Below are 71,119 nucleotides of genomic sequence, written 5' to 3'. Positions count from 1 at the left end.
GGATTATGAAAAGGGTATGTCATATATGAGTGAGTTTGAAAGAGGAGGAGGCATAGTAGGCCAAGAAGCTGGATGGCTGTGGTAAATGGTGAGTAAGAAGATTAAGAATGGAGGTTGAGAAAGCTGAAAAATTGGGAAGGAATCCAAATGGATGGAAGATGTTTATTTGCAGATGCATCTGAAAAGTGCTGAACCTCGTTTTTTACTTGGTTGTTGACAAAATGACTATCCCACAGGTGTGTGTGCAGCCTAACTAAAAGAATTTTAAAATATGTGCCAATGGCTTATGCATGTGAAGCGGAACAGATATTAAATGCCATGCTTGATTAATGTGTGAAAATGCATACCCTGTTTCACTGAAGATGTTATCTGACAGTTCCACTATTGTGTTATTCTTTATTTCTAGATCTCACCTCATCTGAGCTCTTCAGTGAGTATTGGTTAGGATGATGATAATGTTACTTCCATCATGATGTTAATGAAGTTCTCTACTTCCAGCCATCATGGCATCACGGGGATTTGCCACACTTGCTCTTGCTTATTTCAAGTATGAAGATCTGCCAGAAGACATGAAAAACTTAGACCTGGACTACTTTGAAGAAGCTGTTGAGTATATACTGAGTCAGCCAGAAGTCATACCTGACCGTTGTGCTGTTGTCAGTTCCAGCAAAGGAAGTGACCTGTCCTTGGCTATGGGCATTCACATTGGCAAAGTTAAGGCAGTTGTTTGTATCGGAGGAATGCTAGTAGCTGTAGAAACCACCCTGACTTATAAAGGGCACCAACTATGGAAAGGCATTGACGTGCAAAAGATGATGACAATGGATCATAAAAAAAGGATAGTCTGGAATGAGAGCAAAGCTGAAGAGATATTCCGTCATGACAACCCTAACATGGTGCCCTGTGAGACAGCTCCAGATGACACCTACTTCCTTCTGGTTGGTGGTGACCAGGATACTACTCTTGTTAGGTTGTCAATAGCTGCAATGGCAGAACGCATGAAAAGACACGGTCGGGAGGCCCAGTGTTGCACTATCATCTACCCTGGGGCTGGGCACATCATAGAACCTCCCTACAACACCAGCTCTGACCACAGCAAATATACAGTTGATCCAGAATCCGCACGTAAAGTCCCTGAAGGGATGAAGGAGATTATCATGTATTGGGGAGGAGAGCCCCGCAGTGTTTGTCAAGCTCAGGAAGATTATTGGCGCCAGCTTCAACAGTTCTTGAATTTACATGTTCGTGATCTGAGTGCCTGGTACCAAGAATACTTACAGCATTTCCTCCACAACCAAACTGAGCAAAAGAAGTAGTTGTATTTATACAGTACTCTCACACACATTGTGCTGTAGATTTGTGAACCTAATTAATGTTTGTCTTCTGTTACATGCATCATCGCACAGTTCTCCTAGATCTTACATGACATATTTAGAGGAAGGTATACAAATTGTTACAAAATGTTTTATATCAAATATATTAAACATCTTGGAATAGCCTACAGAACTAAAGGCATCAGTAGAACAAATAGCATAAGAAGCAGCTATCAAAGTAGTGGAGGGAATGAGATAATTATGATGTATCTTGGATAAACAGAAGTACAGTATTATCCAATGATGTGGACATATTCAAAGACTGAACACAGATAAGGTGCCTAAGAAAGATTGTAACAGCATGCTGAAGAAACTGAAAGGGGGAGATCTCATTTAGAATCAAAGGGGCAGGTGAAACAGGGCATGTGTTAGAGAAAAGATGAAAATGTGTTTGAAAGGGTTGTTGTTGAGTAACCCCAGTCTGTCTAGTTATGCAGACCCATTATCTGTGGGAAAGCAACCATCCCATGCAGTGAATCAATGTTCCTTTATGGCAGACAGTGCCTTGCCACAACAAGACATGAGGAAGAGTGTGGAGATTTGGTTCTGGATGGTACCACATTTGCGCATCTACACCCAGCTTACAGGAGCACCATAGTAGACTTAACATCACCCAATCATTTGGTTATATCTTTACTACCCTGCATTGTAAGGTGTTTCCTGGGTTACAGAAAACCATTAAGCTAGTCAGTCAGTGTCAAGCCACCTGAGAGTGGATAAGAAGAGTAATAAAAAGTGACACAAAAGATAAGAGAAATAGGAGGAGAGGAGGGCAGATACATAAAAAGAATGACATAGGTGAAGGAAGGACTAGGCACCACTACATCATGTGAATGGATGATGCAAATATAGATAAACCATGGAGACAATTCAGTCTTAGGTGTCCCACTGGGAGGCCTCCAGAAGAGGTCATGTCATGGAAGATGATTGCAATGATAATGATAAACTAATCTAAATGTGTTGTTGATGCATATGTTCTTTTTAAATCACAATTATAGTGAATCAACAGTTTAATTATAGGCTCTACAGGCCTTGTTGATGTTTGTTATGTTGAATCTCTTTGAAACAGAAAATAATCATTCTGCTGACACAGTGGTACTTGGTTGTTTTTATTGGTACTGTACTATACTGTACTTATAATACTTTAAGTTGTTAATGGGTACCATAAGATGTTAATGGTGTAGAACTATATCTCATCACATCCAATATCTCCAGCCTAAATGGATTCCTCCTGTGCTTAATAAAATACTGTAATCTGTCAAAAGCCATATCATAATTGAGTGATTCTCTAGCTGAAAGGATTAATTAGCATAAACTTATCAGTGATATTAGACAAGGTTTGGGGGATATCAATAAAAAATATATAAAAAGTTTTGTTTCAATCACCTTTTATGTAAATACTGTACACTTCACCATATTGTTTTTGTGGGTTAGGGGATATAAATACTTTGGCTTGGGTGGGGGGTAACGAGAGACAACCCCCCCCCAGGGGATACGCCCCTGGCATGAGTATGAAAAACCAAATATGACAACAATGGAAATGGGACTATGAATGAATGTATGAAGGTTGCATAGCCTGAATATGAAACAGGGAGATCAACCCATTCAATTTCTAATTCTGAATACAATCATCTGACATCTGAAAATGTGTCCTTGAGCTAAAGGAATTGATGAAGATTTCTTTCTAACTATTTTAGCCTGAAAATATCTTCCCTAAACTGAAAAATAATGTCTAAATAGGCCAGAATGAAATTTTTTCAAACAAGTATACTGAGGTAGTAGCTGATAGCATGCAGAGTAAAATGTACAGATCAATGGGCATGAAAGGATGTGGGTGATTCTATGGTTATGGCCACAAGGAGAAATGGAGATGATGAGGGTGATAAAAAAAGATATACTATGTTGTTATGCCAGTTGTAAAGACAATCCTCATACTAAGTCAAAGATGTGTTCTACAATATCACAAATTATAACTATCACCAAAAACTGGAGCAAGCTGATATAACATCATCATCATCATCACCTTGCTCCCTCTTGGATACCCTAGAACAGGTAATGGTCAAGACAGAAATTCCTCCAGGTTACTTTCTCCTCATATACCTCTGTCAAACACTTCTTTCCTCTTCCTTCTCACTCACTAGCATACTGCTGCACTCTTAGCTTTACAGGCAATAATGGAACTTCAGTAAGCATTTTTCCACAAATTACGGTGGACTTGATAGGAAAAGTGACACAAGTGCAAAGTATAATGATGGCCTACAGTAAAGAGATGTACAGAAAGCTAATAAGACTGCTTGATATGGCAATTAAAAGCATGAAAAACATAATATGGACCCAGACAAAGCAAACAATTCATGGGAGACTGAAATAGTTAGATGGTTCTGTACATTTAACCCCTTCAATCTTGTAACGGACAGTAGTTTTCAGCCCCTTGACTTTAGGTGACATCCTCTTTAGGTTATTCATGCTCCTAACAGATGATTTTACTCAGCTTGGGAAAGGCCATTCATATTGATGAGGTTATTAAGGCTATATGTAAGTCCTCCAGTTCAAAAAGTCTACCATAAGGCAGATAAAATCAACAAACGGCAAGAATAAAGCGAACGACATCCCCAGGTTGAATGGAGTAATAGTATGCCTCCCATTACTAGTTGATTTTATTCAACTTTAAAAGGACCTCAGGTAGTTAAGAAGTTAATGGATGCTATATCTAACCATTCCAGTTCAAAAAGTGTATCGTATGAAGAATAATGGATGTAGCAAGAATGAAGGAAAAATAAGTTACCAGACAGAAAGGATTAATACAAAGAGTACATGTCATGGATTGCATCCTGTTATTATCATCTTTGCAGTAGATGGAGTGGCTCTGGGTTATATTTTTGAATTTATAACATAGAAAAGAATGTTAGGTATAATATGTAAAATAAATCACAAAAGAAGTAGTCCTATGAGGCTTCCTATATCTCATAGAATATGGTCCTCATGCCACCTAATACAACAAGTACTAGACATGTGTGGATACTGCTGCACATGGGATGAAACCTAGAATTTTGAAGCCATGCAGGTTCAGTGACTGCATGTGCAGCTGAATTTACTATGCCTCCAGGTTATAGCTCCTTTTTCTGTATTTTTCTTTCCTACATGGTGCGAAGAGGATGCCTTATGTTGGTGTCATCAATATAACTGGAGAAGGAGGGGGGGGTATTAACTGCCTGGTTATACAAACAACTTTCAACTACTTCACTATCCCTGAAAGAAGGATGGTAGACTTTGGGAGAAGTAACTTAAGCCTGCAGTCCATTGAGTTCACATTTCAGAAAAGCCTGCAGCTACAATTACTCATTCCCTATTTGATTCCCACTCATCCCACTGAAATGCTAGTACAAACAGTCCTCATTATAAGGCATGTGTACCAGAATATCACAACTTTTTTCACAGAACTGATAATAACCCCTTCATGCCCAGGACATAATATATTTACATCCTTGCTATCCCCAGAGAGTGCCCGCGACGTACACCCTTACGTCCCATTACTGTAAATCAATGTTTTCTCAGTGTTTTTCACTTGGTGGTAGAGATGTGGGAGTGTTTTCTGAGTCTGGTACAGGCCACTGAAGCTCTCAGAAGCTCCACCCACTAATCAATCATGCGTATCAAGGCATGAAGGGGTTAAAAACTGGGGGAATTTCCATATCAGCTTCATAGGTAACAAGGGCGATTTTGTAGGCAGTTTTCTTATATAGTACATATATAAAAAAAAAAATAATAATAATAATAATGATATAATGAAGAAATACTGCAGGAAACTTGATTATACTGATGATTAAAATATGACACAATAGTACTAGGGACAACAGCAATAAGCAAAAACAATAGTTACAAACTTTACTGACAGCTATCCAATATTACACACTGTAATATCAGTCATCATCTGAGACAATTATTCAGTACTGCATTTGGAAGACAAAAACTCACAAAGCCAAGCACCATTTGGCATGTTAGTAATAAAGTACTGTACAGTATTTCAGATTTACTGAAAGGGGTATCTGTAGTTAGTGTAATTCTTATAAGAAGAAAAGGAGCCTTCCAATATTTAAAAAAAAAAAAAAAAAAAAAAAAAAATAGATAACAATGTATACTTAGGGTGAAGTCACCTTGGACAGTTCTTGTGTAAAAGTATTTGTGTAAAATCTGAAAAACGCATGAAATTAAAAAGAAAACTTGTTGATAAAACTTGTGGTATTTGCTCCTCTTTACAATTGCAGATGAGATCAATGCAATAGTTGCAAACCTGACAAAAGTGCACTCTGTAAAGACCATCACTTGGAGGTGATGATCCGTACAAACCCAGAGGCACCATCAAAATAATGGTAAACAGGCATACAGACAATTAAATCAATGAAAATATTCATTGCATTCATTGTGCTAATTTCTTAGAAGACAAGAAGAAAAATCAGAATGGAAAACTATGTTCCTAAATCATATTCCTGTATAATGAGAACTGAAATGAGAAAGAGAGAAGAGAAATTTAATTAAGCTAGCAAGTCTTTTAGTTGCTCGTCTGGAAGGTGTTGGGAGGACTCCTTTCACTTTATAGACTGTATTTATTTCCTAGCATAGAACATATGAGAATACAAAACTGTCCTTTCTACCTTGTCCTTTTGTTACTAAGATATGTCTCTACCTTGCCCTATGGTTGAACCTAAGCTATGTCTTCATTCACAAGAGTTGTCTTTTGCCCACCTCACTGTCAAATTTCTTTCTTTATCTGCTTTTCTCCCCTTTCTTTCTCACTCACTTCACTGATTAATGATTTATTATCTGTCAAAGCACATGTTTTATCTTTCTTCCCTACCCCCTGTAGATTTTATTCAGGTATTTTAGTGCACTACATCACCTATATGGTATTTAAGTACTGTATATATGTATCAAATTTATTAAATATGTAATAATTGATCTCCTTACTACTAAACACAGAAAATCATATACACAAGTTAGTGTGGGTGCAAAGTACCACACATAGGTGCAATGTATCATACACTCCTACAATGTCATATATGGACCATGTTTCACATGTTGTGTAGGAAGTAATTATGTCTACATTATAACTAATCCCACAACTTTTATACTCACTTATATTGTGTCTTATTGCTAATATTCACCACCTTTACCTATATTACCATGATCTAGAGTATTCTGATGACTCAGGAAATGTAAGCACAGGTATAATGACAAATTACATCAGGGATGAGGGGAAACAGAAACCTTACTCCTACCGCAATATGCAGGAGGTATACACATGCCAGGTGGTGAGTTGATCGGTACTTTGATGGCGCTGCCAAAGACACTGGGTTCAATGGCATTGTTGTATAAATGGTGTCTTTAGCAGATTTGTACATTACATCAACTTGTACTGACCAAGGCAACTCCACCCTACTCCAACCAAATTATTAGTGAACCTTAGACTTTCTTTAAAATGCTTCCATAAGGGAGCCATCCCACAGCTTAATACAGTATACAAGTATACTGTATAAACAAGTACAGCAATTTCAAGAGGAGTGATACAATGCATCACAGTTCCTATACCTTCAAAATACTGAGTTAATACTAAGTACAGCACCAGTACATTATTTTCACCTTTATCAGTAAAGATTAATTTCATCACACTACTCATCTACTGCAGTAACTGTTTAATTATGCAAATTAAAAGTTTTGTTCTATTTAGTTCCAAAATCATATTACAACTTCACGCACACTGTGATATAGTTGTATAATGACATTATAAGCTTTGTTCTAGTTCCATTATGAAATTATGACTTCTGGCATAATATGATATACAAAAAAATATATATTACAGAAAAATATATAAACTAATCTCCCTTGTACAATCTCGCATTTATATATGCAATGACAACTACAAAATCACATGGCACTTGGCACAATGGTATCTCAGCTAATTTGTGCAGATTTTCTGCTATGCACTCCTGTCTTCGTAAGGAGCAAAGATGTAGCTCTTAATGAAAGAACATTTGCTGAAGCATGCAAGACTGGGTACATGCTCTCTCAAAGGAAGTGGTGATAAATCTGGGAACACATAAGGGAAATGTCTCAACTATTTTGCCTACCAACTTGGCATACTGCAACTTTTCCATTATTTTTGTTCAATTATTTGAAATCATGCTGGGTTTTTTAAAACTTTTAATATACAAACTGCAAAACTGTATATTTTGATGCCAGAAACCTTACTGAAATCAGGAGATAAATGTGTGAAAGTCGAGTTTTATTTTCAAAATATAATTAACTACCAACTTTTTGTTGGTTTTTCTCAATTTGGATTAGATTATAAGAGTGATCAATCCTTTCTGAAGACAAAGTGTGATATTTTGGTGAGAAAAAAAAATCTTTTACTAAAAGAACCGGAGCCAATCTGGGATAAAAACTACAGTATTTATGGGGTCATGCATAAAGAGAGTTAATGCATCGTCTGCCACTGTACTTTGCAAAATATGCTGTATACTACCATGAATTTTCATCATCTTCATTCTTGCCTAGTACATTTACTTTTGTGGTTTTTAAAAATATAACACTAAAGGCACTACATCATTCCTATGCGATGATTCTCTAATATAACTGGAATGATATTCATATTTGTGATGCACCAGTCTACATCAGGTATTCAAGAGAACACAGTGAATATTCACTGGTGAAAAATGGACAGTTAACTTCACCTATAGGCTAATGACAGTTTTTCATATTCAATAAATGAGTATGATTAAGTGATGGAAAAATACAGTGAATGGATTTTACAGCAATAATAATAATAATGATAATAATATTCAATCCATCATCCAGTCTAACAGTAATAATTTCATTCATTCATCATCCAATTCTACATTGCCCCATGAGGGGCGTAGGAGCCCGGGGCTAGGCAAGTTGGTCCTGACATTTAAGGGGCATCAGTTCAGATTTTTGGTTGGAAATGAAATTATGCATCAATCTACATGAAATTATACTGGATAATAGCTATGATACCTACTTATGCATGTAGAAAGCTTCAGGATGATACATGAAAAAAAGAAAAAATATTCAGTAAAATCTTAATATATTTAACTTAATTTTCACTGACTACTGCTCCTAAGTGAGTAAAAATATAATCATTTTAAAAATATCAGTGATTAAATTAATCATTTACAAATAAAGCTCAAGGATTAGTTTTGCCAAATATTGCTATTATCCAGTAAAATTTCATGTAAATTGATGCATAATTTCACTTTCAACCAAAAAAATGAACTGAAGTCCCTTAAGATGAGAGTGACCAGCCTCACTCATCCCTGAGTGGCATTACATGAGCAATAAACCCCAACAACCTCTTGGATATAAACTTTCACCAGTTCAATCCGATTGGAGTGACGTTATTACCCACTAAACCACCAGGTGCCAAAATTTAGTTATATGGTTACCACCCAGCATAGTAAATAGTTTCCTGGTGTACAGGAAACCATTTGACTTGTCACTCAGTGCAGAGTCACCCACAGGCAAAAGGAAGAGGAAAGAATGAAGGAAAGAAAGACAGAAGAGGATGGAAGGAAAGAAGGATGGAGGAGAGGAAAGGGCAGACACCTGAGAGCAGCACTACATCGAGTGAGTGGATGGTGAGCACCCCCACCAACCATACAATAATAAAAATAATAATAATTAATAATAATAATAATCACCATCTATCATAATAAAACTGAACTACGGGACATGAAGTACTAACTAATGCATTATCAAAACAAGAAAGTGTATAGGTGTAAACAAGACCCTAAATTCCAAGTCATTTATGGAACACTTGTTATTGTTGTTATTAACCCCAGTTTGTCTGGTCAAGCGGACTATCAACTGCATGCAAGCAAATGCTCCTCCAGGGTCATCCTGTGCACTGAACCTATGTTCCCTTACAGCAGACTGCTTCACCATAGCAAGGCACCTGAAGGAGTATGGAGGATGCTAAATTTGTGTCTCTCTGCCCAATTAAAAGAGGTACAGTACCATAGTAGACTCCACATTCCCCCAAGGAACAACTGTATTTGTTAGATGGGGTCAAAGTACCCCTCATCACATAATGCAGTTAGCAATGAAACAAAAAGGTCATACATTTTCAGTTGTCATTACCACATGCATCATAAATTACAGTACGAAACTGGGGGTTTGTCCACACCTACGCACTCTCTGTATTAAACCCCTGAAACACATACTCTTACGGTGCACTGTTGCTACAACCAGACTTTTTTTTTAACTCTAGAGAAGCCATTTGTAGTGATGAAGCTAGAAACAGTGTCCATTAACTCCTTCACAGTTTTATTTCTCTCCCTAAGCTGAATGAAATGATCTAAAGGCAGCAATTATAAGACAAGTACAGTATATCATCAGACTGAAGCAGTCAATAATAAGGTTCTGAGTACCTGCTCTGACATGGAAGGCACTGAACTTAACACTGCAACAACTTGCTAAAAAGAATTTTTTGTACCACTTATACCACTTCTGGAAAAGCAATGTAAAAAACTGAGTTATCTGAGATCAAGATATAAATTAAGAAATAGATAAAAATACATACAGTACCTAATCACAGTAATCACACTCCTCTTAAACTATACTTTAGCAAAAACAACCATGGGCTCCACTATAAAATCTGCTTTCCATCTTGTGCTAAAAAATACCCGCTATATTGTAAATGGAAAGGAAACAACACAGAATTAAACTACTGTTGTAAATACACCTACTTTTACCTTAACCATTCTATCTCTGAGCATGCTGATGTACCCTGTTTCTTCCTGAATATCTGTTTCCTGCTTTCTTTCTAGAAGCATTTATACCTCCATTCTCTCTCTAGTATACAATATATATATATATATATATATATATATATATACTGCATTGCATGAAGTAAACTACACACAGTCTTTTCATATTTAGGAACAATTCTCCACCAAAAACCAAAATCAATGCAGCTTCAATCAAAAACAACTCTGCTGTTAGGAAAGTAAAAACCCTAGGGGAAGGAACTGGATCAGGTAGTACTGAGAGTACCTCAAAGAAAAATTTGTGTTACTGCAAGGCAATGAGAGCTAAAATAATGTGACTGTAATTATAACAAAGTCAAGAAAAAGAATGCTGACACTTTTCCTATCCTGGCATTTTTCACCACTTAAAGAAAGGGTGAAGTACTATGTTCTTACTTCATAAATATAGCTACAATAATACACTCAAGAAATCAGTATGCTTTTGAGCTGATTAGCACAATAAAAACATGTCAACACTGCCAGAACAATCCAAACATATTACAGCATTTTATATAAAGATACAGTACACAAGAATAAATAAGCATCTCTGGAGAGGGACAGAGAAAGACAGGGACCTATGACATTATTAGTTCTTCCTACTTCAAGCAAAGAGAAACTCTGAATACCAAAAAGATTTAATTTTCTTGCCCCTCTCTGCCATAAGCTTCTCTGTTATTGCAATACTGCGCTGGGCACCTACACTCAGAAACCTGCCGAGGAGAAAAAAGTATTACCCAAACAGAAATGGAAATTCATTAAAAATAGTCATATTACCACTGAGCCCCATCAATCCAATGACACAGTTTTTGTTTTATTCTAACTTGCTACTCCTCACCCAGCCCTAGGGTGGGAAAGGAGGTCTGGGTGATGATGACGATGATGATGATGACTATGACCATATAATTATCTGCAACTTAGGCAAGACTTGTATTACAGGTGTTGATGAAAGCTGTGATGAAAAGGACTGCCTTGAGAATAATCAGTTTTAACATCAAATGCGACACTCAGAATATACTTGTACTAAAATATTGTTAGGAAAAAGAGCTACACATTGACTCAATGCGAGTTTATAACAACAAACCAAACGGACACTTGGTGGTCTATGGGGTTATGGCACTCCATTCAGATGTGGCCTCCACCCCCTTCTTAGGGGTGGCTGGTATTTATTGCTCAGATAACACTCTGGGGCAGATGGAAGGTCACTCTCACTTTAATGGTCTGCATTAGTCCTAGGCCTTAATCCTCCTGATATAGTAATAAAGTATTGGTACTGTATGGCTGACAGATGTTGTTTTGACCCTTGGCTCATCTGGATATGAACCAGCAGAGTACACGCTGAAGTTACTCTTTCTGCAGTCTAACATCCTCCTTTTGGAGGACAGAGAAACTGAAGGACATTTGCATAACCCAGTTATAATGGTGCCAGTGCAAGACAGTGTCCCTCTCCAGAACCAAAATACTGGTAAACTGATAGCTAGAGCACGAGACAGCACAGTTAAAACTGCAAAAGACAGTACCTCTTCCCAAACATTTCAATAAGAGAGCCAAGTGTTCCAAGTCCATGCACTGTGATTACTCCCTCCTGTTCAAAGTGTGTCCTGAAAAGAAACATAATTTATTAGCACAAGGAAAATTTCACATATAGTATTAGTTGCTGCTGCTCAACTCCAGTCTGCCTGACTCAACAGACCCATCAACCATGGGTAGGCAACTACTCCTACAGGGTCATCCCACAGGTTCCCTATACTATACCAATGTTGTTAATGTGCTTGCATCTTGGTGTGGCATGTGCTGTGTGGTGCTCTGTTATGTAAGGTATGTGCGTCTGCCTATTCAACAAGCAGACCATGTGTCACCTCTGATTCCACCCATACCAATAACTAAGCTGATAGCTGAGGAAGGCTGGGTGATGTCCTAATCTAAGCCCGGCTAAGAAAACTTGATCAGCTCTTTTTGATAACTCTGATGTGTGGTTGCTGGGATGTGGGCCTGTAATACAGTGTTGACAGAGATGTAGTGCTCTGCACATGAAGGTAAGATGTAAGTGATTCTTCATTGCTAATGCTGGAATGTTGGGAGGTGTGATGTTTAAGTGGGTCTGGTTATGTCTGTGTGGCGATTATTTTATGTACCTAGTTGTGCTGTGTGGTTCTGTCATACAGTGACAGGCACGTTCTGTGTCAGCACAGACTGACAAACAGAACTGTGTGCATGGAGGGGAGCCATGATGTTATTTTGCACCTCTGGGGAGGAGAAACAACTGAGATTTAAATCTGGGAGCATCTCCCCAATAAACCATGCATCCTGTGAGGAGGCCCACGGTCAATGTGGTAGGGTGCCATCTTCCATCAAGGCACAGCTGCTCCCTACCTCATTTTTTACATCATAGATAACTACTGATAAAAACCTTTTTTACTAAAAATAACACAGTAATTAAAAACCGCTTTAACCTCAGGGTACAATTTTCTTTTATTCTTCTGGACAAATTTATTCAGCTTGCTAAGAATCCCTTAGTAATAATGGGGTTAATTAAGGCTTTATCTGACCTTTCTAGTTCCATCTCACCTAAGCTGAATAAAGTATCTGGTAGCAGAGGGAATACACACACACACACACACACACACACACACACACACAAAACTTGTATAGATTAACCCCTTGACTCTGGATGATGTCTTTCTTAGTTTATGTAGACTACAGCAAAAATAACTTCAACCACCTTAGCGAAGGCCTCTAACACTGAAAGATGTTAAGGCTGTAATCTAAACCTGCCAGTTTGAGATGGCTAGATACTGCACACTGAAAAAGCATCCACAAACTCAAGGGTACAAATACAGGATACATAAGATCTCTACCAATTTGGATTTTGGTGGTGAGGACTGTATGTGGAAGCTTCAGCCATGGTGACCCAGTCAGTGACGGAGAGGTTACGAGATTTCACATTAAACTTCCTTAAATTTCGATCCCACCAACATTCCTCCTCGATCTGGAACTCTTCTTCTTGCAGGCTCTTTACCTGTAAATCAAATAATAATGGTTTACATACAGGTATAGGAAGTCCTCATTATGTTCCAAAATATTACATTTCCTATATGGCAGTATTGGTATTCTAAATTAGCCTAGGGGGAAATTGGTAAATCAGCCTTCTGATTGCAATATAGATTAACAACACCCACTCATTTGATATAGTGCTACCTACTTCTTCCTTCATGTCTCATTCTGTGTCCATCCTCCTCACTACGTATTTCTCCCACCCTTCCTGCTACTGTTTATTACTCTTCTTTCAACTTCAGGTGGTTCTAGATTGAGTGACAAGCCTTAAGGTTTCCTGTAACCCAGGTGACAAGCTAATGGTTTCCTGTAACCCAAAAAACCACTTACACTGCTGGGTGGTAACTATACAGCCAAATACTGGGGTGATGTGGAGCCTACTATGGCACCCATGTTAACTGGGTGAAGAGATGCAAATGCAACATCCACCAATGAACCAAGTCTTCACACTGTTCCCCACACCACAGTGAAGCACTGTGAGCAGCATGGGAACATCAATTAACTGCAAGGGACAGCCTTGCAGGGGCGGTTGCTTGCCTACTGTTGATGTGTCTGCTTGATCAAACAGACTGGGGTAGCACAACAACAACCAGGAAATTATAATGCATTTAGCTACTGTTGACTTTACAGCTAAAAAAAAAAAAAAAAAAAAAGTCAATAAAGGTCACTGATCATAAAGTCTAACAATATTCTATCTACAGTATCTACTATCTACTGCCAGATACCATAATCCCAAAGAGGTGGCCACTTGACTTTGAGTTATTTGTTTTACGGGGAGGGGCACTAACCCTCCACCAACCCACTTGTTGACATGTAGGGAGCACATATGGTTTGGTTATATGGTTACCACCCAGCTTGTAAATGGTTTCTTGGCTTACAGGAAACCATTTGGCTTGTCACCCAATGCAAAGCCACCCAAAGATAATGGTATTCCAGAACATGATGTTTTCTGTGACAGCAGCACTGACTCCTGCAAGGGGGTCTTGTTGCAACCAGATAGAGCCAGGATTATACCTGACAATTACCAAAGCCTACACAATGAAGTTAACTAGTATTCAGTCTTAACCCTACTTCCCCAATAAAACATAGGGCATTTAGATATAGCACTGTACTGTACTGTGCTGTATTGCATTTACGACAAAAATAAGAGAAAGTATGGTGGCTACAATGTACAGGAATTTCGTAATGAATGTGACATTCAGCAGGCTTATCCTAAATCTTTCTCCCTTAGGTACCTTCTCCACCTTTAGCCTTTAACACTCATCATTCACACATCTAACACTCATGTATGCAACAGGTCAACTCTGGAACTGTTTCCCTCTGTCTTTATTTCCTACTGCTTATGCTCTCCAGTCTTTCAAAAGCAGTGTGTCCAGGCATCTCAAAATTAACAGATCTTAAATTTGGCTCTCTGTTATCTTGTTTTTGTTTTTTCTTGGAGGGAACAATTTACGGGCTTCTGATCTTGTTTCACTGGGCCCTGGAACCAGATCTGAGACCACCAACCCACTTATGCCTGGACACAATGTTGGCGGAGGGTTAGTGCCCCTCCCTGGAAAACAACTAACTAAAAAAACAAACAAGAAGCCTCGGACAAGGACTGACCAAACGTTGACGACCCAGGACCGGACAAAGGACTTGGTAATGAGTACATGGAATGTAAGAGGAGCGAATGATGAGGTGAAAGAGAGAGAGATTGTCCAGGTGCTTCAGGGTGCGAAAGTGGATGTATGTGGAATAACTGAAACAAAATGGAGAGGAGAAAGTGTGAGAGAATGGGAGTATGGATGGGGTATATGTGCAGGAGTAGATGAGAATGAGAGGGCAAAGGAAGGAGTGTGTATAGTTGTGAGTAAAAGATGGAAGAAGAGCATAAGACAGTATGGATCAGTTGGGTCAAGGATTGTGTGGGTAAAGTTGAAAGTTGGAATACAAATGTGGGCGATTGTGTGTGTGTATGCGCCAACGCAAGATCGTGCTAGAAGAGTGAGAGAAGAGTTCTGGACAAATGTGGAAATGTGCATGGAAAAGTTTGGAAGGAATGAGAGAGTGTTTTTGATTGGTGATATGAATGGTAAAGTTGGTAATGTGAAGGTGGATGGAATAGTTGGTGAGTGGGGTGTGCCTGCCAAGATAGGTGAGAATGGGAGTGCGTTAGTGGACATTTGTGCTGGGAGGGGGTTGGTGATAGCCAATACCCTCTTCAGGCATAAAATGATCCACAGGTATACATGGCGAGTGATGAGAAGGGTGGGTGGTGAACTGAATGAAAGGAAGGCAATGATTGATTATGTGTGTGTGGATGAAAGGATGCGAAGATGTGTAAAGGATGCAAGAGTGTATAGAGGTTGGGGGAGTGGACTTTCTGACCACTACTTGGTGGTGGCCAGAATTAGGATGCAAGTGAGATGGAGGGATAAAAGAAGGGAAAGACAAGAGGAAGGAGTAGTTGCAAGGAGAGTGGAAAGGTTACAAGAGGATGAGAAAAAGGCAGAGTATAAGAGAGAAGTGGAGGACCGATTGGGCAAATATGAATTGGAGCAGATGGGAGACGTGGAAGGTGTGTGTAAGATATTTACAGAAGAAATATGTGCAGCATGTGATATGGTGTGTGGAAGGAAGAGAAGGCGGAGGGGGGTGCAAGGAACAGCGTGGTGGACTGAAGAGGTGAAACAGGCTGTGGCACAAAAGAAGAAAGCATACAATGAATGGGTGAGAAATAGGGGCGTGGAAGAAGTTGAGAGGCGGAAGAGAGAGTTATATGTGGAAAGGAAGAGAGAGGTGAAAAGATTAGTAAGAGAGAGTAAGAAGAGAGTGGATGAGGAATTTGGAAGGAATTTGAGTGTAAAGTGGAGGGACTGTAAGAAAATGTTCTGGAGAGAAGTGAAAAGAGTAAGACAGGGTGGAAGTGAAGTTAACAGGGGAGTGAAAGATAAAAATGGTAGATTACTAGTGGAGAAGGGAGAAAAAGTGAGCAGATGGAGAGAACACTTTAAGGAATTGTTGAACGTAGAGGATGGAAGTAATGCGAGTATAAGTGGCTGGGGAATGGCTGGGAGAAGGAGAGAGGTGAGAAGACAGGAAGAAATCAGTAGGATAGAAGTTGTGGAAGCAATGAAGAAAGTTAAATCGGGGAAAGCCCCAGGAATTGATGGAGTGTGTGGTGAAATGCTGAAGCATGGGGGAGAGATAGTAGTAGAATGGATGTGGAAGATGTGCAGATTGGCCTGGGAGGAAGGTAGAGTCCCGGAGGATTGGAAGTCAGGTATAATTATTCCCTTGTACAAAGGAAAAGGGGAAAAAGAAGTGTGTGGTAATCATAGGGGCATTTGTCTTCTTAGTATAATAGGAAAAGTGTATGGTAGGATACTTATAGACAGAGTTAGAGAAAGAACAGAGAAATTAGTTGGAGAAGAACAGGGAGGCTTTAGGAAGGGAAGAGGTTGTGTAGATCAGATATTCATTCTTAGATCTTTAGTGGAAAAGTTTCTAGAGAAGGGAAAGAAGTTGTATGCGGCTTTCATGGATTTGGAGAAAGCATATGACAGGGTGGATAGACAAGGATTGTGGAAAGTGTTAAGAATATATGGAGTAGATGGGAAGTTGTTGAATGCTGTGAAGAGTATGTACGATGGTGCGAAGGCTGCAGTGCGTGTGGATGGTGAACTAAGTGAATTTTTCTCTTTGAAAGTTGGTTTGAAACAGGGATGTGTCATGTCTCCATGGTTGTTCAATCTGTACATGGATGGGGTAATAAAAGAGGTACAAGGTAGGGTAGTGGATGTTGGAGTGGCCCTGGTGAGAGAGGATAGTGTTTGGAAACTCCCTGTACTGTTGTTTGCAGATGATACTGTGTTGTTGAGTGAAGACGAAGGGGAGCTGCAAGGCTTGGTGGATGAGTTTGAGAGAGTGTGTAAGAAACGGAACCTAAAGGTGAATGTAGGGAAGAGTAAAGTGATGGTCTTTGAAAGAGGTGAAGTTAGTGAATGTACAGCGAGTTTAGATGGTGAGGAATTGGAAAATGTGAGTACGTTTAAGTATTTGGGTAGTGTGATGAGTAAGGATGGAGGTTTGGAGGGTGAAGTGCTTGAAAGGGTACAGCAGGGAAGAAAGGTTGCTGGTTCCTTGAAAGCAGTGATAAGAAACAGGGAAGTGAGCATGGAAGTGAAAAAGTTACTGCATGACAGTATTGTGATACCAACTTTAACGTACGGAAGTGAAGCTTGGACATTGTTGGAAGGACACAAGTCAAGAGTGAGAGCAGTGGAAATGAGTTATTTAAGAGGAGCCTGTGGAGTCACGTGGAGAGACAGGCTGACGAATGAGGATATAAAGGAGCATTGTGGTGTGGATGTGGATGTGATAGGAAGCGTTATGAGGAACACACTGAGATGGTTTGGCCATGTGGAGAGGATGGAGGGTGAAAGACTGACGAAGAGAGTGTATGTGAGTGAGGTGGAGGGGGGAAGAGGGAGGGGGAGGCCGAGGATGAGATGGAGGGATGGGGTGGAGAGGTATATGAGAGAGGGGGGTGTGAGTTGGGAGCAGGGCAGTGAAATGGCGGGGGACAGGGTGACTTGGAGGCGATTTGTTTGTGGCCACCCCAAACGGGATTGAGGCGTCTGGCAATAGATAGATAGATAGATAGAAAAAGTCTTACAGGTTTTCTCCCCTCAAATCTAAGAACTTACTCTTCTTAGTATGTGAGGTAAAACATTCCTAACAGCAGCCACTCTCCTGGTGTAGGTGCGGCCATCCCCCATTCGCTTCTTCTCGACTGTTGTGCAACTGAGAATGTTTGGATCATAGTCATTGGGGAATTTGCAGAGGTGTGTTGCTGCTACCACTTCCACTGGCTCTTGGTAAACATGTTCTGCTGTGACTGTGATTGTCATGCTTCATAGCTGTAAAGGAAAAAGGATATAAAAAATCAGTTTATCCTGTACACAACAATGAAAGCAAATGTTTGATTTTTTGAATTTGTTGAAAAGTCAAGCTGTAAGGTTGGTATGGTATGATCACATGATTTTTTGTTTTTGTTTTTGTTTTTTTAAGTGCTCGACTCTGGGCATAGGCTTAACAGCCTGCTCCCAAGGCCCAGTAGTCCTCCTACATATCGTACACCTCTACATGTCACCACTTTAGCAGTAACACCAACCATCCATACTGAATACATGCTAGGGCTGTCTCATACAGGACTGATGTAATGGTATTAGCAGGGGTATTTTCACGACATGTCAGCAGACTTTCTAGTAGATCGGTAAAGTCTACTTTATATGAAATTCAAATCCTTAAACTGTTCCCTGCCCCAGCGGGGATTTGAACCTGGGTCCGATAGGTCCACAGGCCACCTCTCTACCGACTGAGCCACCGCCTCCCCCAATAGCCTACTAATGCTTCTGATCAGCCCGGAATACAAATTACAAGTTTGCAATATTGTAATTACAAAGGCTTGGCTGGTAACAGAGGCAACAAAATGAAGAAATGAAGCTATAAGACATCTGTTCATTAAGACTTTAATCTTACCCCCTCGTTTGGAACAGCTGTTACTAACTCTGGATATGAGACTGTTTTAATCTTAACTTGGCCCATATTTTCATCCCTTTGCTGTCTATTTCATTCACATCAGTGGCACAAGAGGACAATACTAAGGCTTTACATTTTTTCCATACTACTTTCTCATGGCATGTATAATTTTCTAGTGTTAATCTAATTACTCTGCACTCAAGGAAGATGGCAATTTCCAGCAAAGTTTGAGTAAAATGAGTATATGAACACCATTATTACTTCTATTAACTTACATAGTTCAGTATTATTTTACACTTTGCTAATATGCATTTCAGGGATATTACCACCCGTAGTTCTGGACTGCTAATGCACTCATGATACACACATAGTAGGTACTGTAAGCCTACTTTGCTATCTTATCATGAGGGTGACCATCCCAACACCACCACCTATTCAGCCATACTATCAAAACAATGAAAAGATATGAGCAAACCCCCTAGTTTTTAAAATATTATGGAACATGTACAACTGTTAAAAAAAATCTTGACAATCATGTGTAATGGCTAATATGATCAGTCTGTATACCACACTGTAATGTTGTCAGCAACGACACTGTCTAGGCACGTTCTGCCATCATCACACACGTTGATCAGATTTGGGGGGCTTGTCCACAATCTACAGTAGTTCACACTTCCCCTATGTGTTGACGTTAGTAGGCCAGTGGGCTCCTCAACGAGGCTTAGACTGCTAAAATGTCACCTTGGAGTGTATTATGCCGACAGTAAAGCCTGATAACACTGTGGTCCCTTTGGAAATCTACCGTAGTGTTATCACAACACAACCTTCCAAATATGATCGTTCACTGCCCTCCTCAGACTCTCCGTATCCTCACTCTCTGTTCACCGGAAGCATCTCTAATTCTCTATTTGCTTCAACCGGCAATTTATACTGTTACTGATTAATTACCAAATCATTCTGTGCCTGTCATATACTATTAAGATAATCATTACAAGTCTCCCAAACGTCAACCTTAGGCAGAGCTAATAAGGCTCCCGGTCGGATTTTAGTAGGACTTAAAAGCGAATGAGAAAAATACTCCGAATAATCAGGAAATAAAATAAGATCGACAGACAAGCTCCTTTTGATGATCTCTCTAACTGGAACTTATTCCAATGATAAAAAATAACTGACACCTGTTTATGTGTGAGGGCAGAGGTGACTGGATTAGCCACTGTTGCGAGAGGTACTGTCAAGAAGGCGGCTATGAAGGTTGGGAAAGAATTTAGTATATATGAGCAGATGATGGGTGAAGCAGAGACAGCCAAACTGAATCAGTGTACCCTTTACAACAATAAATATTTCGTCAAATCAAATCTAGATTCAAAAGAAGATGATGAATGTCGCTAGTTTTTCCGGGCGGGAAGTAGACAAATTGACTAGGTACAATCATAAACACTATTTCTGGGATCCCTCAGCCCTTGCAACTAACACATTGTGGGGAAAAGAAGTGCAGCTGTGTGAGTGGTCAGGAGTGTTTCTTTTACCCTAAGTTGCATAGACTTTGCCTGTTACAACATACGAAGCTCAGTAACAGCTTAAGGTTACTGTAGCTCTGCCCTTTCCGTAGCACTTCTTCATAACTAGCGTATTTCATTGTTAACCCTATCAGGTTTCTGGGCCGGGTAGATTATGTCTGTGCTAGAGTCAGCCACTCACGCCAACCCACATCTTTGCGGCCCAATATTTTATTTTGATTGCTCGTCGGTGTAAATACACTTTTCATGATAGAATGTTGGTTTTGGTGTCATTTTAAAGCTGAATAGCTGTACTTTATCATAGTATGTTCAAAAAAAGAGAACAAAGAAAATAAAATTTCAAATTAACGAGTTGAAGTTAGGCAAAAAGCAAAAATTTTATACCTTGCCTGAGAAAAACCTATCTATCTATCTATTGCCAGACGCCTCAGTCCCATTCGGGGTGGCCACAAACAAATCGCCTCCACGTTGCCCTGTCCCCCGCCATTTCACTGCCCTGCTTCCAACTCACACCCCCCTCTCTCATATACCTCTCCACCCCATCCCTCCATCTCATCCTCGGCCTCCCCCTCACTCACATACACTCTCTTCATCAGTCTTTCACCCTCCATCCTCTCCACATGGCCAAACCACCTCAGTGTATTCCTCCTAACGTTTCCTATCACATCCACATCCACACCACAGCTCTCCTTTATATCCTCATTTGTCAGCCTGTCTCTCCATGTGGCTCCACAGGCTCCTCTTAAATAACTCATTTCCACTGCACTCACTGTTGACTTGTGCCCTTCCAACAACGTCAATGCCATCAGGGTTAGTAGGTGGGTCATCTGCTCTTTCAGTGTGCTGAACTGTAGTAGCCTAGCCTTGCTTGGAATTCCTACACATGGAAGGAGGTAGAATGGGACTGGCAGTACGGTAACTATTCTCTCTCTCTCTCCTTTTTTTTTTCATTTGCCCATATTTTCAGTTAGCTGCATATGGAAAACAGGAACCATGCTGTCCCATGTGCGGCAAATGTCATCACTGTCTACCAAAAAGCCTTGGAGAATCAGGCTGCCACAGAAACTGAAGGGTGGTTTTTTGCAAAAATGGGGTAAGTTTTTTTTTTTTTTTTTCTTGATGTATGGAATACAGTACAATATTCTTTATTTTTTTTGGTGTGTGAATTAGCTAACCACTGCAAGTTATTAAGTGTTACACTACTGTTTTCTGTAAGTTACTTTTTAAATTTGATTATACAGTAGACCCTCTATAATTTGGATTAATTGGGGGGAACCCTATGTCGAATTATCCAAAAATCTAAATTATTGGAGCTCATGCTTGCTCCTATCCCCAAATCACACCCTTGCTCACTAAAACATGGCTTTTACACAAAAGCATTGAACAGTACAGTATGTTATTACTTTATACACAAAGAGTGCACAATACAATAAATAAAATAATGTCAAACCTTGATAATGAAGTCTTTTAACACAGTAGTAGAGTACAGTATACTTAACTGTATATACTGAAGGTACTGTACAGTTCTTAAAAATTACATTTATTACTACACTTATCACTACAAAAACTGTTCACGTCCACTTATCACTGGAACCATTTTCGGACTTGTCTCGCTAATTTAAATTTCTGTCCAAATTAAAATTATTTGTCTGGTGGTTAAAGAAGATTCAAATTAACCGATTTCTGAATTATTTGGATTCGAATTAGAGAGAGTTTACTGTATGAATGATTCTTTGTTGTACAGTTCTCTTACTTAGAGTGGTAATAATAGCCCAGTCAAAATTAGATATGCCTTTAATATAGTGGCCATTAACTTCCACGCTATATTGATATGTTATGTCTGTTGCTGCTTCCAGACAATTTTAGTAAACTTATGATTGATTTTTGAGCTGGATGTGACATATGAAGGTGTATGGAATGTGGCTAGGAGATCTGCAGGGCCTCAGAGAATGAACTTTGCTCAAAGTCAGACAAAAATACAAAAATAAAAAAGCCACTACCAAGAGGCTGTCTTGAGCTGAATAAAACTACCTGCTATCAGAATAACAAATCCCTTCCTCCCCATGCACACTTAATTGTGCAGCACTGTACATGTGCGCATACCCTCCTAGTACTGTATAGGGGTTACTGTTACTAGCCTAGTCTGACTAGGTTTTCCTTAGCTTGGTAAATACCCGTAGAAGTGCATGTCGTGCATCAGATATACTGTATGAACGAATGAGAGAAATCAACAGTCTGGTACCAATGGTGCATTTTTTCTAATCTAAAGAAGATCCCTAACCCCTCTCAGCCCATTTAGTGGTTAAGTGGATGATTAATCTGACTAGTAACTAAAGAGCCTTATTCCTACCTCATAACTATGGCTCATCAAATTCCATGCAACTACAGCTTCGTATTCAAGTTGTAGGAATGCCGCAGTTCCACCTGCTGAAAACAGTCTGACTAAAGCAGGATAACCAAAATACTGTACAGTTGGTGGTAGGTGGGGGCGCCTATCATCCACTCACTTGATTTAGTGCTGCCTACTTCTTCCTTCATGTCTATCATTATTTTTCTGTATTTACCCCCCTCTATTCTATTTCCTCCATCCTTCTTATCACTGTTTATTACTCTTCTTTTCACTTGAGGTGGCTCTACACTGACAAGCGGAATGGTTTCTTGTAACACAGGAAACCATTATAATGCTGGGTAGTAACCATGTAGTCAAATAATGAGGTGGTGTGGAACCTACTATGTTTCCTCTGTTAGCTGGGATGAGAGATGCAATTGTGGCATCCACCCAAGAACCAAACCTCCACACCAGTCCCCACACCTCGATATGGCAACACACCGTTATCAGCATGTAAGACACCAGTTCACTGCATGGAATGGTCCTGTAGGGGCAGTAGCATGCCTGCAGTTGATGTGTCTGCTCAATCAGACAGACTGGGGTAGCACAACGATAACAACTGTACAGTACTATACAGTACACTAGGCCCGTATAGATTTTGTCACTTATGGTAGTGTACTTGTGGCCCTTGTAAACAGTAAAGAGTTAAATAATTTCATTTGCACAAACTTTCCATACTGACACTGATTTTAGTGTGAAATTTTTTTATATACGGTACTGTTATACTAGATTTATCAACTTGTATCTTCTGTAGGTGATTACTGGGTGACGGTGGCTCAAGACTACAAGGAGGTTGCATTTGAGTTGGCAGCTGACTCTCGGAAACATCCTGTGAAGGCTGGCTGTTACATTTCACGTGAGTACTTTTGTCTTAGTTCTTTTGAATATTAGACCAGAATGTAGAATATCTGTATCCTAGTGTACAGTATGACCTCATTGTACAGTACTGGTATGTTGATGTGTTCATTTATTGTCATTCAACTGTTTTATTCTAAGAAGGCAAAATAGCTACAACCAGAAGAAATACTGTACAAGGAAGTAACTGTAGTATCTGGCAATCCTAGCTGAAGCTCTTATATGTTGATCCTGTGTTAGACCTGTACATTACTTGACCAGTTTCGTTCTTCGCTGAATGGTTTCGCAGGAAGGACTTTTTCTCAGAGGTCAAGCCTCTCGTGATTTTATTCATCGTTTTATAGAGTTATTCAGCAAGTATGTCATTGTGGAGTAATTTCAGGGTTCACAACACAATCTTTTTTTTGAATGATTAATCTACATCTACTATCTGTCACAAAGTAGTAGTAATTGTAACAGCAGTGTAATAGATGGCAGCTAATGTAATGGTGATATACAGTAGTAGATCAAAATATTAAGTACCATACTAGTAGTTGTAATAGTAATGGAAACCAAGTAATTGATACCATGTATTTTAGTAGTAGTAATAGTAGTAGCAGCAGCAGCAATAGCAGCAGTAATAGCAGCAGTCATAGGTTCATCTGAAATATTAAGTCAGTGGACTGCAGGCTGTGGTTTCCCCCGTCTGCAGTCCACCTCCTTCCTTTGTGGGGGGTGGGGGGTTATACAGAATTAGCTGCTACCATTGTATCTTTCATACCTAACACAATGACCATGTTAATCCAGTGTTGTATTTTATAGCCACTGTAGTATGTTCTTGCTACTTTTGGATGATTTAATCTTAGGGAAAAAAAAACTTTTTGAACTAGTGGGTTTAGATATATCTCTCAATGACCCTTTCATTACAAAATACCTGCCTGAAAATAAATAAAATCATGTGTAGGTAGCAAGAATAAACCTATAGATTACAGCACCAGATTCAGTGAGTTAATTGTGGCAACAGTGACTATCTGTGCATTATTACTGTAATATTCTTCATGTTTCAGTTATATCTGGGCTTATTTATGCTGTGAAGACAAATCCTGACTTGAAGGATTACGAGGACACATTGCAAGAATTCAAAAATGAGTCTTCCATGCTGAGCTCTAAAATCCGTAATCCTGAGGTTGACAGTCACTTCAATTACATGGTGGATTGCTACACACATGGCTTAGTTAGGAGGTAAATACAGAATAGCTTTTTATATTTATTTTTACAGTATTGTCTTGGTCTGATGAGTCACAGTATGCACCTTCTTTCTGCATGTCCAAACCAATCACCAATGAGAGCCTACAAATTGTAGCACTGCACTTTGAGTTGGGTAGCTACAGCATCCACCTGGGAGCCAAACCTCCTCCTATTTCCCTGTATCTTGCCATGGGAAGGACCCTGGTGAGCCACTGTCTATAACAAGTAGCACTGGATCCCTACAAACTGTCCATGTAGGATGACTGCTTAGAAGCAGTTACTTACCTTTGGTCAGTGAGTCTGCTTGGCCAGTTAGATGGAGGTTAAGCAACTGCATGTCCAGATCATTTCAGTCTGCCCATGAGGTGATGCACATGGATAATCTGTGGTGGATTAGACACGTGAAGAGAATGTATAAGAGTAAGTGGGTAAAGTTCTGTAAATACCTGAAAGTGGAAAGAACAGTCCCTGCTGGTAGATCAAGAAAAACATGGGATAAGATCCTGAGAAATGCCCATAGGGTTAGAGGATGACCAGAGTGTTGCAGGAGACTGTGTTCCTTGGAAAGCAGACATTGAGTGAAAAGATGACCCATGCAAGCATGGGAAACATGGGAAACTGCCTGGACAAAAAAAAAAGTTTGAGTCAGCTGATATGTATGCAGAAAAAAATCAGATTAAAAGAAAGGTGGTGTAGATAATCTGTAGTGCAGGTACTAAGACCACTCTTTACCATGTGTGTGTGTGTGTGTGTGTGTGTGTGTGTGTATTTGTTTGTTTATTTGTTTAGTTCACTTTTAATGTTAAGGCTCCAATATGCTTGCATGCATCAGTCTTGGTCACTTAATGGCAGCTGTCCATGCTGCTCAGTGTCTGAATTCTTTTCACATTGCCTGAAAAGCCATTAGTATTTAACTTTTTACTGTAAAGATTGTTGGAATTTTTGAGATGTTATTGGGGTCCAATTCCAAATAAGTTCTCTTTGTATGACTTCTGTTTATGTGTGTGTGTGTGTGTGTGTGTGTGTGTGTTTTTTCCAGTCCCAAATATTGTGACCAAGGTCGTATTGTACTGTTTGAATACTGTATAAACCTAGAGCCAGGTACACTTTGGAAAAAAATATATTGTCCGCATTTTTGTGAAACTTATTTATTTATTTATTTTTTTTTTCCAGGTTAAGCATTGGCTTTTGTTCTTTCCTGTGGGTGGATAACTACTCAAAAGAATGTGGTGTGTTCAAAAGCCGGTGTGAGTACCTCAAACCACGCTATTTGACATTTCATCAACGCATCGTTGATGTGGGCTTCTTAGGGAGGTGGTGGGTCATTGACAGGAAGATGAAAGACTTTGATATCAACCCAAACGAATGGCCAGTAAATGAGGCCAATGAGTCAGTGTTCACTTCTGGCTGGAAAACCTTGAAAGAAGCAGTGTCCTCAACAGTAACTTCAGTATTACTTAAATCTGAGAGTTAGGTTAGTAGATAATTGTATATAGGGATAAGAGTAAGTTAGTATGTAATAATAGGGGTAGAGTAAGTTAGTACGGTACATAATGATTGTGCATATAGGGTAGAGTAGTATGTAATGATTCTGTATACTGTATAGGATTAAGAGTAATATACCTTTCAGATATAATGAGATTCTTTTATTTGACACATCATAGAGTCTACTTCTGTTTTCAGTCTACAGTACAGTCTTAGTTTCTGGATGCATTTCTAAATATGTATATCATTTTTGTTTACGAACTTTGAGTTATGCAGCAAAAGTGTTAAGTCATATTTAATGACATTTTTTTCCCCCCCATCACATGGAAACATACTGCTAAACTGAAGATACAGTTAAATGTATGAGTTCCTAATATGGCATGTACTGTTCCATAATATTTTTTTCATATAATATATACGATGTTCTGAACTATGCTTTCATGAACTGATTACAATTAATAATGACTGTAGACAGGCTGTATTTTCCCTGACTGATTTTGTGCTAGGCTATACCAGTAAAATATTGTGGTACATTCAAGTATAGTATCCAAGAATGAAAAAAAATCATGGGGTTTTGAGGAGTGGCCTGTGGAAATTCATATACTCAGTGATAGAAACTACTTTGAATGAGACCATTTGCCATCATAATTTATCACTTATGCCTTGCTTCCCCCAAAAGGCAATGACCATGGCAGAAATATATCCTGGTTGCTTTGACCTTACATCTCTCAGTTACTGTTAATCTCTCTCTCTCTTCTACTTCCTTACCCTAGTGGTCATATGAAGTACCACATTCTTTGCACTATCACATGCAAAAGTTTGCCAATAAACCCTTGCCAGCATTGTTTCCTGCCTTTAACAGTTCTCATTCATCCCTGAACTTAAGATAATCCTTCCTTCTCACACTCTTTAGTTTTGTGCTTCATATTGCTGTTATATAAAACTGTTTCATGTACACCTTTCATTGCCAGACAGCAGGGAAGTATTGGTGAATGTTTGATTGTGATGCAGTAGTATTTTGTTGTATTATTCCTTTGTCTCCTCCAAGCAATAATGCATTCATAATGTAAAAATAACATTTATAGTGTAAAAATAGCCCAATATGAACTGTTCTGAGGTGGGAAGTAATGAATATACATCACACCCTGGTTATTATAATGATATATACTCCCTGATATATTTAAGCCATATAAAATGAAGAATGCAAATTTTTACTGTACAGAGTATTATCACATCAATAATGGTACTGTATGCAGCTCATGAAGATGAACTAGAAACTTCTCTCCTTCTCTTCTCATCTAGATACTGGATAAGTGTATATCCTAATATAAGTACAATATATCTTGTACTGGTAGTTTAACAGACTGAAAGATGTCCATGTACTCTAGTCTTATCAAGACTTACTTGTATTCCTTCATCCCTTTCTGTTTTGCCATCATTTAGACATTCAAGTTTATCCTTTCACTTTCCCCATGGCCATTCTCTTGTCTTTTGTGTTCCACATGATCAAACAATCATAATACTTATGTCTGTTTGTTTATATGTAGCCAGAGGCCATGATCCCTAAGGAGGTGGCCATGAATAAATCACCTCGATATCTCCCTGTCTTCCGCTATCAGGCCGCCTTCCCTGCATTTCACACCATTCATCCATATACCTCTCCATGTCATCCTTGGTCTCTTTCTCCCTCATTCGCGCTCATAAACACTCATTCACAATGTACTACACATTGATTGTATGCACAGAGCATCACATAACAAAGGTTTGGCACTTTTTATAAATTTGATAGCTGATGGAATGACTATCAACAGGTGTATGTGAAGCACATCTATAGAGAAATGTAGAAAAAAAATGCAGAAGTTATGCTTGCAAGTTGGGAACACGACTTCAAAGGCTTGAATGACTGTGTGGCCCATTTCATTGGGGCATGCTGTTGATATTTCTCTGACCACTCTTATGCTTCCTCTTTCCTTGCTTCTATAATTATCTTGCCTCACCACATCATTAGGTTTGGAATAATGGCTGGGATGATGACTATTATTGTTTGATCCTTTTACTGTTAGAAATTCCTTTGGGTAAATAAATTTGTCTGTCATTAGCCTTAATGAAATTATGGTGTCTACCACCAGTACACTATATCAAGATGTGTGTTATATACCTCCATTACTATCATCACAATTGGTTCAGGAGAGGGATGCCTTCATGTGGTGACACCAATATGACTTGGCAACTCTGACGTTGGGTCTGATTAGTACTTGGATGGGTGACCGCCTGGGAACATCAGATGCTGTTGGCATCCCTACGTGTCAAGTGGGGTTGGTGGAGGATTAGTGCCCCTCCCTGTAAAACAATTAACTCTAAGCCCTTGGCCACCCCATTTGGGATACATGGTGTCTGGCAATGAATGAATGAAATGAAACTCTGCCATGAATAAATCAGTGAACTACAGGAAAAGGGCAGCTTCAGCTTGCAGTCTACGAGGTTAATGTCCAGATCAGCTTGAGGCAACAGGAACATCACTGTCATCACCACCATGTCCATTCCCATTTTTTTGTAACATGCCGTGGGAAGAATACAGAAATTAGATTTAGAAATAAGCAAGTAACTATACTATGAATGTCAGCAAAATGAGTCAAACATCCATTCACTTATTCATCATCATCATTTTTCACACTCAATGATGGGGTGAGATGGATCCAGAAAGTGAGAAAAGATTAAGCACAACAGAGGGAGTACCATTAACACATGCCCAGTGAAAGAGGCCAGACACTCATTCACTCACCATTCCACCCCTGGAATTATTGCTCTCTCTCACAGGAAGTGCTGGAGAGGGATGCCATTATGTGGTGGCTCCTATATGACTGGGCAGTTCAACTACAGTCCATTCACTTAATACGCAAGAGTTTGGGTGGTAGAAGACCTCGCTGTCTAGAAATTTTATCATCATCATCCAGACCTTCTTTCCTTATGGGGAAAACTCTAATTGGTGAGGTGGCTGCCTCAAAAGTCACCCTTTAGGCCCCTAGTCTGTCATTTTGTGTACCGGGTATGTATTATGGGACATTAAACACATATACACAGTAAGTATAACCCACACAATAACCCCTTACTTTAAAATCTATGCAGGAAAGGCTTAGTTGACTTGAAGAGATGGGGTTCCAAGGCAGGACGAGGCACGGTGCCCCAGCCTCAGCACCCTCCATCACATCACCACCACCACCAACACACTCACATCAGTCATGAACCCCCCAAAGTCCAAGGCAGACACAACAGATGCACCATCATTGTCATCCTTGTCTGATGTTGAGGGCACTAGATCTTGCTGTGGTTGAGTAAAGGTGGTGATCAGAGTCTGATGCCTTCGGTTCACTTCCTTGGCATGCCTGTCTCGGTTATAATGGAGGCTGTTTTCCATGGCATCCAGAACCTCGACCACGCAATTTACAGATTTCATTTTGTTGACACTTCATCTTTAAACTCATCAAAGATGGCCAAGATTTTGCTTACATTTCAGATCGACAGATCTTCACTATCCACAGCCATGGCTTGTGAAGATGAAACAAGCCACTTCCTCGTGCACTGTGCAGGGGTAGGCTGCGTCATGCGGCATGACACTGGAATCGGCTCACTTTGCCGCACCAATTTCGCATTTTCAAAACCAACCCATGCACTACAGATTGCTTAATTTTTTTCAACCCCCTTCCCCCCCGTTGCACTCTAGGCATTTCGTGTCATAGAAACTTGCATATTACTGTAAGTGAATGGACTGTGCTTGGTTTTACATTCCTCTCTCAGCTGCTTCCCTGTCCCCTGAAAGGTGGATGCAAGACAGCAGCATATGGGCGACTTAAGCATGCTGTTCACTAGGGTCATGCTTCAGAGGAGCCTGGAGCCACAGAAGCAAGTCCCACAGACCTACCTATTTGCACATACATTTATTGGTTATTTTTGTTACAGATATACATTAGCTGCCAGATATGGTCAGACAGTAAAGCTTCTAAACAACTCCATTCTACAGATTCTGTAATGTACTTCCACTGTACTTCAATATAGTGACATCTTTTGTACGGTAATTTTATTCAGTTTAGAGACATCTGGTTGTGAAAGGATCTGGAACAGTGGCCATTAACCCCTTCTATATATGGTCTCTCATGCACTAAATACAGCAGTGTATAGGTAGCAGCAGTAAAATCTTGAGTCATCATGTTGAATGGGTTAAAAAGTGTGGGGTGTCTGTTATTTACTTCCAGCTTTATACTGAATACTTAATGGTTTTAAAATAAAGTGGCAAATTTTTCTCAGTTTATTGAGGATATAAACAAAAACACAGCCTTGTCTGACATGTGCCAGGGATGACATAGCATCCTGAAAAGGATCTGTATTGTAAAAGAATATTTAGTAACACCACCCTCATTTATGTTACTTAATGCTGCATTCAATTACCTGGTAATACCAGGAAAGCTGTAATTAAGATAAGATGGAAGAGTTTTCTATTGGATACTCATCATAATATAAGAAGAAAGTAAGCCCTGGGCTGTCAATTTAGATGACATGCACGTATCAGGATGAGCTGCAGCAAGACAAACACAGGAGACATTACAGCCGAGTACTCAAGGTGTCCCTGATTAGACAACTTCCGGCACAGAAGGAATTTGAAAGTGAAACCTAAGGTGAGAACAGAGAAGCTCCAAAGGGCCCTGAGTGCTGCTGGCTTCAGGTCTGCCACCTGATACATGCGGATGAGGACGATGACACAGAAGTACGTGTTGAGCGCATCAGCCACAAACATGGGACCAAGAACAAGCCACCAGCTTACATGTGAGATGACATTCTCAACGTGAAGTACCACTAGAACCAACGTCACCAGCAGTGCTGTCAGCCAGATAAACACCTGCAACACATACAAATACCACTAAGACCTCCCAAAATGGTGTCTTTTTTGAAGCTCTTACATTTAATAAGATGTTCTTAACCTGAAGTACACCCTGAACCAATTTCATTATAGTGCAGAATTTCATTTTAACCCTATCAATCCAGTACAATATTGTATTTTGTTAATATATCATCATCCCAAACTTTTTCTCACCTAAGGATGGGGTCAGATAAGTCCGGAAAATATGGGAAGGGAAAACATGATTGAGGGGAAAACTATTCAACAGCATGTCTAGTGAAATGAGCCACACACTCATTCACTCACCATCCAAGTCCTTGGAATCCTGACTCCACCACATATCATACGCATGACCAGCATACATGCTTTTCATTTTTTTTTTTCCCTGGTCAGGTTGAATAAAGTAAAATGCACCAGCCACAAAAGAAGGTTTAATGGTGTAAATTGACTTACCTCGAGCACTGTAACGCCAAGCCACACTGTCAATTCTCTCAGGCTGAAGAACATCTTTGCTTTTTGGCGAATCTGTTACTAGTAAATATGACAGACACTCTAGGTGATTTTAGTTCACAGATTAAATAGCTTCCATCACTATATTACAGAGATTTTAGTAGTTCATTATGATGGAAGAGTCAATATTTTGTTTTTATTCATAAGCACATTGCTGTTCAAGTCTATAAACTTAGAAATTTCGTCTAAGATGATTTGCTTGCTCCATGGCTTTTGCTCGCCTCTTTTGTTGGGGGCTGCTGAAGAGATATTTTGATGTGGATAGCTGGGTAGCCTTTAGAGTTATTCTCTTGATCTCTCCCCCTATATGAAGGATGTGCATCATCTGAAATGGTGCAATAAAGTACAGTACTGTACAGTATAATAATACGTAAATAATACTTAGCATAAGGCAACTGTTTATACTGTATTACAGTTCATTCTCCTATAAAGGCCTGATTAACTACACTGGAGTTTTAGTGAATAAGTATGTACATACAGAGGTATAAATATCTTCCCAATGTTCAACAAATACATAACTGAAAAATCAAACCATTTGAAGCAAGCACAGGTATAGATATGGTTTTCACTGTATTTGCCAGCTGTAAACTTTCACCACACAGAGCTAGGAAGAGTGTAGCTTCTTTGACTGTACCATAATTCTGCAAACCATACTTAAAAAAAGCATTTTATAAGAATCATCAACTTGCACCTCAGCTTGTCTGCCCCCCCCCCCCAAAAGGAATTGTCAGTCCCATACTACTGTACCTCCTTTGAGGTGTATGACTAAGGATGGCGAATCTCCATTATCTGATGTGTTTGAGTCACATTCTACAACTTTGAAGAGTTCATAATACTTCTTCCTAAACAATTCACTCTGCACATTACACCTCACTATTCACTTGTATGTTACTGAAGCAAACTATGTTGATAATAAATTACCTAACTTACAACAGACAAGGTGTAGTATGCACAGAAAATTGCTGAAGAATGGGTGATATAAAGCCTCCTATGTCACCTGCAATATCAGGGCTATAACTGAATTAAAGCACATGAAGTCCACAAGTCACTGATGTGTTCCAAATTGCAAAACTTTTTCCAAACAATTGGTACTTGTCCTGTAAGCTGGGAGAAAATGGTAAATCAGCTGTACAGACAGCAATGGAACTTTTAATAGCCAATTTTGGGGGAACTTACTGTGAAGCTGATTTATATACCAGTATATATAAATATAGATAGATAGATAGATACAGATATATATAAAATCTGAGTAACTCTTGCAGCTTTTATACTCAGCCCCTGCTTCAAGGTTGCCATATGTAAAAAAAAAAAAAAAAAATGTACTGTACAAGTAATACACTATGAAGTACACAACAAAACAGCATGAGAAGGCAGGATGCCCACTGATGCTGAAGGAGAATTATAAATATGGAAGTCATAATGCAATAACAGGGAGGGCGGGTGAATGCTGAACTTTTTCATGAGGTAGTCATAGCGATGGCATGGAAGTGACAATGAACTTTTGCTTGTAACTGTACCTGTGAGGAAGACAGTGGAGGTGTTGGTATGGAGTGTGGTCAAGGATACGACAGCAGACTGGAGGGAGAGTGCTAAGGTTATGGCCTGTGGCAAACACTCTCCCAGTCCATGAACAACCACCCACCCTTCCTTGTTCAGCAGACTCACTCCTCGCTCCTGTTCTGCCTACACAAAATATAGTCATAAATGCCTACCCAGGAGCCTCTGGTAGTCACTCTAAATCTCCCTATCCAATGTGAGACTGGGAAGGTAAACCAGGATGATAATAATGAAAAATGATTATTGAAAAGTAACAGCACTCCTACAGGAGTAATATACCATATCATCTTATGCTGCTCACAAAGCTGATTAAAGAAATTATCATTATTATAATTCATACCTTAAAATCAGAGTTTATGTCAAGGTATATATCATTTGGTCGCCTTGGGAGATGGCGTGGCAGTCTGTATCTTAGTCTTGACTTTCCTGCATCCCCACCACTGTTGCCAATACCAAATATATTATGTTGAGGAGGTTCTCTCTGTTCATATGCCATTACATGACCTTCCTCTTTTCTACCTGAAAATAAAATGCAGATAAGTACTGTAATACACACACACACTCACTGGCAAACCACCAGATATCATCAGGGGCATATCTAGGCCACCCAACACTTGACTTGTGAAGTCCCAATGGGGGTGAAGATAAGGTTTCTATGCTTCCTAATCCTGATTAATGATGCACTGACTGACACAACTCACCACTGGAAGTATGTAGATGACTCAACTGTAGGGGTGGCTACTGACAACAGTGTTCCAGACTACAGTCAGCACCAGCACATCTTATATTAACGGAAGGCATGAGTGTCACTAAATCACATCTCCCTCAACCACAACAAGATCAAGGTGATGCACTTCAACATATATATTCGCTCTGGCAGTCCCACCACCTGCGTCACAACTGGCTCACACTCACTCATAGTGGAGGACACCAAATTTGTGGAGTTATGGTTGACTCAAAACGTCACTGGAACCCCCATACATCACACACAGTCAAGCTGGCCACGTACCAACTGTACATGCTGAAAAGCACGAAATCCCTTGGCACCCAGCAACAGCTCTGCGATAAATATGCCATCTTCATATTCCCTAAACTAAAGTGTGCATCCTCAGGTTGGTCATCCTCTTTCACTGCCACACATTATCAACAACTGTAGAAGATATAAAAGAGGGCATGCACAGTAGAATAATTCTGGGTGCATCATGCACATCCTATCACCAAGCACTAGAAACCCTGAGTCTCACCACTCTGTTTTGGCGGTATCAATTAGACCTACAGCTGTTTGGTGAGAGGCTTATCACTCACCCAAGCCACTGACAATTTCTCCCACCTGCATTTCCCCCCTCCATCAAGTGCTGCCAGATCTATCTATCTATCTATCTATTGCCAGACGCCTCAATCCCGTTTGGGGTGGCCACAAACAAATCGCCTCCAAGTCGCCCTGTCCCCCGCCATTTCACTACCCTGCTCCCAACTCACACCCCCCTCTCTCATATACCTCTCCACCCCATCCCTCCATCTCATCCTCGGTCTCCCCCTCCCTCTTCCACCCTCCACCTCACTCACATACACTCTCTTCGTCAGTCTTTCACCCTCCATCCTCTCCACATGGCCAAACCACCTCAGTGTGTTCCTCACAACGCTTCCTATCACATCCACATCAACACCACAACGCTCCTTTATATCCTCATTCGTCAGCCTGTCTCTCCACGTGACTCCACAAGCTCCTCTTAAATAACTCATTTCCACTGCTCTCACTCTTGACTTGTGTCCTTCCAACAACGTCCAAGCTTCACTTCCGTACGTTAGAGTTGGTATCACAATACTGTCATGTAGTAACTTTTTTACTTCCATGCTCACTTCCCTGTTTCTTATCACTGCTTTCAAGGAACCAGCAATGATAAGAAACAGGGAAGTGAGCATGGAAGTAAAAAAGTTACTACATGCTGCCAGATGCTATAATAAAAACAAGAAATTATCACCTCAAAAACAGTGCTATTTGAACCACAGTCAGATTTACCAATAATAACTAGCCTACAAGAAGCATGGAAAAGTAGCATAAAAAGAAGTCATTTGTAACTGCTTCAAAAGAACAGCAGTCACTAACAAATTACCATATCCTGTTTGTCCAAACCAGTTGTGGTGACACTACTGATGTACTGGGAAATTCCTCATTATTCTTTATTCCTTTATTTGTATCATACTGTTCCATGCTATCCTTATTCAAAGCACTTAAATTTTGTATTAATGCTCTTAAATTATAAGCCACTGGTTACATTTATTTGTCATCTCAACAGTAAGTGGTGGTAGATGGAGGCGTCCATCATCCACCCACTTTGTGTAACTGTACTGTACTCTATTTTAGGGTAGCTCTACACTGAGTGGCAAGCCAAATGATTTCCTGTAAACCAGGAAATCATTTACAATGCTGTGGTAATGGGTTGGCAGAGGGTTAGTGCCCCTCCCCGGAAAACAACTAAAAATACAAACAAGAAGCTCGGACCAGGACTAACCAACAGTTGATAACTAAGGACCAAACATAGGATATGGTACGGACTGCGACATGGAATAGTAGGGGTGCAAATGATGAGATGAAAGAGAGACAGATTGTCCAGGATTTTGAGGATGAAAATGTGGATTTATGTGGAATAACTGAGACAAAATGGCAACATGAGACTGTGACAGAATGGGAGTATGGATGGGGTATATGTGTGGGAGTAAGTGAGAAAGAGAGGGCAAAAGAAGGAATTTGTATTGTTGTGTGCAAGAGATGGAAGGAGACTATAAGAGAGTATGGATCCGTAAGCTCAAAAATTGTGTGGGTAAGATTGAAAGCTGGACTACAAATGTGTGCGACTGTGAGTGTGTATGGCTAACACAAGATCATGCAAGCAGAGTGAAAGAAGAGTTCTGGAAGAGTGTGGATACATGCAAGGAAAAGTTTGAAAGGAATAAGAGAGTGTTTCTGACTGGAGATATGAATGGAAAAGTAGGGAATGTGAAGGTGGATGGAGTGGCTGAAGAGTGGGATGTGCCTCCAGCAGTGGATGAGAATGGCAGTGCTCTAGTGGACATTTGTGCAGGGAGGAGGTTGGTGATAGCTAATACCCTCTTTAGACAGAAAATGATCCACAGGTATATGAGGCGAGTGATGAGAAGGGAGGGTGGTGAACTGAATGAACTGAAGGCAATGATTGATTATGTGTGTGTAGATGGTAGAATAAGACGGTATGTAATGGAAACAAAAGCATACAGAGGTTCAGGACTTTGGATAGGGCGGCATGGATGTGATTTGTTTGTGGCCACCCCTTACGGGATTGAGGCGTCTGGAAATGGATAGACAGATGGACAATAAGCTCTTAAGAATCATCCAACTTTCACATCACATTAATGTATACCGGTACTCTTATTATGGATATTATTAGTCTTCAGTTGCAGACAGTGAATAAACTGTGTATTATTGTTATGACTGTTATTATTATTATGCTGCCTCCCCTTCAACTCACACCTCCCCTCTCTCCACTCCATCCCTCCATCTCATCCTCAGTCAACTGCCAAAAGGAAAGAGCCTTAATTATAGTTCCCTAACCTTAATTTGGCACAGATTTCTATCCTCATGTGGCTATTTCACGTACCCTAGTTCAGTAGCGGAAAAAAACATATACTGTACAACAAATCTACATCCTTTGCTTGGCATCATATTCTAGATGACTTTGCTTTGTGACTAACACCATATTCTATTGCTAATCTCATTACAGTGACATGTGGAGGTGTAGGAGGACTACTGGGCCTTGGGATAGGCTACTGCCCCCGAGATATAGGCCCTGAAGCCTTTGCCCAGAGTCGGACACATAAAAAAAAAAAAAAAAAAAAAAAAAAAAAATTTCAGCCTTGGCATTTAAGATAAAGAGTTGACAATGTTATACCTAATTAAAGTGACGAGAGCATAGTGGGATGGCAAGAAAATGGGTGGCTTCGACTGCTTTCAGGTCGAACTGGCTCCAAGATCAATCTGTCCTGTCATTTGTTCTCTTCACCTAAACTAACCTTATTTAATCAAACCTAACCTAACTTAACTTTATATAACCAAACCTAAACAGAACTACTTGGAGGGATAATATGCTAGATTTAGGGGCCAGATCTACCTGTTAACCTGCCATAATGTAATTCATGGCACATGAGCATGCACGGAAAACCTATATACAGTATCTATAGTCAAGACGCCTCAATCACATAAGGGTGACCACAAACTAATCGCCTCCATGTGGCCAATGCCATTTCACTGTCTTGCTCGCAGCTCACACCCCCCTCTCTCACATACCTCTCCACTCCATCCCTCCATCTCATCCTTGGCCTCCCCCTCTCTCTACTCCCTTCCCCCTCAACTCGCATACTCTCCTCGTTAGTCTCACTCTCCACATGGGCAAACAACTTCAATGTATTTTTCCTAATGCTTTCTATTGCATCACCATGGAAAATGCTACAAGTAAAAGACCAACACAGGATGCTTTTCTGTTACTCGCAGTTGACCTAGCTGTATTTGTGGTTGAAAATTACTTGAGTTAGTCATCCCAGGCTCCATTAGGAATACGTGATGAAAAATTTCCCAGATTTACGGTACAGTGTAAGGTTTCATCACAGCTTCATGAAGTTTAGTATACATGGGCTGCACTTGACTTTGAATATACAGTACTGCAAAAGTTGCACAGTACAGGTGAATCTTTTAATACAGCTCATTGTGTAGTCCCTAAAAGATTTACAGTTGCAGATTTTTGTATTTACCGTCCTACACAACACCACTGTTCTTCTATTAGTCTTGTAAGGCAATATGGCTTGTTATACAGCATATACAACAACCTAATTTTCTACTCTTAATAAAACAACACTGAAATATTGCACTTCGTCTCTATAGTTGGGTCGGCTGCTACAATATCCGATTAATTAATAATGCTCAAAAGCTACACCGTAGTTATCAAAAGATCCAGCATAAAATCGGCTATATTTTTATGTAAATCCCAGAACAACTAAAATTGCTTTAAGAGGCGAAATATCCAAACTCAACGCTGTGTGCGCAACTCTCTCGTCAGTTGTTTCCAGTTTGTTTTGCTGCTGAGCCGACGCAGTGTTGCCAGAGATGGGGAATATTTGCTGTGGAGTTGGGGATTTTTATTTTTTATTTATTTATTTATTTTTTTTTTAGAGGGAAGATTAGGTGGAATTCTATTCTACTTCAGATATTCTGAAACAAGAAGAACATGCCGCATCCCAAATATGCGACAAAATCTTCCCCTTTTTTACATATATCAGTTTCAGAAATAAAAGGAAAAAAATGTTACTAATATTTACATGTAACGTACTATGTATTTATCACATTTCATAGCAGCTCATCTTTTTAAGAAAATCTTCGTTTTTAAATAATCAATAATTAATGGAATTGGAATAAAAAGTGAAATATGGGGATTTTTTCGCCTTCTGTTTTAGGGGAAATCTCGGACTAGACAATCTGGCTACAGTGACGCCAGACCTTTCTTCACTCGCCATCCGCCGCCATGGGTGAGTACGGAGGAGTTGAAGTGTATTCAGCTTTAATTATCTTGGACATCGTTGAATACAGCTTCATTTATGTAGTGTTTAAGTTTTTTTTAAGAGTGATGTGCATTATGTAAAGTTCAAAATGACCAGCATTTAGGCTCATTTTGCATGGAAGCGAATCTTTGAAAATTGGAGGCCGAGGAACATCGCTGGTAACGAAGAGTGGACTGGAATTAGGTTTGTAAATAGATATCCTTGTTATGGTAATCTTCCTTGAAACTTATTACTTTCTGTCTGATAGTAATTCGAGGCAGTGTAATTCAGTTAACACGGTTTCATGTGAACGAAGAAATTTCGGCCTCTGTTATACTTGTCTGGGTGTGTATGCATTTGTCTTTTGGTCCCACAAAGTCTTCCTGGTGGTTTATTACCTTATGCACTGTACTTATCCCTCTGTGTTGAGGGTTCTGTAAGCTCCTCAATGGGAAGTATATAATGCCTCATGGCTTAATAAAACATTTTATTAGGGGAATTATCATTTTGTAGTTCAGTTGGTCTCCCTTGGAGTTCATCAACAGCACGGTGAACCATCGCCCACACGCATGCTCTCTCTCTCTCCAAATAACCATATTTGAGTCACTTCCCATCCTCATTTATATTTTTGATCTGCAGTTAGTTTCATCTATCTCTGCTTCCACTCCTGGCCCTGCAAAAAGTACCTTTAAAGTCGCTTGATTCACTCTATCTCACTCTCCCTCCCTCCCTCCCTCCCTCCAAGAATAACAAATTACGCCGCCAGACATAATTGTCTTTATACCAACATGGATTACCGCAGATTTGGCACAAAACCTCACGTGATAAAACACTGTGTCGATGGAAAAAGTCAAAGCTGACTGTTATTTTCATATGTATTCTAGATGAGTTTTAATGAAGAGAATGATCATGACATGACATCTTGAGATTCCCTATCGTTTCTCAACAGGGCTTGTCTTTGGGTCGCCTCAGCTTCTGTTGGGTCGATTAAAGGCTGTCAGTGATTAATTAAAGTGCGTTCCACCCTAGGTATCACTCGGGTCGTGTCGGGTCAGGCAATTCTAAGAAAACAGTCAGGTGGCAGCACCATCAGAGCTTATAATTTTCTAGCATTTTTGATGGAAATTCCTTAGAGAAGATCCCCTGTCCAATTTGGGGATATAATGGTATACAGCACATGAAAATAACAGACGGATGTAGGAGCAATAAAGAAAAATTATTCTGATTTAGTTACGTTTTGTTTTTTTGAAGGTCCAACATGCTTGCATACTTTGGCCTTGGTCACCTCATGGCAGCTCTCCATGCTGCTCCATCTGGCAGCTTCCCTATTCAGTCCCATACTTCTGAAGTCACACTCAGTGACATCATCCCAGGTCTTTTTCGGTCTGCCTCTCACAACTGTATGTACTTCTAACATGAACACTTCTCACTTTCAGCACCCAATTATCATCCCCCATCCTCTCCACATGCCCAAACCATCTCAATCTACTTCTCATCTTCACAAGACCAATACACTCCAGTCCCATCCTGCCCCTCAACTCTTCCATTGTAAACTTTCCCTCCCAGACCTCACACTCAGGGATGCACTGCACATTCACCTAATCATTGTCATTTTTGCACTTCTGAGCCTGTGAATATCCTCTTCCTTTACTGCCCTGGTCTCACTACCATACAGCATTACACTCCTAACACATGCTGCACACAGTGATCCTTTTGCACGGAGGGAGAGCTCTCTCAGTGTCAGGAGAGGCGACAGCTCCCTGCACTTCTTCCAACCACACATCACTCTAGCTACAGAGCTTCAGCCCCACCTCTGGCACATAACATGTCTCCCAAATAACAGGACTCTTCCACACACTCAAGAGATGCACCAGCTAGTTCAGTCCTTTTACAGAAGTTAGATAAAGTTAGTTTAGATCGGGTTTAGTTAGGTTAGTTTGGATTGTTTTGTTAGGTTAGTCCTGTAAGCCAGGAAACCATTTACAGTCCTGGTTGGTAACCATATAACCAACCCATAAGTGTTCCCTACATGCCAAAAGGTCAGTTGGTGGAGGGTTAGTGCCCCTCCCCATAAAACAGCTGAGTCAAAACGGCCACCCCTTACAGGATTATAGCATCTGACTGTGGATAGATAGTTTAGGTTAGGTAAGGCTAGCCTACAAATACCGTATGTAAGGATAGGCGAGTAATAAATTGTGATAGATTTGAGGAGGTTTTAGAAAACCTGTCATTGCTTGAGAAACAGACATGATTGAATCTGAGTGAACATTAATAAAAACAATAGAGATAACAAAATCAGCAGTAAACAATCCATTGCCATCATAAAAATTGTTAGGAAGATGAAGAAATAACCAGTTACAGGTAGCTGTATCATGAAAATTCTGGCACAGTTATCATGGTTGCAATCATGAAAGTTTAATGGAGCCTTGATAGAAGTAATCTTGTTGATGTGTTTGGAACAGTATGAAGTCTGCAAACTCTTGCTTGAAAGTCAGTTTGATTTTTTATTTATTTTCATTATGTGTGCCGCAATGTACCGTATATGAATTAGGTGGTCTTGTATACAGGATAGCAACATTTCAATAAAATGCTTGAAGATGTAAGATGTTTTATATCTGGTTTTGTCTTTATCTTCAGTTGTACAAGTAACATCTGTTTATCTTCAGGTATATCGCGTGATCATTGGCATAAGCGGCGTGCCACTGGAGGCAAGCGTGTGCAGCCTCGTAAAAAGAGGAAGTTCGAGCTTGGCCGGCCAGCAGCTAACACTAAGGTAATTTTAGTGGTTTTAACATTATTGCATGAACTTTGAAAAAATGCCTGTTAAAAGGTAAAAGAAGACTGATCATTTCATTTAATTGTAGATTGTCATAAGAGTGAAGGCTGTGTCATGGGCACAAGGGTTTGAAACTTTTCAGAGGTGATTGTAAGCATTTGAGTCCTGCATTGGTTCCTAGGATGTAGTGCAGGTCAGTCTGCATCCCATGCTAATGTAGGACCTCTGAGACCCCCACACCCTTACAGTGGTAATTTGGGATTGATTGATATAATTTTATTGTACAGTATTGGATTAGAATTGCACACAGGCTGGTACAGTAGTATATCAATCCATAAAAAACATTCAGGTGCTGTAATTAAGTTGTTACCTGGTGTGTTTCATTATGTCACTGGGTATTAACACCTTCCATGCTGATTGTAACAAAGGTTACCTCCCCTTAGTCATTGCTAAAAATATAATTGTACCTCATATGAAGCCTGCAGCCTCGCCTTTACAGACTTTCATTGTGCCCCATATAGCCTAAGGCCTGCAGCTCTACAGTGATTAACCCTTTATTACCCTGTAGTGTTTGCAGAGTGAAATAATCTGGTGATATTTAGACCATGATCATATATTAATCCAGTGTCATCATTGCTTACTGGAGCAAGTTTTGTGAAGAACATGTTGTATATTAACCCTTCCCCCCCGGTTTACATTTACCATATGTACCTGGATGTAGGGAATGTCAGTTTACGGAAATAAATGTTTAGTCATATTGTGCCATTGTTTGCATAGTTGTTTGGCTCAGGCTGGTTGAGGTTGACAACAAGGGCTATGTCTTTCCTCCATATGGGAAATTGTGGCTTACAGTTCCCTCAGTGACAACTGTTGCAGCTTCCCACCACTCTTCCCCCCCTGCCAGCCCCACTGCCAGGCCCCTCACACACTTGCACATTCAGCCCTCCTTCCCCGATCACGCATCAGTAAAATGGAAAGTCTGTGTATTTGTTTGCTAACTGTTTGTAGCATGCCCACTTGTTTTGTGAGACTGGATTTGCAATTTTCTGAAATTAATTTAGGGCTAAAATACACCTGCATGGGGGTTACAGACCTCCCACCAGGTACCCGGGAAGGAGGAGTTAAGAGTCATTATACCATCATAAATTGGAAGCAAGCAAGCTCAGTTTAGATGTATAATAAGGAACTTAGATTTTTTGCATTATATACCTTCTAGTTTCCTTTTTTTTTAGAAGTGTAGTTTTCAAAATAGTGTGTTACTTTTGTTCATGATGAATCAACTTTCCTCAGATCATTAGTGAAGATACTTTTCACGGTACTGTTCCTGATGCAGCTTTATGTTAGTGGTGGGTTTTCCCTATTTGTCCTCCCTTTAACTGAACTTCCATCTGCTGCAGCTTGGACCCCAGAGGATCCATACTGTAAGAACCCGTGGTGGCAACAAGAAGTACCGCGCTCTTCGTCTTGATACTGGCAACTATGCTTGGGGTTCCGAAGGTACGTCTGTAGTACCTGGTTATTTATTTAGCTAGCTAGCTCAGAGTAAAAGATTACAGTCCAGTTGCATGCCACACACTGTGTTTACAGTGCAACATCTAGAACATAATTCACGACTGACTGACGGAATACTATAACGAGTGCTTACGTGAATCATATGATGGAATGCAGTCTGACAGTAAAGCCCACTAAATCTGGCCTCACTGAGTGTGGCATGACTACCTGCCACAAGACTGTTGAGAGTAGCTGACTGGTGAGTGAGTGAGAGACTCGTCCAATCAGTAGTGTAAACCACCCAGGCAAGGGGGGGTGGGGGGAATCAGTCATCTGTCAGGCGTCATGTTCTTTGCGAAGATTCCCGCCATATTGGTATATTTTTCAGTGGGTTACCCTTTTCCCCATCTTCCTTTCAGTTGGTGATTTAACATTACACGTCATATATTTTTGCCCTTGTATCTATTGAGGTAATTCTGATAATATGTTCAAAGACCAATGACAGGAGTGGAAGAGAAAGGATCACAACCAGTTTACAAGTTAAACAAGTCCTCATAATGCTTAACTTACAGACCAGTTTGTTTTTTATGCTTGTTCAGTTTAATAATTGATGGTGAATTACTTCAGTTAAGATTTTTTCTGTTTTTGAACAAGAATATACCAATCTTATTATTTGGGGAGATTAACTTCAGCTTGTTCATTGTTGTATTAGCTAGGAAGTAAGTGGAAGTATGACATGAGTGTTGTGGCAGCTTCGCAAGTCTGAGAGACTAGTTCTGGGAGGTTAACATTTTTATTGGCTGTAGGCATAGATTGGCCATTCTTCCAATTAATAGTTGGTAGCATTTTGGTAACGGAAGGGTGGTTATAGTGTGTGTTGTAGGTTGAAGGGTAAGAAGGAAGATTGGGCATGAGGTTGGGACATATTAACCATAAATTCTTATTAATTCAAAAAATGTAGGACACAACAGATTTTGGAGATGAAATTCTCACTTTGCATATGATTGAACGGTTCTGATAACACTTTGTGCACATTGGAAGTGGGTTGAGTTTTGTTTAGGCTAAAATTGGATGATTTTGCTCAACTGCAGGAATTCTAGAAGTTAAAATGGTCAGCAGTGTACATTTGAACCTTTGTTGACTCCTTGGATTGCCATTATCTGAACCAAATTGGTGTGCTAGCCTTAACCCTAGAATGCCTACGTTATTATCCTCACAGCACTGCTTTCGCTGGGAGAATTTTACCCAATTTTGGAAAATTAATAAAAAATACTTAGACAAAATTTTTATAAACTGACAATGCAGTTATCAAAAGTAACTCATATACTTCCTTCTTACATAGTAATAACCATCAGGGTAAGAAAATAAATTTTACCTGAATTTATTTAGGAGGTACTAAAAAAAAATGCTTTTTTTTTTATAACATGAACATTAAAATAAAAAACACTAACTATGGGCTCAATTGCCACTGGGCTTGGTGGCCCCCTCCTTGGGACGTTGAAGACTAGGTAGGTGGCTCCCCTCACATATCACCCTGGCCTGAAATGGGGGAAACGAAAAAAGGGCCAATGTCGGGTAAAAAACACTTTAAACCCAAATATCATGATGATAAATGCGAGATGAAACCACACCACTACCTATGTAGGTAGGGGGTAGGGTGGATTGAAGTTATAGGGAAGGACAGCTCCAAAGCTCTTATCATAACAAAATAGCAAATAAGTAAATCACCGAACAGGGAAATTTACCCGACGTAAGCATTCTAGGGTTAAGAAAGTGCCCAGTTGTGGCAGTAATAATGTCGAGGGTAATGTAATTTTTTAAAATTTATTTGTTTTAACTACTCATTGGGATATCAGTACATTATCTAGTTAGATTTAATCAGTACACTAGTTAATGAATTACTCAGATATTTTTGAAATGGTGAAATATTAAGATTAGTTTTGGAGTTAATTTACTGTTTGTGGATTGTATTACAGGCCAAACGAGGAAGACTCGTATTGTTGATGTCGTGTACAATGCCAGTAACAACGAACTGGTTCGAACCAAAACCCTTGTAAAGAATGCTGTTGTGCTCGTTGATGCAACTCCTTTCAGGCAGTGGTATGAGAGCCATTATGCTCTTCCTCTTGGACGCAAGAAGACAACTAAGCTGGTAGGTGTCATGGAATTGTGATACATCATCTTACAGTAGTTTATATTGCATGTTCATTATTATAACCCATTTACTACAGTGATGTCTTTGGTTTGTTTTTGCTACTGCCAAATGATATTGTTCAGTCTAGGAGAACTCCCTAATTTTGAAAGGGTAAATGAAGGTTGCATCTAACCCATCTACTGTAGTTTGAAAATTCTGTACCAAGTATTATCTAGAAATAACAAGAAAAGAATTTAGAAATAGTTGAAATTCTGTCCAAAGCTAAAATAATTTAGAGATTAAGGAATAATATTTAAACATTGTCATAGATTTAGAGGGGTTAATGCTCAAGGATAAATAAATACACATTTACAGGTAACCTCTTGAGTGCATTATATTGGGCTGTGGGCTCCCTTAACAGTAGATCAGAGACAGACACTTCAGTTGTCTTTGTTGTTATCATCTGCAGGGCTTTGTTACTTTGTGGGAACTTCTGGATAGGATAGCCATTCAAAATATCCTCCATGCTTCTTTTTGTCCTTACTGTCAGTTTTTTCTTACATTAATGTATTATTCTCACTTTTCATACTATATTAAGTTGCCCTCCTCCAGGATTAATTCATCAGTTTTACCTCCCAAGCCCCCCCCCCCCTTTTATCTCTCTCTCTCTCTCTCTCTCTCTCTCCCTTCCCACCCTGCCTCTATCCATCTTGAAGAAGATATTATCCTGTTAAGGATAGGATGAGGTAAGATTCAGAAAACAAGAGGGAGAACCATCAGTTGTAAACCAAAAGAAATGAATGCACAAGAGTTTTCAGTTTTAAATTTAATTCCATCACAATGATTATATATTTATTAGTTTATTCCTGCTACTCCTAGATGGTTATTCACCATAGGATAGATTTTTCAGACTTTTGTATATGAAATATGCTAACTTTCTTTTTCCTGCTTTTAGACTGATGCTGAAGAAGCTGTTCTTAACAAGAAGAGATCCAAGAAGACTGAAAAGAAGTACAAAGAACGTCAGCGCACTGCCAAGGTAGAGTCTTCTCTCGAGGATCAGTTCATGACTGGTCGTATCTTGGGTGAGTGTGATGAAGTTTTGTTGGATTCCCCCCCCCCCATCATTAAGCAACTTTATTAATTTTTATTACTCTTTGCATATATGGTATTCTCCACTGCAACAGCTTTAAATTTTTTTAGCTCAAAAGTGTTACATTGGTTAGAAGGCTTAGTGAACTATTTCTTTTATTTGGTGCATTGTTTTCTAATAAACTTTATGATTCTCAGTGATTAAAATGATGATAAAACTCTCAACTAGACCTGTATTGTCTCGTCATTCTGACTGGCATGGTCAATGTAGTACTTTTCATAGTTACGCTGATTATACTAAAAGTTTATTCTCTTCATAGTATCATTACCAGAGCTAATTGTTCCTGTTCCGTTCCAGCTTGCATTGCTTCACGTCCGGGACAGTGTGGTCGTGCTGATGGCTATATCCTTGAAGGGAAGGAGCTCGAGTTCTATCTCAGGAAGATCAAGAGCAAGAAGAATAAATAAAGGATAACTGGCTGAATGTGATCTGTGTTTTACTTACCCGTGAAAGCTTTACCTAAATGCAGTAAGTCCTCATTATGTTCCTTTTCTGTTGAAGTAAATCAACAAAAAATTTATTGCTGAAGTTCTATTGCTATCAGTGAAACTGATTCGGCATTGCACCTCAATTAACAGTATCAGACGTGAAAAAGGTAAAGCCAGGACTTAAAGTGAGGACTTTCTGTACCTTTGTCAGTAATTTGCATAGCCACATACTAGTCTGATTTTGTACATTTATCTATTGCCAGATGCCTTTATCCTGGAGGGGTGACCACAAATGTATTGCTACCATGTCATGTTTCTTACATCAGTGTGCCTTCCCTCCTACTTACATTACACTCACTCTATACCCTGATACCCCATTCCCCCACATTATCATTGATCTCCCTTTTCCCTTCTACCCCTCCACCTCACGTACACTCATAAGCAGTCTCATTTTCCATTTTTGCCAAAAGCCTAAACCATCTCAGGGTACATCTAACGCTTCCCAGCAAATGAAAGAATAAAATAAATTTTGGAGGGATATTCTCATTTTTTTGTTATTTGTGTTGTTAATAGTTACCTTTTTTTCCCAGTATGCTAACTTGCAATCAATTTACTTTTTCAAGTTACTGTATTAAGTACTGATGCATTGTACTGTTCTTGTGGATGAAATATAGGGATTGTGCTTTAGTAAATTGAAATTTCAGGTTGGTACTGTGATGTTAATTTGTATAGGTACTAGATAATGAATTACAGTAGTTGATGCAAGATTGAAATGGCTTAAAAAAGAAAAAAATCAAATTTTTCTTCAAATGGAGAGTGAGTTTTCCAGACAAATTCATCCCTGACTGTATGGTAGTATGCCAGTACTAGTCCATCGTTCCTTTCGACCGGCAATGACAGTGAGGATGTATCTGGGAGCGGAAGATCACAAGCATGGGTGGAGGGAATACTCAGTGGCAGACCAAGGAAGATGTGGGGTGAGATTTCGTGTGGTGACGCATTTCCAGCCGTGAGAGTGAGCGGGAAATGGCCCAAGATTGCAATACATGGGGAAGTTCCATTAAATGCAAAGACGTATTCATAACATAATGGTCTGTAAATGTAAAACAACAATAATGGGTACTGTATTTCGGTGAGTGGAATTTTTATTGGATAAGAATCCTTATGCAATTACTTAATATCTTCAGTCACCTCATTTTGTCCTTCAACCTTTTTTTTTTTTTTTTTTTAAGCCAAAATGACACAACAGGGATTTCTTGCATTCTCTTGCGTGCTTAAACCTCTTGGAAATCTTTAAACTTATGCTTCATTGTTGAGCAGTCTTTTACAAAAAATGACATCATTTAAACAAGTGAACTATGAACTTGTTGAAAATGTGTTGACTGAGGATCTATAAAAGCTTGAAGTGATTTTTATTTTCATGATAAGAAATTTTTAAAAATTGTAGCAGCTTTGGCTTTGCAGCACTGTATTTCTAATTGCTCTTGGAATAATTGACAAATATTCTCTCCTAGACATGGAGTTGTCCTTGAAGATACAAGAAGACCGAAAATCACCGAAGCAACAGTTCTTGGGCTGGACAATTGCCATTGTAGCTGAATTTGAGATTGTCAGCTGTGGAATCAAGCATTTTTTCAGGGAGAGAAGGTCAGTTACAGGAAGGAAGTGTAAATAGGATTAAAAATATTTCCAAATGACATGGCTTAGAATAGTCTGTAAGGCTTACAATGTAATTCTGTATATTTGCATTGGTTTTTCATCCTTATGGCCAGTGCTCTGTGTAGTAGCCTGCTTTCTGGTAACTTGACATGCCCAAGCAGCTTGATTGAATGTATGGCCTGTTTAATTGGGCTTGCTCTTCAGTTGTTCTATTTAGTGTTTTCTCTGTCTTTGTCGGTTATATCTCATCTTGTAGGGGGTGTTTTGGGTTGAGCTGGTACTGTAGTGATAACAAGTGGGATGGTGGCGGTTTTGAATGTTGAGTAAATGGTTGTATGACTCCAGTTCCATGTGTATCCTTTTCATCTCCCCCCCTTCCCCCCCCCCTTTATTTTTTTTCTTTTTTTTTTTTTTTTTTTTTTTATCCATCCCATTTATACTTGGAGAATTAATTAACAACTGATATAGTCACATGATATTGTTGAATTGACTCTAATAATGATTCTGTATTTTGGAAGACAACTTCTATAGTGATTAATTTACCCCAAGTTTGGGGTGTTCTTAAGAGGAAACATGTCATTGTGCTCATGACCTTTTCTGCTCCAAAATGAGGGTAGAGTCCGAAAAGTACAGAAAAGGGAGAGCTGTTGTTGTTAAGTTTGATTTTGAAGTAAGTACATTTCGATTAATACTGTGATGAAAAATTCTTCAACTAGACCAGTAATGCTTAGTCGTTTTGACTGGCATTGTCCATGTGCATTTCATAGTTACTCTGATTAAGAGTAAAAGTTACCTGTATTGGTGACATGTTGGCTTGAGTTAATGTTGAAATTGATCTCCAGCTGCGCCTCCTCCACAACTGGGACAGTGTGGTGATGACCTCCACTGCAGCAGTATCTGCAGCTTCAGTTTAATTAGTGAGTATCATTGAACATTCATTGTATACATGGAGGAGGATTGGTTGAGAGGATCTTGGTGTTGCATGCCAAATTGGTCCTCTTAACATTTTGCATAGAGGTTGTATGAAGTTCATATGTTCAGATTCCATCAATTAAAATTGTAGTAACCTGGTGTGGAACATTTATATGACAGAATGATGAGTAAATGAGTGTGTGGCCCATTTAAAATGGAATGCTTTTGATAAGTTCTTGTACTGTGATTTTCTTATTTGTGGGATCTACCTCACTCCATCCTTGGGTGGGAGAAAAAGCCAGGATGAGGATAAATAAAAAAGGTAATACTTGTTATTATTGTAAGGAAGTTTAATTCCTTACTGTGAGGGGGAAAACATAATCAATGTACAGTAGTGTGTGTGGTTGTGTTTGGGGGGGGGGGAGGGAATATTTTTCAAGTAGTAGCTGTTGTCTCAGTTTTGGATGTGCTTTGTATATGGTACGTGTATAGTATGAGAATGAGATCAACAGAAACCTCACAGATAAGATGTTTCTTTAAATGATTCTGTACATCATTAAAAAGATTGATGCTTCACTGTGAAGATCATAAATGGAATGAGAGGAGTGTTGAGTAGTGTTAGATCAGTGTCATAACGAAGGTTCTCAAATGCAAGCACAGCTTACAAGGGAATGTGCAGGGAGCTGGAACTGTAGAGTAAGAGATTATGTGAAAGTCCTGAGTTAAGGGGATAAGTTTTTTATAGGCAGTGTATTTGATTTTTTATTATATTTATTTATTTGTATACTTAAAAAAAATGCATCCATGAATTTAATATTTCTCATTTCCCTTAGCATGCTTCTATTATCTGTCAAAGACTTTTTCTGTTACCCAAGTAATACTGATTATCTGGCAATCCTTGGACTTGAATGATGAGTGGACAATGTCTAACCCATTGTACGGGGTATCTGTTCTTCCTCTTTCATACTTTGTCTTCTGTTGTTTCTGACTCTGGCTTCATTCCTTTCTGGGTGTGAAAAAAAGTCGGGATAATAATGATCAGGAAGTGCTGGAAGAGGCAATGTCATTTTGGTTTAACTTTATTTAAAAGTACATTTAGAACAATTTGCAATGATGATAAGCTACAGCTAAACCTATAATGCATAGCAAGTCCTTTTGACTGGCATGGTTAATGTGCTTCATAATTAAGCAACAAACAACTCTGATTATAATTTTAAGTTATATGTATTGTTGGAGTGTTTGCTAGAGGTAATGCTGACATTGTTTTCCAGCTGTGCCTACTTCACAACTGGGACAGTGTGGTCATGATGCTAACAACATCAGCAAGATCTTCTTAGTGGGTGAGTATCGGTGAACATCGTGTGCTTGTGTGGAGGAGGATTGATTGAGTGGAAGTTGGTGGTGCAGTCTGCATGCAGACTAATTCCTTGGTATGGTTTGTGGTGAGATTTGGCCCCCCCCCCCCCCACACACACACAGTGGTACTGTAGTTTGATATAAGTAGTAAAACTTAAATGTCACGAAGACTGTTGGAAACAAATTATTAGGAAGCTAGAAAAGATTATTAGAAAACTAAAGTGTAGTTTCCATATAAAAGTGAGAATGACAGTATATGAAAGTAGAGTAATGTGTTTGATGTACAGTATTCATCCATCCATCCATCATCCAATCTTACATTGCCCCATGATTATGACCAGGAAACAATATAAACAGTATGGAAAAGGGACAGCCCAAGGCCAAACCACATAACAGTATGGAAATGAGACAGCCCAAGGCCTCATGTGCATATGGTATGCATCACCACCAGTAAAAATGAAGTTTTATGCAGTGGTTTTAGAATCTGGAGGATCTTTTGGACTGCCCATCTGTCAGTCACTCATCATCATCATCCGGACCTCCTTTCCCACCCAAGGGCAGGGTGAGGAGTTGCAGTGTCCAGACAGCCCAAATTTGCCCAATCCAGTGGGCCCCCGGAATCCTGATTGTATCGGATACGCCAAAAACATTCACCATGTTCTGTAGCTTCATGTAAGTGTATTCAATTGAGTGAATAAATACACACTTCATTAGAATGTTTAGAGTGTGAGGGTTTTAGATGGAAAAAATCTGGAATTATGTGTGAAGTGTTTGACCACAGTGTCATAGATCCTCCTCCTCAAATTGGTGGAGGTTTTTGTCTATTTCTGAAACATATTCACCAAGCTTCATGGCGGAATTGGGTAATATTCTGTATCAATCTATAGCACTTTTTTATTAGCTTCCTAACAGTATTATTTAGTTTAAAGAATACTCCTTATATTAGAGGGGGTAGTGAAGGCTATGTAGTTTTACTCTTTAGGTCAATCTTTAAGCTCAGCAGTGTCATCTGGAGATGGCAAGAATAAAATAATGAATAAATCATTTAATTGAAGGTGTTTAAATGAAAAAAAGCACCCACTGCTTTCTCCCACTTTATAGCTCAAACATTTTCTTTTGACAAAATGGTACTGTTAGTACTGAAGTTTAAGAAAAATACTAAGGGTATACATTACAAACATTGTGAAATCATTACTAATATTCTTATGAATGGAAATGGTAATGATTCTTTGTATGTTTGTCCTTGCTTATGTGGTAAACTTGGGTATTTAGAAGGTTTAAATGATGTGTGAATGCAACCATAGCATGGGTTGTAATGTGAGATGGTTTGCTTGCATAGGCCAACTTGATGCAGATTTGAGTCCTACTGCTGACATTTTTCATTGAGTCCACATCACATCCCCACCGTATCTGCCACCCCTTCTCTGACTTCCAAACTCTCAGATTGGATCGATTTGCTGTGATGAGCAATTTTCAGCTAGACCTGTAATGCCTAGTCATTTTGACAGGCATGGTCAATGTGCATTTTATGGTAACAACACATCTGATTACGCTGAAAGTTATTTATAGTTATTGCTGGTGTTTGCTTGAGGTAATGCCAACATTGTTCCCCAGCTGAGCCTGCTCCACAACTGGGACAGTGTGGTTGTGATGATCACTTGTTGACAACACCTCTACAGCAGCAGCCTGTGGCAGCTTCAGTTTTTACTAGTAAGTATTAGTGAGCATCCAGTATATGTATAGAGGAAGGTTGGTTTAAAGGAGGATTGTGTTGCATGCAGACTAAATTCCCTTTAATGTTTTGTACAGAGGTTGTATGAGATTAGTCATATGCATAGATAGTGAGCAGTGTACTATATTTTCTTCTGTAAAAAATAAGCATTGTGGTAGTTTAAAATAGGTTATGAAAAAAGAAAGTATGTACCATATTACTGAATGCATACTTTTAAGGGAAAACTTCATTCCAACCCATATTTCCACCTAAAAGAAATGAGGCACATTAGGGTATTTAGGAAGAATAATAAAGTGGGAATAAACTGACTACAGGTCAATGTGGTTGCATGCATCTGGAGGTGAAGGGAATATGCTTCAGATAGTTGCAAAATAGAATGAAATTAGCCAGTGCCTCTTTGTAGAAAGGTTTATTTTTGTGTTTGTTTGCAAAACATTCTGATCATTATCAAAATAATTGATAAATATATGAATCTTTTTGACTGGTGAAAAGAGGAACATAAATAAAATGGCAGATCACTGTGAAGTCGTAGTGAAGGAATATGGTCACTTTGTGGCAAGTAACTAACAAGGGAAAATGCCAAGAATATAGGGGCTCATGTGTGTGTTATGAACCCAAGAAATTTTGAATGCTTGATTTGAATGATGATGGGGTTCTAGTGTACTTATAGTCTACTTCTCATCACAACGCCTATGCATTCCAGTCTATCTCTTCCCTTAATTCTTCAGTCATAATCCTTGCCTCCCCAGGCCTGGCCTTCAAGGACACAGTACACTTGTTGTGGTAAATGTGTTTTGCAGGAAGATCGTTGACACCAAGTTCAGTTGAATTGGCAAATTATTTTTTTGTGTGATATGGAACCCATTTATTAACCCACATGTGGGGGTTCCAGAAGAGGACATCATATGTGTATTTGCTGTGATGAAAAAAATTTCACCTAGACCTGTAATGCTGAGTCATTTGACTGGCATGGTTAATGTGCATTTCATAGTTACTCTGATGATATTAAGGGTTATTTATATTAGTAAATTGTTTGCAAGTGCATGCAGTAATATTGACATTGTTCTCCAGCTGTGCCTCTTCCACAACCGGGACAGTGTGTATGTCATGGCTTCACTTGACCTTCACAAAGGCAGTACTGTATATGGCAACTTCAACTTCTGTTAGTAAGTATCGGTGAACATCTAGTGGATTTTTGGTGGAGGATGGTTGAGAGGATGTTGGTACTGCATGCAGACTGTTGTAATTCCTTTGTAATAGACAGTAATTGTATTAATATTGAATAATACTTTTTTATGGTAGGTGGGAGGGCTCACCATCCACTCACTTGATGTAGTGCTGCACTTGGGTGTCTGGCCTTTCTTCTCCTACATCCTTTCCTTCCATCCTCTTCTGTCTTTTCTTCATTCTCTCCTTGTCCTTCTGCCTAGAGGTGACTTTGCACTCCCTCTTCTGTCTTTCCTTCATTCTTTCCTCTTCCTTCTGCCTGTGGGTGACTTTGCACTGAGTGACAAGCCAAATGGTTTCCTGTACACCAGGGAACTATTTACTTCACTGAGTGGTAACCATACAACCAAATTTCGGTGCCTGGTGGTTTAATGTGTGAGTTCAGCGTTCCAATGGGATTGAGCCGGTGAAGGTTTATATCCAAGGGGTGATTGGGGTTTATTGCTCACATAATACCACTCAGGGATGAGTGAGGCTGTTCACTCTCATCTTAAATGTCAGGTCCACCTTGCCTAGCCCTGGGCTCTTACGCTTCTCATGGGGCAGTGTAGGATTGGATGATGATTTTTTGTTTTGATACATTTGGACAGGATTGCTGTGATGATAGAAGTTCCAGCTAGACCCATAATGTTTAGTCATTTAGACTAACTTGGTCAGTGTGCATTTCATAATGAGGCAACAACAACTCTGATTATACTAAAAGGTTACTTTTATTATTGAAGTGTTTGCTTGAGGTAATATTGACATTGTTTTCCAGCCATGTCTCCACATCTGGAACTGTGTGGTCTTGATGATCGCTGCACCTGTTGACAAAACATTCTCCGCAGCCATGCACAAGGCTTTGGTCCCCAATAGTGACAAAGGTATACATTCAAGTTGTTTGATCATCTCCAGTCTGTCTGGCTGAGCCAACCCATCATTAAAGCCATTAAGCAAAGGTGCAAGAAGTAGAAGGGCAAGGGGGGCAGTTGCCTTCCCTGAATTTTTAGTGTGTAAGGGGGAGCAAATGGGGGGGGGGGGATTGCTTCCAAATCTGACTCATTACAGATATGCATGTAGCACCATCAAGAAATAAAATGGAATTCATTTGCTTGTGGTATATTGTTCCTAACAACAGTAGTTTTCCCATACTAATCAGTTGATTACCTGCTTATGTATAACAGTATAATTTTTTGTGGTCAAGAGTTTAAAGACAAATATGAGGATCTCTATGTCGTGTAATTACCGTTACTTTTCATTTTTACCTGTGATGCATTTTTCCCTCAGGGAACTCCCTCCAAAGGGTGGCAACATGGCAGAGGAGTTCATTTCAGTCTTTAGTCCACACTGGCTGTATACACCCCCCCCACCCCATGTTGGAATACTTATGACACTATTGCCACTAAGAAAACTGTTGCTTGGAAGTCGGTGAGGCTAGGGGACTGACAAGATATTGAGCTGGCTGGTTGAATGTTGTGAGAAGTGCATGATCAGGGGTTTGGCACCCCTCTGTAACGTGACAGCGTCCAGATTGACTCTCATCAGATACGTTTATGTAAAGCTACAGAATGTGTTGAATGTTTTGGGTGTATCAGATAGAGCCAGGATTCCAGTGGCTTGAATGGTGAAAAATGGGAGAAATGGAGTTCCCCTGAGCTAAGCACTGTATTGTACTATATAGCCCTGCTAGGGTTACAGGAGGGAGCTACCCCTCCCAGCACGGCAGCCCGGGCGAGGCTCGAACTTGCAATCCCCCGATCACAAGTCCAGCGCGCTACCACTGTGCTACCGCGCCCCCCGCTTGAATGGTGAGTGAATGAAAGTGTGGCCCAATGGATTGGGCAAATTTGGGCAGTCTGAACGTTGCTACTTCTCACCCTGCCCTAGGGTGGGAGAGGAGGTCTGGGTGATGAAAGAGTGATTAATGATGAATCTACATAAACTCCCTCACTGCTAAACTTTCCTTCATCTGAAGAAAATTTGTCTTTTTTAACCAGAGTAATATCCATAACAGAGGACAAATTGCAGACTAATATGGTAGCATATGTGCTATGGTGTACCACTTTAAGTTTCATCTTTAACATTTAGTAAATTTTACGAGGTTCAGTAAAAATGCTGAATGTACTGTAATTTTATTTAACTGCAATAATAATATATATATATTTTTACTACATAACCTAAATTTAAGATTACTTTGATCCATAGTATCAGTGACTCACCCAGAAGTGGCATCCTCACCAAAAAAAAAAAAAAAAAAAGTGCCTAACAACCATGCAGGGTTGGGCATCTCCCATACGATAAATTGTGTTACCAAGGATTACTATAATTTCCATTAACCCTTTAACCCCTTTCAGCCTTATGATGCCTCTTCTCAAGATTATATTCATCACCTGACATTAATCAGACAAAGAAGACATCCTTGAGCTGAAAGGGAATGATTTCTAAGTCTAACCTCTTTAGCTCTAGTGTCTCCTGAACTGAATATAATTATCAGCTGTATGTCAGAATATATACAAACGAATATCTTTGAGATAAAAGACTTAATATTGGGTGCTGAAAAGTCTTACATGGGAATTAGTTAAATTTAGTAATTATAATGCCTTTATATCAAGGAGTGACACTGTCAATGCTGCCACCACTTGAAATATCACCGAGTGTTCTAGTACATCAGTTACAGTCAGATATTGTCTTCTAAAAACTTTATTGGCCTCCATTACATTACCCTTTTAAAATTCACTGCTCACTGTTTCTTATTATTGTTCACTGTCTCTTATTATATCATAAGTGGGTCAGCATTTTGTCCACAACTATGATTTAGTTTACACAGTATGTCAGAGTCATTCATGCTTGTGCTATATTACTTTGTAACCTACATTCTTAAATATTTTTCCTTTTAAATAAGTATGTAGAACTACTTCCAACTCCAAATTCTAGTCCATGGACATAAATGTTCATGCTTTTTCCACATAAGAAAAATTCATTGTCCAAACTGAGCACTAGTGAGTTTTATATATATATATATATATATATATATATATATATATAAAAGGAATATCTCTTTACTTGATTATTAACACCAATTTTATTTTTTCCCCCTCCAGTTGCAGGGAACTTTGAACTGAATGGGTTAGATACATTGGTAACCTTGAATGACCACCTTCATTTCTAGATATTTTTGTTGACCAAAATCAAGTGGTAGCCCCCTTCAGCCAGATTACATAAATTATATTTCAGGTGGGGTCACTCACCACCTGCTCTCTCAATGTAGTGCTACTCTCAGGTGACTGCCCTTCCCTCCTTCCTCTTCTCTGTCTGTCTTTCCTCTTCCTTCTCCCTGTGGGTGACTCTACTGTACTGTACACTGAATAACAAGCCAAATTGTTTCGTGTACACCAGGAAGTCATTAACTTCGGTGCGTGGTAACCATATAACCAGTTTATGGCGCCTGGTGGTTTATGGGTAATTAAGGTGCTCCAGTCAGACTGAGCCTGAGCAGGTTTATATCCAAGGGGTGGTTGGGGTTTACTGCTCACATAATGCTATTCGGGGATGAGTGCGGCTGGTCACTCATCTCAGATGTTAGGACCAACTTGCCTAGCCCTGGGCTCCTATGCTCCTCATGGGGCAACACAGGATTAGATGATGATATTTCATTGGTTTTCCTGTTGAATATTATACAGCTTAAAATAAGCTTTCCTAAGTGAAAGAGTTGGACATAGCCAACTTTCATTCCTTCATGTGCGCTCCCCTGGATGTAGCAAGAATTAAATTACTTACGTACCATCGATAAAAAAAATATTGGCACCCTTTCAGTGTGAGACAATGATACACGGACTATGATTTACAGGAAATGACACATTTGTCGCTTTGTATCCTTCATTTGTGTTATCATATGTTTTAGAGATATATAGATGGATTAGTCAGAGTAACATTGTACTATATGGTAAATCAACCATTTTTGTGAATTAAACAGGCATGCCAACACTACCATTTGAACCAGAGACGAAGTATTTCACATCTTAAACTAAGGGTGCTGATACTTTTTTTTATCAAGGGTACATAACTAGGCTGAAGGGGATAAGAGGAAATATAAAATCATAAAAAGGAAACATACACTTCACTTCTTATATTCTTGCAACTTTCTGAGACTTTATTCAGCCTGAGTCACTTTTCAAACTAAAGGGTTTGGATATAGCCTTCATTAACCCATTCATTAGTTTAGGTCCTTCCTAAGAAGGATAAAGTCATCTGCAGACTACAATAAGAAAATACAAAATATATCACTATTAAAAAGGTTAATCATACTTTTGGCACTTTAATGTTTTTTTCTTTAAGTAGACCTCTGAGGTATTCGGCCTCTTGCTTGAGATGGCGTGCGGTGGTGTGGAGGTGCCCCAGTCGCTCCTCCATCATCGCCACCAGAGGCCCTGACACCAAGCTACTCAGACCACACACACTTCGCACCATTACTAAAAGCAGAGAAAGTTTGGCCATTAATTCACTAGCTTTCAAACCAGTAGCATTCACTACAAGATATCACCACTAGAATCTGCATAATTATCTGGTCCACCACCCTTGGGCTGACATTTAATAAAGTGGAGTTGTATGTCCTTTCATGTATTAGCATTTTTGGACCTTACTGAGGTTTGCTCAACAACATATACAATCTCACTCAAACATAACTACTCCAACACAAATTTCCAAATGTGCCTCTCATCCCACCTGCCAAAAGCCAAACAGGGTGTCGAACCCTTGTATGTTCCTCAGTACATTATTCAGCCATGCACCTCAGTTCCTAGCCTCTTCAACTCATACTTTGCTCTCTTATACAATCACTGACCATATCCATTCATTCTCCTTGGTCCACCACACCTCTCGCCTTCATTCATTCGTTATACTCTGTCAGTTTTCCAAACAGTGACAAAGTAGTTGCCACCTTTGACAGAACCACTACAACAACCAGCAAATCTCTTATCTCTTATGGGTATGATAAAGATTTCAATCCCAATGTCTCTCAAGTAAAACTGCTCATTGAAGACAGTAACAAATTTACAATGCATGAACATAGACAATCCTTTAACATAACCTCATCAAAAGACCTGGGGCAATGAAGATGAAGTGGCTGACTTCCTGCTGTCCACTGGTTAACATTCAGATGAGCTTAAGGTTGCAACAACAACAGAACTACCAGTATCTACTGTATATTCATTCTTTCCATCTGACCACATCATCTCGTGTACTCTTCGATTCATTCTCTCTCTCTCCCTCTCTCTCCATTTACAGTATATACACACTCACCTGCTGCATTGTGTAAGTGAGCAAGGGGATACTGAGATGATCGCTCCCGAGACACCTGAAGCACCTCACTCTGTTCATCATACAGGGTGCTGCACAAATTCTCTAGTGCCTGAAAAACAAAGTCATGATAAAAGAATGAGATGATACATAAGTATAGTATGATATATAAACTACTGGCTCTGTCCTATATTTTGTAAGATGCCTGAAAGGAATAATCCACCCAGAGTCACTCAATGTATGTAACAATAATAGTAGTTGTAGCCCCACGTTCATCTGAATATGAACTCAGTGGACTGCAGAGTGAAGCTGCTCCTCTTCTGCAGCCCACCAACCTCCTTTCTGGGGACAGGGAGGGAGATATGAGACATTTGTATAACCATGTAGCTCCACCACAACACTGTCTCTCTGGTACATATGGTATGGCAATGCACAAGGGAAACAAAACAAAAACTAATGGTGACTAAACAACAACACAACTCAAGGTAGTTTAGGTTAACAACACTGCACAGGTGAAAATGTCTTAAAACATACTGCATAATGGATAACCTGGAGTATACTACAGTCTAGTGCAGGTTACTACCTACACTACTGACAACAATAATCAAACGCTAAAACAATAAACAAACCTGCTGATTGTTAATTGCAATAGACGGTGTTGACAAGATCTCCAGGGGAACAGGTAGGCGTACAAACTGGGGAGATTCACCTTCTGGACTTTGGTTTGTTGCTTGGAAACATGTTACTTGATGAGTTCCAACCTGAAATTACAATACAGTACATGGGGTCTGAACAAAACACTGTTCTCGAGTGGAATGTCTGTACACAGTGTTCCCTATGCAGTAGAATTAAGTGTTGTTATTCCTGACAATGACATCAATTTATATATTTATTTTTGCTACCATCAGGCATCTTTACTGGGCTTGTGAGAGGCATTATGAACGGAAGGCTTCATACAGCTCCCATTATCTCCACAACATGAGCTCTCTAAACTGAACACTGGTAAAAATTTTTAGAAGGTAACAAGAATAAACTAATAATATACTTGTAATGTCATCAATGGAGTAAGCAAGTCATAAGAACATAACATAAGAAGAGAGGTTAACTGCAGTAGGCTGGTTGGCCCATGCTAGGCAGCTCCTAGAAGAGTCCCAACATCCTGAAGGGAGTGGATATGGGATTGGTAGTTACAGTACTGTTTTCTGTGTTCCAAACTCTCACAGTATTTCTCATAGACTCTGGTCTATAAATTGGGAGAACTGGCACCAGGTAACAATGAAACTGTGATGGGCAATCCCTCTCCAGTTTACTGTGGAATTAACAGCAATTACGAATGTCAGAGGCAACATAATTAGGCCTTACAGTGGACTGCCACCACTAAAGTTAGTTTGTCTACACCTGACAGAACAGAACCGCTCCCACAACTTGAATACGAAGTGATGTGAAATTCAGTGAGCCATAGTTATGATGTAGGAAGATAGGGGTCTCCCTGGTTACTTGCAATAACAACCCCTCAATCCGAGTACTGTACACCTGATTGTCAACTGAGCCGAAAGGTGCTAGGGATCTTTAGTTAGTGGGCTATAATAACAAACCTTGGTCTTTTTATCCTCATTGTACACAGAGAATATCAGGCCAATAAAGCGACTGTCCATCTGCTGGTACCCTGCTTGAGTCTGAAGGTCTGAAATAAAATTTAACTCATTAATCATCAGGAAAACTCTAGAACAGGTATATCATTCCAGTTTTCATTAGACAACTTTATTCAGCAACAAAAACATAACTATCTCAGGATCAGCAAGGCTTTAGTACTGTATATTATTCCAGCTTTATTAGGCAATTTTATTCAGCAACAATAACATTAACTCAGCATAAGTAAAATTTACGTATTTTCTTCCAGTTTCCACTGAACAACTATATTCTACTGAATGATCTTTCCCCTGTCACATCTGAATGCCTTCCCTTCATGGTACACTTTCCTGATGCACACAGGGAGATCATGGGTGGGTCTTTGTGCTGTATACTAAGGTAGGGCCCTCTTACACTTTTTAGGTTTGGTGGTACAGTGAGTTATGGCACTCCAACTAAATGTGGTCCATATTAATTATTTCACTGGATCCAAGACATTATTAACGGATGCAACTATAGTGTTTGGTCTCATCTGACAGAACTGAGCTAAATCCTACAATTTGCACACTAACTCATGACTGAATGAAATTCCATGTGCCCTATTTATGAGGTAAGAATGCATCTCCTTGGTTACTAGTTAAGTTGAACATCCAATCTGATTATTCTTGGCCATCAACTGACTTGAGTGAGGGGTTTGGGATTTCTGTCACAACAGAACAAATACACCACTACTGTACCAATATCCGAGGGCCAAACAGTTATGTGCGGATGAGAGTGATACCACCCAACAATGTGAAGCTCCTGACCACTTGATGCTGACATCTGCTCTGCTCTTTGCTGTGCCTGGGAAAAAATAAAAAAATAAAGAATATACATGAGTCCCTGACATGAGAAGAAATATTTTAATACCATATTACTTGTATATACTGCAATGTACTTCATTTCCAAACAAATGCAAAAACATAAATGACTTCCCAACAAGCATACAAATATGTACTACTGTATGTGGTTTTCTAGCAAGGGAAGAAACATTTTGATATGGTACCTTACACTGTATGCTGTAAATGATTCTCAAACAGAAACAAAAATATTTTAATATGGTACTGTTCGTGACATCCCAATGAAGAGAGGCAGAAATACAGTACTGCAGTCTAACAGATTTCAAAAGAAAATAAGTTCAGTATATTTAGGAGCTAATAAAAATCCTTACTCTACTGCAGGACTATTCTCCTACTCTAGAAGTACGGTCGCATTATGAAACTCGGACTAACAAAAGGGCCACATATTACTGTACTTTACCTGTTATTTTCTTCCCTCTAAACACTTGAACACAAATAAATGAGAAATTCATATATTATTTGTAATTATCTATTCTGCTAAATACACAAATAAAAAGAAAAATGCAAAACTTTCTGTTTTATGCTTGTTTATGTATTCTTTTTTGTTCTTCTGGGTCAGTCAAACGGCAAAACAAAAATTACTGAAGGGCAGGTTTGGCCCACGGGGCACCAGTTGAATAGCCCTGCTCTACTGTACGCATGATCCATGCATATCAATACTGCTTCCAAAATGATAGTTGTCCTATTACCTAAAATGTACGGTACCGTACTAAGTACAGTATTTACTTTCTAATATGAGAGTTAAAGGCTCGATCAAACAAAAACCACAAAACAAAAAGGCTTAGCCACACAAGAATGAAAGAACGAAAGAAATTTCTTATCACTGGACTGCTAAAGATGCAGCGCAAGTATAAGGCTAACTGTACGTTAATCAATCAGAAAGAGAAAAAATAGCTATCCCCAACAATCATGCTGGAAGTAATACAAATTCCTGTACCCAAACATATCAATCAGTACTGCTGTATTCTGGAAAATGGGACTTTTTATGCTTACTAAGCTAGCAGGAAAGGCTCTTCTTGCAAGTCTGGGCATTAGTTATGTGGTTTTCCATTTAGTCTAAGTAAATCTATAGGCTGTTACAAGGAGCTGTGCATAGCGTTATATTTACATTCATCTACTGATTAATGGGACATTAGATACAAAAAGTCAAATTCTGTAAAACCTGCACTAGACATACCTCAATGAGCATTTCAGGCGATATTTCCACTCGGTCCTTCCTTTTGTCTGACCTGCGTAATGTTACTGCCGAGTGAATGTCACACATCACATCATTCCCCTGTTGTCACATCATTAGGAAAAAATAAACAAAATCTCAGTAAAATAATTACCTAAGCCACATTGTATATTAGCTGCCCTCAATCTTAATTTGTGTCCCCCATGCATTACTCGTGCCACAGCTATTTATGGTAGTCTTTTTCTTAAAATCTCATTCACCTTCCTTATTATAACTGTTATCAATGCCCCATCCATTTTTTTTTTCCATACTACCCTTTCATTCATTCTGCTCTCCACTTACCAGTTGTTCAAAACGCTGCCTAAATGCTCTACATAGCGAATTCTTCCTTTGACATGCACTTACTCAACACATCTAACCAACTTGAAAACTCAAGAGGACAATTACAGTGTTTTATTATTCTACTATTTTACAAGATTCCTGTTGTTATCTTTGTCATCTGTGATTCACATTCAGCAAAGTAACTAGCTATACTATGAGGGTACAGAATATAGTGTTGAGAGTGTTAATTATCTATCAATCACAAAACATGTCTGTAGGGTAAAAAGCAAACTGACCCCACATTTCAAGTATCATATAGAGTACCGTACAGTACTACATGCATTACATCCGAGGAAATACAGTATACCATACCTAGAACAGAAATGGCCTTTGTTATATGTAAGTGATGTGTCAAAAAAATATAATATCTGATGCAATACTGTACTGTAAATTGAAGGAATCGGGAAATCAGCATTATAGGTATCACCAAAACTTTTAAGTAGTAGTAATTCTGTAATTAGGCATATAGCATTTGGGAGAGATGCCTTCAAGTGGTGGCACTGATATAACTGGATGCCTCAGCTACCCTGTTAGACATACTTCCCTCAGCTTTCTTTCTCCTGAAGGAGGGATGGTGGGCTGGAAGAGAAGGGCAACTTCTGCCTGCATTCCACTGGGTTCACATGCATATTAACCTAGGGATACAACAACAACTGAGGAATATAACAGCAACATAGAAAAAAAAAGCAACATACTGTACAACAAGAACTTCCTGTACAGTATATGACGGATACTGAACTGTACTCTACATTCAAAACTGGAAAATTACCTCACTAAACTGTCCGACCAGCAGACCCATCACCTCTTCTTTCTCTGTGGTAAGGGCATGGTGTAGGCAAACTAGGTATGCATCAGCTGCCAAACGCACCTGTGACACCCACATCTTTGCACCTTGCTGACCAACCTCAAGCTTCACTACAGTTATTCAACACTCTTTTTCACAGTACTGCAAGAAAACAAGAATATGATGCTAGTTATTCATTATTCACAGCATCTTTGTTGAAAGAAGAATTGACTGTTCATAATGGATGGCAAGAGGCTCACTTAGTTCATCTCCTGATTCCTTCAACACTTTTGGGTGTATGTTGTCAGGTCCAGGTGTTTTAAATTCATTTAATGCCAAGATTCATTCTGTCTAAATGTAAATGTCTGAAAGATCCTTTGTACAGTCTGCTGAATGCAAGTCAATTAGTTCAGATACCTGGTCTCTATAAAGTTGATGAAAGAAGTCATTTACTATCAATTCTGCTTCGTCATACTCTTGTATAAATACAGATCTGAAACATTTATTCAATACATCCGCTGTTTCCTTGTTGTTTGAAGTGAGTGTTCCTTGTGGTGTCTTTATTTTGCTTACATAGTTTTCTACTCTTTTGTCAAAGTTGGCATACCTGGTTTTCAGGTTGGATTTAACTTCTCTGAACAGTTTTAGTTCAAAAATTTGCCTGGTTCGTCTTAGGGCTTTAGAACACGCATTTCTCTTCTTGTTTGTATATATCTTATTTTTCATAGGCTACCTTGATATCGCTTCCAGGCACATCATTTGTTTTTCGCTGCTCTTTTAGTTGAATTATTAAACCACAGCTGTTTTTCTTCACCTCACGGGCCAGTCGTACTTTTAGGTACAAAATTTCTCACTCCTTCCAATATTACTTTTTCCATTATAGTGTTTATCTCCTGCAGATCCTTTCCTTGCAACTGTCCTCACCAGTTAATATCTTGCATCTTCTCTTAAATCTTACAGTCTCCTTTGGAGAAGTTATACCTGGTAATTTCTGTTTCGTTTTGAGGTGGGAAGTGGTAGATGTAGCTAAACTTTAGAGCACAGTGATCACTTCTACCAAGAGGATCTAATGAGTTTAATTGACCAATCATATTTTCTTCACTGGTGATGATTAGATCAAGAGTGCTGGGTTGATGGTCTCCTTGTACTCAGGTGACTTCTGTAATGTGTTGCATAAAGAAATTATCTGATAGGATGTCCAAAAACTTTTCTTCAGGTGAGTTTCCTGGTACTGGTGTTATTGCTGTTTCCCAGATAACGGTAGGCAAGCTGAAATCACTTGTGATTAATACACTGCACTGCATATCATCAATTTTCTGTGGCATATAATTCAGAGCACTATCGTTTGCTTCTGTCGAGTTCCCTTTTCGATATACACACCCTGTGAGAATTTTTGTGCTATCTCCTCTCTTGATCCATTTAAACTGAGACTCTGAGAAAATGTGTTGTAAAATTCTCCAGCTCAGTGCAGTCACTTACATCAAATGACTTATGGAAAAGCATTATTGTGCCTCCTCTAATTTCCTGAATATTATCTTTCCTTGACATCTGGCAGTTGTGCAGTATCCCACCGTGCAGTTCACTGTCAAGGATGTTCTGCGGTTGACACCATTCCTGTCATATAACATGAAATATGCTGTGAAACATACTGTATAAGTTACTGGGCAGGAAGGTCACCACTTATACTACATCAGCAACTTACAGGAGATAACAGTATGGTTGCTATATGATAGTAAGTTGTACCAAAGCCTCATGTTGGATATTTAACAGATGATAAAAAACGTTTCATACATATGCTTGGTCAGCAGAGGAGATGTCCTTTTATACAAAAAAAGAAAAGCCAAGCTTTTCTAAATCATGTTACAAGTGACTCCTTGTCCGATATCAAGAAATTAACTGACTCAACAATCATAACCTACTACCACCTCTTTATTAACCACCTCTTTATTAATGCCTTCCATCATGTAAAGCTCTCCTTCAACAACAGTTCCAAAATCCTCACCATATTTTTGGAGACACCAGCTACTACTTACCGTAAAAAGGGTTTTAGGGGCAATACTATAGCGACGTGACGTTGTCATGTGAAACTTGTAAACAGTATTGGGACGATTCGGCGCCAACATTAACTCGTACAGTACTGTCATGGACTCACTACTGGCTAAAAGAAAAATTTATTCATATGAGGAAACTTCTAGATTAATAAAGGTTAAATCGAGATGATTTTCAACTCTAGCTATGAGTAATAAAATTCGCATGGCTTGTGGTAGTCTGAACAAGTTGCTGTGAAGCATTTGCCAAGACAGGGTGGGGCTGAGCCACATGGGTTTGTTTACGTTTTATTCTTGTGCCTTACAGTTCTAATTTAGGTGTTTTCTTTGGCAGATAAGTTTACAAACATTATTGTAAGATGGCTAGGCCTGGAAAAGGGAGTGATAAATATGTCAAAAACTTAGCAAAGACACGAAAAGTGATGAAGGAATGGGTGGGCGTGGAGGAGGGAAAGGCAGCACGAGCATACCACCACGTAACACACCTGGGCCAAATTTTACATGTTGCCCTCATCCGATTTTTTACTTTTCGTTAACATTTTCTAGTAGAATTGGTCATTCTAAGAATCTTTTCTTCTATGACATTTCTCTCGCAAATTGATAATAAACGAGTTAAACGCGATTTACTTCCGCCAATCACAATCACAGGTGGTATTTTTTCGTATTTACACCCAACTCACTGACAACAAAAGTGGCTAACTCACCTTATACTTTACGCAATTCTAAGCATTTTTTCTTCTATGACACTTCCGTCTTAAATCAACCGTTGATGAGTTATGCAATTTATTACACATTATTTTCTATGGGAGAGAGATTTTCCCTGCCGTGGTCGGACAGTTGTGTGTTCGTTGGTGCGTGTTGTGTGTGTGGGTGGATAAAGCGCATGCGTGGCACATGAATCAGCCAATCACAAAGTAGAATTTCAAATGTCCCGCGCTAGGGCTCACAAGATTTGAAAGTCAGTTCGTCTCCAACCATCGACTGGGAAGCCTGCAAAGTTTATTACTTCATTGGTATTTCACAGTTCTACCAGCAAAAAAATAAAACTAGCCTTTGTGCGATCGCATGGTGTTTTACCTTCAACAGGAACAAAGTACCCAAATCAAGGCAAAAGTCTCATTTTACGTGAGGATCAGAAAGTGTTGCACTGCCGACCGTCACCAGTTGCCGTTACAGCTACAGACGACTCTTCAGATGCAGAGGAGGAACTGTAAACTAGGTAAATGCATTATTTCTTATTTACATCCGGTTAGGTTAGGTTAGATGAGGTTTGGTTAATGTAATGGGGAGTCTGGGGGGCGAAGCCCCCCAGTTAGGAAGCACGGCCAGGGTTGGGGGGTCTGGGGGGCGAAGCGCTTCCCCCCAGTTAGAAAATACGAACTCCCTAAGAAGCTTATAATTATTTTCTTCCGAAGGATTTTAGTGTTTTCCGTTTGATTTTGATAACAGTTCCAGTAGGAAATCACTCCCTTTTGCGTTTTTCCCCCACCCAACACCCCGGTCCCCCAGTATTGTTGGGGGGAGGGGGAAGAACCGCAAAAAAATACGTTTCAGTTGATAACAGGCATCCAACCTGAGTGTTTTCTGTTGTTTTTGGTGTGATTTTTGTTGATTTGGACCGGTCCTTTCCACCGGAAGTCGCTAGTGGCGTTCAGCAAAAACTAGTGACTTGCGATGGAAACGAAGGTCAAAATCGATCGAATCACACCAAAAACAACAGGAAACACTCAGGTTGGATGAAAAAATCGGATGAGGGCAACGTGTAAAAATTGACCCACACCTGCCCCACCTCCACCTCCTCTCCAATGCCTGCATTGCAATGCGTCGTGTCAAGTCTTCGGTCGGTTCAGACCTCCCCACCGAAAATTATTGGATCCATCCCTGGAGTATTGCATTATTTCTTAGTATTACCCCTTCAGTCTGACGATGCCTAATGCTAAATGGTCTTAATCAACTTTGGAGAGATATCCTAAGGCAGAATATAATACCCAAAATTATATCAGCTTTTATAACACTGATACAAATTAATCCAGTACAGTTACAGATAGCTAGTGTTACCATCTGCATTTTATGCTACCCTGAACAACTGATTCACAGCTTTTGATTCTCTTAAAAAAAAAAAAAAAAAAAAGTGGGATAATCTGCAGAGGACTTCGGAGGGATGTATCCTTCTGGTTCTGGATCGGGGAGAATGCCTTTGTATCGGCCTTTGCCTGTATTTAGTTTATTGCATGCAAACTACAAAAAGGCATCCTCAGACTAAAGTGATTCATGGACAAAAATATTGATACGAAATATGCAGGATATCAGGTCCAGCATATGGAGTAACAACAAGAATTATCCAGTAACAGATCGTTTGATAAAAATGATGTGAGAACCATGAGAGAAGTGTACCTTATATTCTTACTGCACAATATGATTTACATAAGAAGAGATGAGTGACTGATCAGTGTGTAAGAGATGAGTGAGCATACAAGTGTAAGAATCCCGAGAGAAGTGAACCTCAACCCTAACTGCACAGCATGATGTGTACACGGCGATGGAATGGCCGATCAGTGGGGTAAAATTATGCGATAATCCTGACAGAAGAGTGCCACTTAAATCTGTTAGCTAGCACAAGATTTGCATATATTAGTGGCCGATCAAAGAGATGCGAGTGTGTAAGAATCCCAATAAAAGTTTAATGTACTTGTGCTGCATACCCTATTAGCACTACAGGATTTACAGTGATAGATTCAAGACCTTTCACTGGCACAAGCGTACAGAAATGCGAGAATCATTAAAAGCGTACCGTATGCCCTATTAGCACAAAGAATTACACAAAGATGGATTAATGGCTTATTAGAGGGATAAAATTGTGAGAATCTAGAGAAGCGTACCTTATAGCCTACCCCCATTTGTCAAGATTTACACAGCAGTGGGGTGAACAATCAACGTGATACAAGTGTTTGAGAATCAAGAGAGAAGTGTACATTACGTCCGTTAGCACAATATTAACATCATGGTGCATTCATGGCTCAAAGAGAGAATACACTTACATGAGAATCCTGAGAAAAAAGCGTACCGCATGCCCCAGCAGCACAAAGCCTTACATATAGATGGACGAATGACTGTTTAATGGAATAAAATTAAGTAGAAAAGCAGAGATAAGAGTACCATAACCCTACCAGCACAAAACTTCCATAACAGTGGATTAGTGACCGATCAGTGAGATATAAGTGCGCAGGAATTATGAGAGAAGTGCACCTTATACCCAGTCAGCGCACCTAGGCCAAGGCAGATTGGAGCGGAAGCTGCGTTGTGTACATTAATCTTACGAACCCGCATAATGCACGCTTCTGTTCTTACTTCCAAGCTCTTGATTTTATGCGAACAGACAGCGCTCCCAAATGCACTGTATTCGTAAGTGTTATGGCACTTCTTACGTAATTTCAGGCCGAGCATGGAGATGACATCTGAATGAATACATGAGTCGTATGCACCGGTGAGCACATCAAATTCCATGAACCGACCTTTAACCGAACAAATGGGTAGGCGACAATTTATAGTGTCAGAGGGCTTGGCAGGAGTACTCCCGCCCTCATCACCTACCAGCAAACGGGGATGCTTCTTGTTGACAATCAGTGTGCAGCTGTGATGTTCCAAAACATCTTATCCCATGATAGCAATGTTTGGTGACCTGGTCACCAAAATGTGTCCAAGCAGTGTCACATCATCAGATATCAGAGGTGCCTTAAGGACTCCCACAATGTCCACTTCTGATCCGTTAGTGCCCATTAATGGCACGATCCAATCATCCAAGCCACATTCCCTGACTACCCCCTGACTTAACAAGGAACACGGGGCGCCTGAACTAACGACAAATTTTACCGTTTTTCCCCGCAGAACCGCAGACAAATGAAGTTTGGGGTGGGGGGACCCCTTGGGCCTCCATTCCAAGGGCAGTGATCTAGACATATTTCCTTTTTCTTATTTTAACGCTAATACTTTACTGATACGATTCCTTTTAAGTGTGAATTGAATTTCTAATATCAAGCAATAAACAAAACACAAATTCACATTAGGCTATATAATTTTTACGACTCACTTAAAGGACCCCCAAATACAACCTATCATGTGGAAAGCTGAAGTGAAACTAATGCGTTTTTTTTTTTTTTTTTTTTTTTTTTTTTTTTTTTTCCGGCCTATCAACCATCGGGGCCGAAGCCCCTGGTTATTAAGGCCATGGGTATATATATATGTATATACATTTAAATATATATACATATATATACAAACATATATATATACATACACACACACACACACACACACACACACACACACACACACACACACACTTCCATGCATACATACAGACACATTTTCATGCAAACGTACATATATATATAATATTTTTAATCTTATTTATTTTTTTGTATTTTTATTTTTTTAATTTTTTCTTGGTTTTATATGTTTTATACCTTATAATATAAAGACAAACTAATCTAAAGACCCTAAAACTAATCACCTAACAGACAAATCGCTAATCTATATTAAATCCTACAGAGACAAATAGCTAGACCTACACTAATGGTAAAAATACCTCGACTAACAGAACACCATCGACTGCAGATATGTAATGCCTTTCTACATTACATACCTGCACTCATCACCTGGTGACTGTCAGTCGAGGCACAACCTAATATAGGGGACATCAATATATGAAAGGGAACCAGACGAGTCAGGAACATTTCCATATACGTCAGCTGTCGTCCCTAATTAGAACAACTTAAGCAAGATAATATAATATATTTACATAATTTGTACAAAAAGTGAAGAACCTCGCCCAGCAGACCACCATCGACTACAAGTGCCCAATACCTTCCTATATTGCACACTTGCACTCATCAGCTGGTGACTGTCAGGCGAGGAACTTGGCTTAATGTAGGGGACATCTATATTAGAAATAGATCGGTGGGAGGAGGAACTATTTAAAATATGTCAACTGTCAACCCTAATTAATATTACAATATATACATATTTACTGTTCATAAAAACCATAACCACGCAGTAAAAAAGTCACATCACTCTGATCAGTCCGGTCTCTCTCAAGAAAGCCATCAATTTATCAGTCATAACAATGTCCCCATCACCCAGGATGGTGGAAAGGGTGAAGGGGACGTCTACTGCGCCGCAGTAATGTATAAGTGAAGCACGTTCACGAATAAATCGCCGACAGCGCAGGATGATATGACTGATAGATAACACCGCATTACAGATGTCACAGTGCGGTGGGAAGCGTCTTTCCATAT

The 71,119-nt window shown here is 39.5% G+C and overlaps 6 protein-coding genes across 7 annotated transcripts; 3 read left to right on the top strand and 3 right to left on the bottom strand.

The window, feature by feature from the left end:
* Positions 1–10,789: 10,789 nt before the first annotated feature.
* LOC145392534 (PRELI domain-containing protein 2-like) lies at positions 10,790–18,141 on the bottom strand. The gene is made up of 4 exons (XM_080266934.1): positions 17,938–18,141; positions 13,051–13,211; positions 11,713–11,793; positions 10,790–10,905 (listed from the first exon to the last, which is right to left on the bottom strand). Exons 1-4 carry the CDS (start codon positions 18,139–18,141, stop codon positions 10,797–10,799), a joined length of 555 nt encoding a protein of 184 aa, XP_080123060.1. The 3' UTR covers positions 10,790–10,796.
* A 3,141-nt stretch (positions 18,142–21,282) lies between these two features.
* Positions 21,283–26,325, top strand: LOC145392503 (mitochondrial import inner membrane translocase subunit Tim29-like). Its single transcript, XM_080266893.1, has 4 exons — positions 21,283–21,382; positions 23,433–23,534; positions 24,580–24,754; positions 25,934–26,325. The coding sequence occupies exons 1-4, from the start codon at positions 21,283–21,285 to the stop codon at positions 26,232–26,234; spliced, it is 678 nt and encodes a 225-aa protein (XP_080123019.1). The 3' UTR covers positions 26,235–26,325.
* A 4,222-nt stretch (positions 26,326–30,547) lies between these two features.
* Positions 30,548–38,120, bottom strand: LOC145392408 (transmembrane protein 203-like). Of its 2 annotated transcripts, XM_080266818.1 has the most exons (5): positions 37,986–38,120; positions 33,544–33,722; positions 33,164–33,329; positions 31,590–31,971; positions 30,548–31,136 (listed from the first exon to the last, which is right to left on the bottom strand). In XM_080266818.1, the coding sequence occupies exons 4-5, from the start codon at positions 31,641–31,643 to the stop codon at positions 30,783–30,785; spliced, it is 408 nt and encodes a 135-aa protein (XP_080122944.1). In that variant the 5' UTR covers positions 31,644–31,971; positions 33,164–33,329; positions 33,544–33,722; positions 37,986–38,120; the 3' UTR covers positions 30,548–30,782. The 2 variants fall into 2 exon arrangements, with proteins under 2 accessions (XP_080122944.1, XP_080122943.1); XM_080266817.1 differs by lacking the exon at positions 30,548–31,136 and having other exon boundaries at positions 31,640–31,971.
* Positions 38,121–38,733: 613 nt separating this feature from the next.
* RpS8 (ribosomal protein S8) lies at positions 38,734–46,750 on the top strand. The gene is made up of 6 exons (XM_080266816.1): positions 38,734–38,756; positions 41,435–41,541; positions 42,942–43,041; positions 45,012–45,187; positions 46,125–46,254; positions 46,620–46,750. Exons 1-6 carry the CDS (start codon positions 38,753–38,755, stop codon positions 46,727–46,729), a joined length of 627 nt encoding a protein of 208 aa, XP_080122942.1. The 5' UTR covers positions 38,734–38,752; the 3' UTR covers positions 46,730–46,750.
* Positions 46,751–47,643: 893 nt separating this feature from the next.
* LOC145392502 (uncharacterized) lies at positions 47,644–54,582 on the top strand. The gene is made up of 7 exons (XM_080266892.1): positions 47,644–47,649; positions 48,346–48,397; positions 49,252–49,326; positions 50,593–50,661; positions 52,292–52,387; positions 53,481–53,575; positions 54,394–54,582. Exons 1-6 carry the CDS (start codon positions 47,644–47,646, stop codon positions 53,528–53,530), a joined length of 348 nt encoding a protein of 115 aa, XP_080123018.1. The 3' UTR covers positions 53,531–53,575; positions 54,394–54,582.
* A 3,297-nt stretch (positions 54,583–57,879) lies between these two features.
* On the bottom strand, positions 57,880–63,934 carry LOC145392406 (lys-63-specific deubiquitinase BRCC36-like). The gene is made up of 7 exons (XM_080266815.1): positions 63,763–63,934; positions 62,616–62,714; positions 61,277–61,382; positions 60,506–60,594; positions 59,540–59,671; positions 58,914–59,022; positions 57,880–58,084 (listed from the first exon to the last, which is right to left on the bottom strand). Exons 1-7 carry the CDS (start codon positions 63,874–63,876, stop codon positions 57,915–57,917), a joined length of 819 nt encoding a protein of 272 aa, XP_080122941.1. The 5' UTR covers positions 63,877–63,934; the 3' UTR covers positions 57,880–57,914.
* Positions 63,935–71,119: the final 7,185 nt, after the last annotated feature.

The sequence above is a fragment of the Coenobita brevimanus genome, chromosome 22 (genome assembly GCF_032717465.1).
Source record: "Coenobita brevimanus isolate Jiangsu-jjx chromosome 22, ASM3271746v2, whole genome shotgun sequence".
Taxonomy (NCBI): Eukaryota; Metazoa; Arthropoda; class Malacostraca; order Decapoda; family Coenobitidae; genus Coenobita; species Coenobita brevimanus.
This window is presented reverse-complemented; position numbering and strand designations above follow the sequence as displayed.

What these genes read in the sequence shown, in the direction of transcription:
- LOC145392534 (XM_080266934.1), bottom strand. Translation starts at nt 18,141, where the DNA reads ATGACAATCACAGTCACAGCAGAACATGTTTACCAAGAGCCAGTGGAA. An exon ending in CACCACCAAAATCCAAATTG is followed by an intron (nt 11,794 to 13,050) that starts GTAGAGATCTTA and finishes GTTTCTTTTCAG; the next exon opens with GACACACTTTGAACAGGAGG. An exon ending in ATTGAAATGTTTGGGAAGAG is followed by an intron (nt 10,906 to 11,712) that starts GTACTGTCTTTT and finishes TCTCCTCGGCAG; the next exon opens with GTTTCTGAGTGTAGGTGCCC.
- RpS8 (XM_080266816.1), top strand. An exon ending in GGCCAGCAGCTAACACTAAG is followed by an intron (nt 41,542 to 42,941) that starts GTAATTTTAGTG and finishes CATCTGCTGCAG; the next exon opens with CTTGGACCCCAGAGGATCCA. An exon ending in CATGACTGGTCGTATCTTGG is followed by an intron (nt 46,255 to 46,619) that starts GTGAGTGTGATG and finishes GTTCCGTTCCAG; the next exon opens with CTTGCATTGCTTCACGTCCG.
- LOC145392408 (XM_080266817.1), bottom strand. Translation starts at nt 33,699, where the DNA reads ATGGCATATGAACAGAGAGAACCTCCTCAACATAATATATTTGGTATT. An exon ending in ACATAAACTCTGATTTTAAG is followed by an intron (nt 33,330 to 33,543) that starts GTATGAATTATA and finishes TATTTTGTGTAG; the next exon opens with GCAGAACAGGAGCGAGGAGT. An exon ending in CTCCACTGTCTTCCTCACAG is followed by an intron (nt 31,972 to 33,163) that starts GTACAGTTACAA and finishes GCACCATTTCAG; the next exon opens with ATGATGCACATCCTTCATAT.
- LOC145392406 (XM_080266815.1), bottom strand. Translation starts at nt 63,876, where the DNA reads ATGTGGGTGTCACAGGTGCGTTTGGCAGCTGATGCATACCTAGTTTGC. An exon ending in TGGTCGGACAGTTTAGTGAG is followed by an intron (nt 62,715 to 63,762) that starts GTAATTTTCCAG and finishes ATGTGACAACAG; the next exon opens with GGGAATGATGTGATGTGTGA. An exon ending in CGCCTGAAATGCTCATTGAG is followed by an intron (nt 61,383 to 62,615) that starts GTATGTCTAGTG and finishes ATTTTTTCCCAG; the next exon opens with GCACAGCAAAGAGCAGAGCA.
- LOC145392503 (XM_080266893.1), top strand. Translation starts at nt 21,283, where the DNA reads ATGCTGTCCCATGTGCGGCAAATGTCATCACTGTCTACCAAAAAGCCT. An exon ending in TGGTTTTTTGCAAAAATGGG is followed by an intron (nt 21,383 to 23,432) that starts GTAAGTTTTTTT and finishes TATCTTCTGTAG; the next exon opens with GTGATTACTGGGTGACGGTG. An exon ending in GGCTGGCTGTTACATTTCAC is followed by an intron (nt 23,535 to 24,579) that starts GTGAGTACTTTT and finishes TTCATGTTTCAG; the next exon opens with TTATATCTGGGCTTATTTAT.
- LOC145392502 (XM_080266892.1), top strand. An exon ending in CTGCAGCTTCAGTTTAATTA is followed by an intron (nt 49,327 to 50,592) that starts GTGAGTATCATT and finishes ATTGTTTTCCAG; the next exon opens with CTGTGCCTACTTCACAACTG. An exon ending in GGCAGCTTCAGTTTTTACTA is followed by an intron (nt 52,388 to 53,480) that starts GTAAGTATTAGT and finishes ATTGTTCTCCAG; the next exon opens with CTGTGCCTCTTCCACAACCG.